The following is a 60,948-nucleotide window of genomic DNA, read 5'->3' on the forward strand; positions in this document are numbered from 1 at the left end:
TAGTTATTTACTTGTGTCAATCAATATAGGCTAATAAGATTTACATTCTAATAACATTTCAATTTTGTGATTCAAACTTGAAGACAGATGTGACACATTGCATTAGCTACCTAACTTGGCTAGCCTTGAAACTGCTTCTATCCCTAAGAAAAAAATATTTGGCTTCTTATATAGTGAGTTATTCCTCTTTGTCCACAAATTATAATTTGACACATGTTTATAAACTTTTATTTTTAGTGTTTTAACGAGTTACCTTGCATACGTGTGCGGTTAAGAAGTAATAACTCATTACAAATAAAGAGCTAAGTAAGATACAACAGAATATACTATAGTTCAATCGTGTGTGACATTCCCACATGCAACTGATGCTAGCATACCCGGTGGTATAACATTTACACTAGTTGTCCACTTGATGTGCTTATAGGGTCGACCATCAGATCTTTTTTTTTTTTTTTTTTTTTATCAGATCGACCATATAGCCGACCCCACTTAGTGGGAAAAGGCTTTGTTGTTGTTGTTGTTGTATCAGATCGACCATCAGATCAAGCAACAACAAAATTAATTTGTTTAGCTTGAAAGTCTACATCTCCATGGCCAGAAGCATAAATCCATCATTCATATAGAACCATGACTCAGACCAAACACATCTGCCAACCGCCCTATCAGGGTCCATTTCTTAATCTGATTTCACTATTCGGACCATACCATACCTAACAGATATGCACCAACATAATCTCATATTATGGGAGATTTTTTAATGCGTTGGAAACATGATCTGGTATATTAAGTGTCTTAATACAAGTGATTGAAAGCTTAGAAACAAAATTTTAACCACTTGCACTATGACACTTGGTATACCAAATCATATTTTTAGCGTACTGAAAAATTTCTCTGCACTATGTTCTCTCTTCAATGCCATGCAATATTTTAATTATTCTTCATTTCACTTTCACTAATACAAGTAAGAGTAATACTAGAGAGACCAAATTTTTAAACTAAATTTTGTAAACCAAATGATGTGGACGTTGATCATTTGATTGTTACTTAAGTGTTGATTAATATGATTATTTCTTATTGATCACACATCATTTGATTTGTAAATTTAGTTAAATTTTGATTTTTCTACCATTATCCTATAAGTAATATGCATTGGTACATGAGTTTACACTTTACATCAACAATAAGAACAGCTTGCATTACATACATAGAAATAATTTACTTTCGGTCTATGATACAATATTTATATAAATAAAAACTTATGTACTTACATGTCATGTAAGTCATTCTGCTTTCGGACACCGCCTCTTCTCTGCCTCTTCGTAAAGAATGAATATTCATATTATATTTCGTGTAGGTCACGAAGTATTATTTTATTGACCCTATTGGGGTTGTCTTGCAATGGGACAACACAACATTCTTCCATAATCTCATATTATGTCGTTTTGGGGTCTCTCACTCCCTTTACATTGGGGATCATATTTCTTTTGCTCAATAGCCCTTGTTTTTTTCTCTATATACTCCCAATCCCCTAGTGTAATCAAAACTTTCATAATATAGCGTACCTTTAATTCCAAAAGAAAATTTATTTATCTAATTAATCTTGTTTTCTAGGTGATTGCAAATTAAAGATGTAATTTCCATTGAACTCATAACTGCTTGGTCTTTTAATTTCTAGTATTAAAGAGGTAATTTTAATTATGTTTATGCTTAAAGTTGGTGAGCACATACCATTTATATGTTAGTGCATCTCAAAAAATAAATAAATTGCCGTCTTAAAATTGTATTTTGCATATTCATGGGTCAATTTAAAGAGAAAAAAAAATTACAATCAAACCAACCCTTCCTATTTGGTTTTTATACAAACAATGGTGGGAAGAGGGAAGCAATAATATAAGGCCATCGGCAAATACTTCTAATCAAATTGAGCTACAAACTTTTTAAATTTGATTAATTTTTTTTTTTCATTATTTGTATCCATACTTCTTTCTCTTCTCTAATTTGAAATTAGTGTTGGGTAACATTAGGTAGACTAAATTTGCAAATTAAATGATGTATTACGAATAAGAAAATAAGCATGTTAATAACAGCAAAGTAATAATTCAATCATCAACTTCCTTGTCTTTCTTTTAATTTGTATTGTTTTTTAGTCGTCAACAAATTTGTCATTTAATAAGAAGCGACTACATTCAAATAAAAAAAATTGCCCAAAACTGATACTAAGGTTGTTCAACACGTGTCAAGTATAAGATAAGCGCTCAACTCAAACACTTTTCTGTTTAGTAGAAGGCTTATTATATTAGCACCCCACAAATTGTTGAATAAACCTCACATACTTAATATACCCCACATTTACTTTTTCAATTAAAAACTATCTTAATACACCCCACTTCCTTCCCCATAATACCCTCACACCCCACATTCTTAATATACACATTATATTTTCTACACACACCCCACATTTCTCAAATCTTATAACACTCATTTTTATTTTGCCAAATGATTTCAAACTATCTGAATGTTAGTTTGCCGAATGATTTCAAAAAATATTTAGGTTCATTTGAACGTTTTTCAATAACAATAATAATGATTTCAAAGCTTTCGAAACACCGATTTCGTGTTCCATTTGTCAAAAATTATTTTTCTCAATCAACATGTATGTAGTTTCATTGCTTAGGGTTTTATTCAACAATGGAGAATGAGAGGGGTTTTGATAGTTGAAACGATAAATAATACGTTAAAATGATTTGTGGTGTATTTAAATTTTATTTTTTATTTTTTAAACCTAATAAGGTCAAAATTGTCATTACATAGTAGAATAAATTAGTCATTAATATTAAATTTTATTGTGGGATGCATTCAACATTTTGTGGGGTGCTAATATAAAAAGCGTTAGTAGAATACTATTAGAGATAGTGTTTGTTCTCTCCAACATAAGTGGAAAAGCACATCGAGAAGTCCATGAATAAATTTCTCGAGAACAATTATAGAAGTCCAAATCAATTGGTATAATTTTTACCCCAATTATAATATATCAATCTATTTATGTAACTTATAGGAATATTTAGAATTCTTCCCCTTCATCTAGGTAATGTTACCAAAACATAAAAGTTTGTGTATGGAATGAATAACAAGAAATGCATAAAGAGAAATGTTAAGGGGCTCTCTGCAAATGTGATTCTCTATGGATTCTCTGGTACCTAACAATTTAACGTCAATTTTTCTACCAACATTATAAACATTGTGTCATAAACATGAAGCGGCAGAGAGTTCATCCCCCTCTTTATAGAATATCCTTACCATTTCTCAATATAAATTTCAAATATTTTTGGTCAAAACTGAAAAAACAAATTACGAAGCCCCCTAAATTGAAAACTTTGGCATCTTAATTGTGCAATAGTGGAGATATCTCAGAAACCAAGGCCTTTATAATAAATTCTGCGCAAAACCCCAAAAAATGTTTTATTAACACCACGACCAACGTCCTCTCTCTCTCTCTCTCTCTCTCTCTCTCTGCGTGTCTGAAAGTTTCTCACTTGGATTTAAGGTTGTGAGCAGAATTCGCTGTCGAAATCTCAACACTTGTCAGTAACCCAGTTCGACACAGCAGCGACTGTTTCGGAACGATGCAAAAAACACATTGAAACCGAAAACCATACAGTGTCAAACAGGAGAGAGAGAGAGAGAGAGAGAGAGAGAGAGAGAGAGAGAGAGAGAGAGAGAGAGAGAATGAGATGAGACTCTGTTCAAACATTTAGCTTCTGGATTCCTTTCTTTATCAATATGGATAGCAACAACCAGATTTTTATAGCTTAAAAGATCAGAGAGATTGGTTTATAAATTTGCAGGGTCTCCTTTGTTGAAGAAAGCAGAGATATTGGTTTATAAATTTGCAGGGCCTCCTTTGTTGAAGAAAGCAGCACTCTCTGTGTATCTGGTGGGAGTGTTGATGGCGAATGGTGAAGTGCAAGGACCTTATTGTTCATGGTATGCCTGCTTTCTCCTTCATGTTCCCTCATTTGGTTTTTTTTTTCCTGTGTTTTTACTTTTATTTATTTCAAAATTATCTTTTTGATGATATTGAGCGGAACTTCTGGGGTTTGTGGATTTTGTATGCCAATGTGAAAAAGTTTGGTTTTTGCTGCATCCGAGATAGAATTTTTATTTTTTTTTAGAATTTTCTTCTGATCTTTTCTATTGATTGTTGTGGTGGGTTTTTTTGGTTTTCAATGTTATACTTGCATAAATGTATATGGCTGTTTTAAATAACGGAAGCCTTGGCGCAAAATCGAGCGGAGCGCGTCCTACGATTCAACCGACTCCACTTAGTGGGATAAGGCTTGATTGTTGTATATATATCTGTGTGTGTATATACGTACTTTTTCTGTGTTTGTTTGAGTTTTTAAGCAAATGGGTTCTATGGACTTTCAATCTCTGTGCAAGCAATGGCAATGAATGGTCTAAAGTTTTTACCTTTTCGGCATTTGAGGAAGTTGGTAAACTTTTATTACCTTAACAAAAAGGTTTATGATATATATGGAAATATAATCTTTGAGGGGATTTCTTAGCCTTTTAAGTCCGTCGTTTATCGTGAATTCAGATTTTTTTGCCAATATTTTTGTTAATTTCTATCCAGGGGAGCTGGAAAGGAAACCGAAAACTTGTCACTGAAGGTCCCAAATGAGATTTCTAAGGTGAAACAGAGAAAACAGAAAGTTCTACTTACTTCTGCTTCTGCCCAAGGTAGACCTTGTAGATTTGAGATGTTTAATTATCTGTTCTCGTGATTTGAGATGTTTAATTATCTGTTTTCGTGTTCTAATTCTTACGTCGTAATGCTCGGTTTCTTGTTTGTAGATTTGAGGTATAACGACATAGAAAAAGAGAAGGAGGATGTCCAAACTCCTAGAGGAGTTTTAGAAGCTTGCGTGAGAGGCTTTGAATCCGAGACTAGTACTTCCGAAAACAGCACGACTGAAAATGGCACGAGTGAGTCATCAGTGCGTTGTTCAAGTTCGAATTCACTTTCTCACTGGCGCAAGTTCTTTAAACAATGGAGTAAAAGATCGCTTAAGCGCTTAGCCTCCTTCCCTCCGCTTGGTGTGCCGAAGATATCATCACGAAGAAGAATCAGGAGTGCAAGAGAGGATCCAGCATTAACTAATATATACAACTTCAAGTCTTCGTTGGTGAACTTTACCAGCTCTGAGCTCCAAAAGGCGACCGATAATTTTAACAGTGGTCAGTAACTACCTCCAGATATTAAGACCTACTATCCAATTCCGATATTTGGACTCATATGTTTACCATTAATCGCAGAATTCGCAAAACTGGGGAAATTTTAATTTCATTTTGATTATGACATTTTTTCCGTGGTTCCTATTTCTTGCAGAAAACCAAATTGGAAAGGGTGGTTATTCAGAAGTTTACAGGGGTTGTTTGAAAAGTGGGCAGCTAATAGCAGTCAAGCGGCTGACGAAAGGAACAGCAGATGAGAAAACAGCAGGCTTTCTATCTGAACTTGGCATTATAGCTCATGTTGATCATCCTAATGCCGCTAAGTTAATTGGATGTTGCGTTGAAGGAGGAATGTACCTCGTTTTTGAATTATCTTCACTTGGGAGTTTAGGATCGCTCCTGCACAGTATGTGCATGATCAGTGGATTCCTGTTCTTAGTTTTAAACTGCTTATCGGTTTATGCGTTTTGTTTTTAAGTCATCTGCATATTCCAGGTCCGAAGGCTAACAAACTTGATTGGAGTAAAAGATACAAAATTGCTTTGGGGACAGCAGATGGTCTGCTATACCTTCATGAGAGTTGCCAAAGGCGAATCATTCATAGAGATATCAAAGCCGATAATATTCTGCTCACAGAGGATTTTGTGCCTCAGGTATTTTCCAAGTTTCACAACTAAAATTACTCAAACATTGAAACCTGAAAAACTTCCGATTTCCAATTTCCCGGTTTATTTTGTAGAGTTTACAATATGCTAACAAGTTTAGCTACATATTATAGTTAGATATGCTTTCAAATGTATAAGCCTAGCCAAGGGTGAACTTTACAGTCATGAGATAAATAAGGTCACAAGATTAAGGATATGCTTTCAAATGTATAATCATAAAGAATTTTAAGGAATCTCGATACTTATTTGCTCTGTTCTAAGCACACAAAAGCACATAATACTTTGTCGAGCTTTCATTAGCTTGCTTACTCAGGCTCTGTCTGGTGTTTCTTATTATGCTAACACAGACTGTGTTTTACATCTTTTCCTCTTGGAGTTCGCTCTGTTTGCCTCTTTCATATTGACAAAGAGAAATTGACACCACTATATATGAATCATATTGGCCTTCTCGTATGCTAATTGCTGACCGCACACGGACCCAAACTAGGTGTCCTTTTCGTTTCTCTATATAATCAACTTACTGATTAGTATAGCCAATTCATGCTAGATATGTGATTTCGGGCTTGCAAAGTGGCTCCCCAAACAATGGACTCATCACAATGTCTCTAAATCTGAAGGCACATTCGGGTATGTGATGTAAACTGTTTCATTTCCTATAAATTACTCTCTTTATATTTCAAATCTTCATTTTGTACCCTTAAATGGCAGGTATTTTGCTCCCGAGTATTTCATGCATGGAATAGTAGATGAAAAAACCGATGTTTATTCTTTTGGAGTCCTACTCTTGGAGCTTATAACCGGGCGTCCAGCTTTGGATGATCTTCAGAACAGCCTTGTTCTTTGGGTAAGTTTGCTTCTGCATAATTAGAAAAATAACATCTATTGTTGTCGATATATACAAGCACTTAGCTGGATGTAATTTTTTACTCCGTTGTAGGCAAAGCCTTTGCTTGATAACAATGAGATCAAGGAGCTTGTTGATCCTAATATTGGCGACAACTATGACCAGAAAGAGATGGATCACATGATTTTGACAGCGGCTTTATGCATCGAGCAGTCTTCTATTCTACGTCCTCGCATGAGTCAGGCACGTAAAAATTTCAGACTGATATCCCATTATTTTTCTGAGTTACCTTGTTTCATGAAGTTCAGCCTCCTAGTATCGCTACAATGTTTGAGATGCATGGATAGCGGGATGATGACGTGTTTTGGTTTGGTGCAGGTTGTGGTGCTGCTGAGAGGCGATGAATACGTATCCAAATGTGCAAAAGAGTCGAAAAGGAGGTCCATACAAAGAACATACTCGGAAGAACTACTGGATGCACAAGAGTACAATTCAACAAAGTATCTGGGCGATCTCAACCGACACAAGCAGGTCGCTTTTGGTTCTTGAGATAGGCGGATAGAACATTTAAACAATGTTAATTCTAGCTGCTCTCATAGACTTATCAGTTTCCGGGGTGCTTGCAATCCCCATGGAAATCGAGAAAGTGATTGAGAACAGTGCTGCTAGCCATTTATGTCGAAAAACAGCATCACCGGCATGTTTCTGATGGCCCCGAAAATGATCAAGTATGCACAACTGCATTGCAAGTTCAAGTCGGATGCGCGAAATATGAAAACCCCAGGATGTACTTGTTTAAACTGCACGTATAAAGAATTTCCTGTTATATGTCTGCTTGAGAATTACTTTTGTTTGGACTTTTGGAAGAAAAATTTCAACTTCATGGGTTCTTCAACTCTCCTGAATGAGGTCAACATTGAACTACTCTGATTTACGTGAATGCAGTTTGGAATAGAGGCGAGTATATTGTCCTAATCAACTGGCCAAACCCGCAAACTATAATGGACTTTTGATAAAAAACATTTTCACTTTTGTTTGTGGGTCGTTAAACATGCACCATATCTAAAATATAATGGAGGAGGATTCTTTACCCTTCTATTCTCATCTCATTCCATCTCCTCTTCTCACACGTTATTTTTTGTCTTATTATCTCTATAAAAAAATTAATAAAAAATGTTAATATGACTTAACCGTGACCGTTCAAATAGGAGGGCATGAAAGGGTAGAGAGATTAGGAGGATAGAGAATCCTCCTCCAAATATAATTGGGTTACCATAAACGGCCTGACCCAATACAATCTAGACACAATTTCTTATCTAGATGTATTTTCGCATTTTTTTAAATTTTCAACTAATTTTTATGTATTCAATTACTACTACGGTCTAATAGTATTCTTTTTTACTGGTAAGAGATGTTTTACGTTTGATTCCCGTCAAAGTTAAATTTGAACTACATTATTACTAAGCTTCCGATACATAAAAAATCACGTCTCGATTTCATAGAAGTCCGCATCCGAGACTCATTTTGTTCAAAAATAAAGAAAAATAGAAAAATAGAAAAACAAACGTGTAAAGTGTAATGGTTCGGCGTCTCGGCTTAAGATATTCTCGTTCCTTGTCGTAAAGTAACCAATGTCCCCCTATTTTTCAAATTATTTTATCCCTCACGTTAAGCCTACAATTCAGAGGGCCCCACCCCACCCCCCAAAAAAAAAATTAATGCTTCAAATAGGATGCAAAAAGACTATTTTGACCACCATAATGTGCAGGCTACCCACTCCAGATCCAACCATATGATAAGTTGACAAGTAAATTTACTCAAATTTTATGTTCAAGAATAAAAGTAATAAAAGTAATATGCATACTCTATTTAATCCACCAATCAAAGTAATATTCGAATTTAGGTTGGCTAAGTCGAGTCTCTGTTCAAGATAGAGAATCATTTGTATAGAACAGAATCAGGCTAGTTTTCTTTTGTTCTTTTGTTTTGGGCTGTTTAGCCTCGTTGTTTAACCAAAAAAAGTAATATTTGTATTTTTATGTTATTACGAGCAAATAAATAAAAAATATCGGAAAAAAATATATATAAACGTGTAAGAGATAATGTACCAAATCAAACAAGATCTTTTTTCAGGGAATCATAGGGATCCCATGATCGTTCATTGTACATTATGCGGTCTGAGATCATTTCAAAATTTAAAATTTAAAACTAAATATAAATAGTACCTAATGAAAACTGACCGTACGATGTATGATGAACGGTCCCGATCACCATCACGAGATCCCTAAGATCCCTAGGAAAAGGATCCGACGAGGAACATCTTCCAAAATTAAGGGATACTCATAATTCAGACTTGTTTGGGAGTGCTTTTTAAAAGACAGAAAAACGTTTTTGGTGAAATTGATCTTGGGTTCCAAAAATATTTTAAGTTCTTTTTATTAATAATTGATTTCAATTATTTTAAAAACACTTACAAACAAATCCTCGTATTTATTCGTATATATAATCTTATCACAAGTCGATGACGTAATAAATCTTAAATAATTATAACAACACGTGACATTGTAACTTGTTCTAAAAACACGTGACACCGTAACAATAATGGTACGATACTCGAGAATCTCTTCATTTATACCTTATCATCTCCTTTTGCGTTTTGGGTAAGAAAGCGCGTGAGGGCAAAATCGTAAAGTCAGGTAAATAATTTTCATTTCGCATTAAATTTGCAGGGGTGCCGGCGAAATTATCCAAATCCCAGCGGGACAAATTGACATTTCCCGAGTTAGCATACTGTGCAATTAACACCAAGCAACACACACAAGACGGACTCCAAAAGCAAATTAAAAAATTTAAAAAAATTAAAAAGCCAGAGAGGGGGACAGAAAATCAAAGCGAACGAAACGAACCGTCTCCGTTTCCAGGTCAAAATCCAACCACCGCGGGCACCGCCACCGGAACCACCATAAACGAAGTCGTTCCCCGCCCCTGCTGCTGCACCGGACTATCTTTTATGCTATTGGTGATCGCAGTAAGTCGGCGACTTCCCTCGGCGGTGGGGACCTCTCCTTCAGGTGAATCTCCGGTGGCCGGTTGCATTCTCCCGGGACTTGTTGCTTGACTATGAAGAAGAACCGAAACGGCGGCACCAAGGTTGTTCAGAGTAATCATCATCAACACGCCAATAACAATGGCTTCCTTCCGAATTCTCTCAAATTCATTTCTTCTTGCATTAAAACTGCATCTTCCGGCGTAAGGTCGGGCGCCGCCTCCGTCGCAGCCTCCATCTCCGTCGATTCTCACGATTGCCGAGACCAGGTTTAATTTTATTTTTTTTAATTTAGAATTTCATTTATTTTCGTATGTTTCTTGATTATGATGCTTTTGGAATACGATTATAGGATTAGCGATTGCTTTGTGTGGAATTTTGGTTGATTTTTGTTTGGTTGCACGGAAAATTGGAGAGTGGGATTGAAAGTGAAACTTACTAAATTTGGGGGAGAAAACATAGAAATTTGAAAGTTTACGGAGTTTTGAATTTTTGTTTTGTTTTGGTTGTGAACTTGTGAGTTAATGTGGGTGAAATTTTAGTCCGTTCTGGTTAGTGAGGAAAACGAGTGACAGAGAGTGAAATGAAGAGTTCGGGCTTTGTGCTTGGCGGCTGAGAAAAGTTCAGGACAAAGATGTGAAATGTGAGGGGAAGTTTGAATTTTTCGACCGGTCTGGATTTTTGGCTCTAAAAATTTGAATTTTCTGAAGTTTGTACATGCTTTGTTGAGCAGGGTTGTTTTTGTAAGAAGTAATGTTTTCAACTAGTTTAGTAGTCTGAGGAGGGGTGGAATTAATGAAGTCCTGGTTAATTAATTAATGTAGAAGTTGAAATATGACCAATTTTATGATGCGTATTAATATGAAATTTAAGAATGTGGACTGATGATATCAACTTTGGAAGATTGCAATCATCATAACTTACTGAAGTGATCAAATTGATAATCGTATAATTAGTGAAGTATATGGTGTAACATAATTAAGTACACTGTCTTGAGGTTTTGATGTTCTTCAAAGAAGAATCCAATTAATGTCCATTGGATCATTACCATTTCAGAAGTAGCATATACGCGTAAGAAATCGGAGGGGTATTTTATGCCCAAATTCAGCAATCAACTGAGAATTTAATTGTATGTGTTTCGTGCTCTGAGATGGTTGAATAGATTTGAGCTGTGAGTGGTTGAAAAATTGTGAGTCACAGAATTATTTTGAAGATGCTTTAGCATCTCGTTGCTTAAAAGTAATTATTTTTTTTAAGGGGCATTATGTACACATTCAACATTTTCTACAGCCAAATCCTTTGTTTTCCTTTTGATTGTGAAGTGCAATTGATTTAACGGGTTCCATTAACTTCTTTACACTGTTATTACATGTATCAGTGTGATTCTTTTTTTTTTTTTTTTTTTTTGTTGAGAAAGATGTATCAGTGTGATTTAACTTATTGTGGCAAACAGGTGTTGTGGGCTTGCTTCGACAAAGTAGAGCTTGGTCCATCTTCCTTCAAACATGTTCTGCTACTTGGTTATTCCAATGGATTTCAAGTCCTTGATGTTGAAGATGCCTCTAATTTCAGTGAACTTGTCTCAAGGCATGATGATCCAGTTACATTTTTACAGATGCAGCCCCTGCCTGCAAAGTGTGAGGGTCATGAAGGATTCAGATCCTCACATCCTATACTCATGGTTGTTGCATGTGATGAAAAGAGCTCAGGTATGATGCAAACAGGGAGAGATGGGTTGGCCAATGGTCATTCTGAGCCCCAAACAGGAAACTCTGCTTTGTCTCCTACAGCTGTTCGGTTTTATTCGCTAAGGTCTTGTAGTTATGTTCATGTTCTAAGATTCCGTTCAACTGTGTATATGGTTAGATGCAGTCCTCAAGTAGTAGCTGTGGGTCTTGCATCACAAGTAAGCATTGCGTATCCCATGTTTTCACTGTTTTTATACGCATTTAGGAATGAATTGTTTTTCCAGCAAACTGTAAGAGGCTGAATAACTTAGATGTTTTCTGGGTGTGTGCGTGTTTGTGGAAGTCACCATGTTCCTGTGTAACAAATCAGAAGAATTAGACTGGATGGTTGCAGGCTACTGGTTTCACTCATTCACTGGGGAAGCTACATCATTTAAATATGAATGTTATATAATTATTATTACTAAATAGGTAATGAAGTATTCAAACATGTCTTTAAGTCCCTTATGTTTTCTAATTTTTCTGGCAGATATACTGCTTCGATGCTGTCACCCTTGAGAACAAATTCAGTGTCCTTACTTATCCTGTCCCCCAGTTGGGAGTTCAAGGACTGGTTGGGGTCAATATCGGGTATGGTCCCATGGCTGTTGGTCCCAGGTGGTTGGCTTATGCTTCCAACAACCCTCTGATGTCAAACACAGGCCGCCTCAGTCCTCAAAGTCTTACTCCACCTGGTGTAAGTCCATCAACTTCGCCAAGTAGTGGAAGTCTGATGGCTCGATATGCAATGGAATCTAGTAAACAGTTAGCTTCCGGGTTACTTAATCTTGGAGACATGGGTTACAAAACTTTGTCCAAGTACTATCAAGATCTAACACCAGATGGTTCTAGCTCTCCTGTGTCATCAAATTCTAGCTGGAAAGTTGGGAGGGTTGTATCACATTCAACCGAGACAGATATTGCTGGAATTGTAATTATTCTTTTTAGCTGAAAGTTATATTTTAATCTCACTCTGGAATCATCATTGTTTCAGTATACTTACAAGAAGAGAAAAGATTTTGGTTATGTTTCATTTTCTTGAGACAATCTGTTTGAGTGATCGCATGAGAATAAGGATCTTCTGACGTGGTCAATGTTTTCAGCAGTTTAGAAAAATACTAAATAGCATAGGGGTTGTGGTTTATTTTTATTACCTTGAGCAATTTTGCTTGAACCATATTTACTTAGTGAAATGGCCTTTGCAGGTTGTTATAAAAGACTTTGTTTCCAGAGCTGTTGTGTCACAATTCAGGGCACATACCAGTCCCATTTCTGCCCTGTGTTTTGACCCAAGTGGGACTCTTCTAGTTACTGCCTCAATACATGGAAACAATATAAACATTTTTCGAATAATGCCATCCTGCTCGCGTAATGGATCATGCACTCAGGGCTTTGACTGGACTTCTTCGCATGTGCACCTTTACAAACTACATCGTGGCATAACCTCTGCTGTAAGTTTTGGTCGTTTGTTGTTTCATCTTAGGCTATTACCATTATGTTCCTTATGTTAATGTGGCTTCTTTTTCCCTGTGCTTATTATACAGGTGATCCAAGACATTTGTTTTAGTCCATACAGTCAATGGATTACAATTGTTACATCCAGGGGAACTAGCCATATTTTTGCTTTATCTCCCTTCGGTGGTGACACTGTTTTGCAAATACAAAATTCCCATGTTGACAGACCTACTCTTTCAACGGTTCCATCTGCACCATGGTGGTTTACTCCATATTTCACAAGAAGTCAGCAAACCTTTTCTCCACCTCCGGCAGCTACCCTTTCTGTGGTTAGCAGAATAAAAAATAACTCCGGGTGGCTCAACACTGTTAGTAATGCAGCATCTTCTGCAGCAGGAAAAGGTTCCTTTCGATCTGGGGCTGTTGCCGCTGTATTCCATAGTTCTGTACCTGATGGTCTGCAATCTTTCCATGCAAAGGTCACTGCATTGGAGCACTTATTGGCTTATACTGCTTCTGGTCATGTAATTCAGTATAAACTACTGCCTTCATTGGGAGGAGAGGCAGGCGATTCTGTTTCAGGAGCAGGGCCAGGTTCTTCAGTTCAGATACAGGATGAAGATTTGCGAGTGAAAGTTGAATCTCTTCATTTCTTGGATGTTTGCCGAAGAAATGATTGGCCTGAAAGAGAGGAAGGCATTTCTGGGATTATACTTGAGAAACAAGACGATATTGACAGAATTGATAGTTCTGACTGTGATGACAATGATGTTGAGGATAAGGAGTTGGCAAAACCCCTTGAACGATCTCACATGTACCTCTCTAATGCTGAGGTTCAGATCAATTCTGGAAGGATTCCAATCTGGCAAAAGTCTAAGGTACCTTTTAAATTTTGACAGTGAGATCTCTTAGCTTATCACCATTGTCAAACATGTTTGTGATCCTTTCATTTATGTCTTAGATATATTTCTATACAATGAGTCCGTCTGCTGCTGGTGAGCTAAATTTTGGTAAAGATCTTACCGGCGGAGAGATGGAAATAGAGAAGGTTCCTGTTCACGAGGTTGAAATGAGGCGGAAATATTTGCTACCTGTTGTTCATCCTTTTCATAGGTTTCAGTCTGACTGGAATGGCAGGTAATATTGCTGCTGTGTTAATGTTAAAATGAACATGAATTTGCACCTTGTAGCATTTTGTACGAATCCATCTTGCATCTTTTTTCTTGCTCCTGGAGGTTGTTGAGCTTCCTTGAAAATTTGCATCTTTGCATGTCATATGTGATTTGTGTTTGTGGTTCTATATGGTTTGATGACCTTTTCTGAGAGGCCAGAGGTTTCTTGGACATGTTTTTTTTAAATAACAATTAAAAAGTATCGGAAATAGTACTTTTGAATGTTTTAATTTTTAAACATTGATTGAATTTATTGGGGTAGGTCTCGGGTTCGAGACTTGGGAGCAGCCTCTCCATAAATGGGGGTAAGGCTAGCCGACATTCACCTCTCCCAGACCCTGCGTAAAGCGGGAGCCTTGTGCACTGGGTACGACCTATTGAATTTATTGGGGGCTTTATGCAGGCATCTAATTGGAGGAGGATGCTCGAGTTCATCTTCTGATTCTCACAAAGATAAAGAAAAGTTTCAGGAAAATTCTGGTAGTTCTGGTGAGAATTTGACACCTATAGGCTCAGCTGAAAACCCAAATGCTGGTAAGAATTCTGGTATTTCTGATGTAATATTATTATTGTTTTATGAGTACAAGAGGATTTTCTAATGCAACCTTTTTTCTTTAACGAATGGTTAGGTGATTATCCATTTATTCTCCAACCTGGAAATGGTCAGAATGGCGAAAAAAGAGGGAGATCATTTTCGGTATCACCTCACATGAACTATATCTCCACAAAGAAAAATATTACCTCAGTATCCCTGAAACAACCTACCTCAGGTGTTTCTCTTGGTGACGATAGTAATTTTTCAAATAGTCTATCCACTTTAACAAGCAGCTCCCTTTCAGCTGATAGAACTATTGCAACAAAGGTTCAGTCGGTGAATAGTGGTGGGGCCAGTGAAGGTTCCAATGTAGGTTCTAACCGTTCTGATCTGAGTATGAACATGCTCGATGAGGGACCAGTACACAAATCACCGGATTTTGAGCCATTTTTCCAAGAGGGGTATTGCAAAGCATCACCTCTGAGCAACTTTCGTGAGTCGACTGAAGTTGTAACTGATGTTGACAGCCCCTGTGATAGGGAGAAAAGCGAGGAAGATGATGACAATGACGACATGCTTGGTGGTGTATTTGCCTTCTCCGAGGAAGGTGAGATTACGACACATTTATCACTTGATCACTTCTTTTAATTAGAAGTTGTCTCATTTATGGAATGTTTACAACTGAAGATGGATGCTTCTGAGTACTGACCGTTGATTTGAACTTGTTATATTGTGTTTACTATGGAGCAATCACGTTTTCTACTGAATTTCACTAATACTTCGTTGACTTCTCATTCATGTTCTAACACCTTATGCACTTCTTGATTTCCCTCTCTTGTGGGATGTTAGGTACACTATGTTTGGGTATAGTACATTTTAGACCGTACGGTTTCTTAGACTAAATAAGTTATCCTTGTCAGACTGGGCGGGAATGTTGTATAGATGTTGAGCAGTCACGTAGTATTACATAACTACTCTAATGGGATCATATATCGGTCAAGTAAAGTTCTCCAAACATGTTGCGTTGAGATATTTGTAATGACAGTTGTGTATATTAACATTAGATTAAGGATTTATCGCCTTTCATGTTCATGTGTTATATATCTTTATATGTTATTTTATTGTGAGTAGCTTTACAATCAACGGAACCTGATGGAACAGGCATGTAGCTTTCCCCTGTTGGGAAATTGGATCTGTAAGCCATTGACGCTTCCATGCTTTCCGTTTCAGGATGATGTACCTTCCGGTTCTCAAATTGCACTGCAGTAATCGGACTCCTTTCGTTATTATCCACGAGTATTGTAAAAAGGTTTGCTCAAAGCTCGGCCAGATGCCCGTATTGAAATTTAATTGATGAAGTTTCAGGTTGTTTCTTTTCGACACCGGAAACGCTACTGACTAATTGATACAAGTGATATAATCTTTGGCTCGTCGCCGTTGTAGTGCCGCCGGGGCAAATGCCTGGTACTTCCCTTCTAATTCTCATTGTACATGTAAATTGAGATTCATAAGTAGAAATGATTTGTGTGGACAGGTTCTTTTATGTGTTGTATAATTTACATTGTTTATTCTTCAATGAAAAGAAAAAAAAAAGAATAAAGGAAAATTTAAAGAGAACATATAATATACAGATTGCATTAATTTTATGATTAGTTTCTGTACAAATTGCATGGAAAGGTTGCTCTATTTGACTGAAAAAGTCGTAGGTTCGAGTCGTGAAAACAGTCTCTTTGCAAAGCAAGGGCAAGACTGCGTACGATAGACGTTCTTCTTTTCTTCTAACCCTTGCAAAGTGGAAAGTTTTGTTGGCTTAGGGTAGTCATTTTTTTCCGCACAAATGGCATTTTCTTTGGTCCGGAAGAAGTTGAAAGTTTAGTTATTTGGATGGTAATCGTAAAAATCCATTGGACTAAATAAAAGGACCTAATTTTTTTTCGAAAAATAAAAGTACCTAATTAGCAATGGCCTTTTTGCAGTCTTGTGGGCCTATAATTTTGTCAGGAGATAAACTTACCGACACGGAGAAGAATGCCATTGTGGCTGTTTTTCAACCCGGTTAGATATTGTAATGTGTTTTAGCTTTTAATCATAACTTTGCATAATATACCATCACACTGGTATCCCGTTGTAAAGAAGTTACTAGAGTTTAGAGGTTAAGAGCTCGTTCAGCGCCTATGGTTGTATTGGATGTCATTCATAAAATTTAAGGTATATAGAAGGTGGAGGTGAATGATTTTTCATTTTGAGAGAATTAGGAGATTAGACACGGATGAAATTTATTCCTTCTAATCCTGTCATTTTGGGGGGAATTCAAAGAGATAACGAGTAATCTATCTCTTACTTTCAATTTTGACACAATTCTTTTTAGTTCTTCCCTCAACATATTCTAAAACCAATGAGTGACCTAACCGGATTCAGTCCAGCACACCAAACGAGCCAAAAAGTAAATAAATTATTGATCGAGAAAAAGTTCCAACTCGAAATAGATAAGGATGGAAACATAGGCACAAGATCGCTCCTGTAGAGCTGTAGTATGGGTTTGTGTGTTTATGGTGTGCATATGCTTTTGTTTCGAGGAGGACAAACAAAAGAAAAATATTGTTGAAAGACTTGTGGCCATTTTTCAAGCTTTCCCAATCAGTGAGATGCACCACCATAATTTCAATCAAATCTTCTGTTGATGTACAATTCTTTGGTATTATTTAAAATTTTGTCTTTTATGACCTTAATATCAAGGAAAAAAATTTCAATGTGCCAGACCATGTTTTCAGTGTCCGGAAATCTCTCCATATAAAGAGGAAGTTTTTTTTTTGGGGGGGGAGAGAATGGAGAATGGGGTGGTCCCTCATTTTATACTTACAAATCTCCCTACCAAATATTGTGATCCAAATTTAATTGGGGGATTTACCATTACTGTAATATTTCAGTCTAATCATGTAAATTAGTTTACATATTTATGTTTAGACTGGTTGAACGCTACATGATTGAATTGAATAGTGTGATTGTATAAAGAAGCCATAAGGGGAGTTAGGGTTTGGGGCCCTGTGACATTGGAACCCCATGACATGCTCGGTCGGGTTGAAAACGGTCTAGGGTTTTGTCCTTTGAGGTATTAAAAGGGGTGAAAGTACTTCACTTGCCACGAGAGGAGTATGAACCCGTGACATGGAAGTCTCTTCTAATGGGTGCAAAAAGCAATATCGTCGGTAGGACAGGGGCTAAGGCTAATAATCGTGACAATGAAATTTCTCTCAATTATTCTAGGAAATTTGGCCGTTATATATGACAATTACAAATCTATTTTGCTTGGAACAGAAAAGTCAACACAACTGATATAATCAAAACGGAGCGTAACAAGTAAAATCTTTAACGGATAACTTTCAGTTACATATTATCACATCAATCGTATTGCTTCACATGATATATATATATATATTACACAAACATTTTAGACATTTCAAGTGTTCTCTGTTTTTGTCCTATTAGGGCTCGTTTGGATGTGCTTTTAAAATGACTAAAAGCGCTTTTAGAGAAAATATTTTTAGTTTTTTTTTTTCAGGATTTACTAATATTTTTACTAATGATTGTTTCTAAAAATATTTTCACCAGAAGCGCTTTAAGTCATTTTAAAAGCACATCCAAACGAGGTTTTAGTCGTGTTGGTTTTCCAATCTCATCAAGAGGGATTTGTAATTGTCGGACAATTACCCATATTCTAAGTATGTGGCTAGTTTTGAGTTCGCTACTTACCATTTAAAGCAAACCTAATCCTAACAATGTTGTATGCTTTAAGGGGAAGCTTTTGGATCACCAATTCATTGAAGCTTTTAGGTATGGGAATTGGATAACTTACCATTGCCATGGCCAATGGCCAACTCACTAAAGAACTTTCATGAACAACAATGGTTGTACAAAGTGCTTTTTTCTTTCTTTCTTTGGGAAATAAGGTTGTAGAAAGTGTTTGTTGGTAAGCAACAGTTGAACGAAATTGGGTCAAGGCAAAAGACTTTATAATTCACGCGAGGCCCCACGGTAATTCTCCATTCAATCCATTTGGGAATTGTATATGTGAAAAGATGTCACAGAGTCGCCAGTGGATTTGAACTTTGATTGAATTTGAAGGGTATAGAATATTGAAGATTGAATGAAAAATTCTCAAAGAAAGAATTAGATCAGATCGAAGCTTATCCAGATTCCAAAGTCATAGGTTTCCAACCAAGTTGATCATCACCAAAGGGATTTGTACACATTGACGTTAATCCTAATGGAAAGAGTTCAACTTCGGATTTCATTGTTCGAAACTTAAGGATTTGGCAATTTGGATCACTCAAATTGAATATGACGGTCCCCATTAATTGATTTCGTTGACCCACCTCACATAAACCAAGAGCTCCGATTTCTCTTTCACACAAATCAATGACTCCAATCAATTTCTTAGTCCTTAGGATCCGGACACTAAAATTCGGAGAAAAATTCAATCCTAATTGAGCCACAAAAGATAGACATCATTCTTGAACTATGGAATGGTATATGTTTCAAACTTGTTGATATGATTATAAGGAAAATTGTTGGATTATTCACTTTGACATACTCATTCTTATTTAGTAATAATAGTTCGATACGCGTGTATAAATTATTTTTTTTGTCAGTATTTTTTGTAAATTTTGTCTACTTATAGTATCAAACTATGATTGCACTAAATGATACTTCTTCTAGAAAACGAGTCAAGCGATATTCATGTTGTGAATCTTATCATGAAAGCATTCTCATTTTTCACAAAACCCTAATAAAAAATAATTTCCCATTTGAATGAAATCATGCTAACGCAGCCATTGCAAGAGAGAGAAAAAAAGGACTCAATGGATGACAAACTTGCAAACCTATATCCTTCGTAGCCACATGACTTAATTTTCTTACATAACATAATATGCCGATTTAAAGTACAGTCGCATTAGCGTCCCGGTTAATATAAGTCCTCACTTGCAACATGCTACATGTAGATGACAAAATTCACCTTCAACCCAATGAACTATGCCTCAAAATTTGTGACACTTGTGCAAACAAAACAAATGCAGCCAAAATCCCATCTATACATTGTCTACCCCTACACAATGCCTTGAGCTACCGACACGTGTCCTATGCGAGCAAAGATTATCCTCCCCTAATCACCCCTCTTAATCTTAATCCTAGATAAATGGCAGAGAAATGACGTTTAAAATTGAAAGATCAACTGAAACCACATGGTTTGTGGAAGGAGCAGGACTAAAACAATCAATATATAATATGCAATTGGCAGAGAGAGGCCTTTGTGCTGAATGAATTGTCCCTAGTTATCTCATACTACCCAATGATCGATACGAACGGCAGCTGCCAATCAAACTGCAACAACACAAACAACCAACAAAGACATGACCAACATCGATTTAATTATAAAGAATCTTAAAAAAAATTGAGAGATCAATGTTAAATATTGATGCAAGTGCAAACGAAAGGTGGAGTGGTTAACATAAAGTATGCTTTTTATTTGAGAATCCAGACAACAAAAGTCCATTACTTTATTAGAATCCAAAATTTCGTCTTCTCACTTGAAGATTAACGATACATATATAAAGAGTAGATATCAAAATGCTAAATATATTCATTTGTTATTCCTTTTTTTATATCAAATTGAAAATTAGTTATCATATAATTTTTTATCACTGAATGACCAATAAAACATTTCAGTAACTTTGTTATACCAAGTTTAATACTTTATTATACTAACTTCTATAAATTAAAATCTTGGTGCTTAGAAATGTTAAAATTTCGCTTTTATTGTTAATGTGATGAGTAATAACTTATTATTATTTTTATTTTACGAAAAGACAAAATCTATCCAAAATCCTAGTTAAAATCCAGAAGATATGGATGCAACAATATTGTCTGAGGTCACTTTCCCATCATGTCACTTGAATTTGACTCAAATGTGGGTAAGCTTTCTCTTCAGTTAAAACAGTGAGTGTATTTTTGTGACTTGTGAGCACTAAAATCTCTCTTTATCTCTTCATATAATCTCAAATATGTTTGCTTAAAAGCAAAAGAGAAAACTCGATTCATGAAATAAAATGTGAGTGAGAGAGGAGAAAAATTTGTGTAGGATACCCAGACTACGTCATTTGCAATCGTGGGTATGCTCTCCTAAAAATTTAACTTCCTATATTTTGGTTTTATTCAACACCCATCCATACCGGTTCTATTCAATGTGATAGATGACCTAATGTGACAGTCCTACTAAAATTTTTTACGGGAGAGAGATAAATAATTACTTAAAGAAAAATAAGGGGAAGGTGAATGGTACATGGCATGAGGTTTTGGATCTTGTGGTGCTTTTAAAAGGAAAAAAATGGAAAGAGAAAACGAAAATAGGCTAGCTGGTAGTCAAGTAAGGAATACTAGAAAAGGTGAGTCCATGTACTATATACATCATGTATAGCCCACAAAGGTAGGAATCTTACCTTAGAGCTTCCCTCCTCACTCTCCAAAATAAAAATTTGAGCAACCCCTCCATTGGGTTCTCTTCTATTTAAAGGGGAAGAAAGGGTGCAATGGATTCATAAGATCCTCCAAAAATTCAAATTAAAAAAAAAAATGGATGTTGAAAAGCTTGAGAGTGATGCAATGGATGGTGTTTCTCAGTTGCAGAAGCAGCTGGTTGACTACTCAGCTTCACTCTTTGAGGAGGTCAGTATATATACGTATGTATAGGATGATATATATTTATTTACAGGTGGACTTGTGTGCTTGTTTTTGCAGATTTTTGGGTTGGATTTTCTATTATTTTTGGGTGATAAGTTTGTTTTTTCTTTTGTGTGAAGGCATTTCTGGATGAACAGTTCAACCAACTTCAGCAGCTGCAAGATGAGAATAACCCAGACTTTGTAGTTGAAGTGGTGTCTCTTTTCTTTCAAGATGCTGAGAGGCTTGTTAATGAACTCGCAAAAGCTCTGTAAGAATTCATAGAACTCTCCCATCATTAATATTCAAGTTTTTAATCTTTTTTAAAGTAGTTTTCTTTCCTTGGTAGGGTTTTCTACAGTCAGGATCTCTTCATTCTTTTTTCTTTTATTTTTTAAATTTTTGGGTGCAGAGATCAGCAGTGTGTTAACTATAAATTTGTGGATAAAAGTGTTCACCAATTGAAGGGTAGCAGCTCCAGGTATATATAATATATATGTTGTTTCAATTGAAAAAAAATATATATGAAGTAATTTCCATTAGTTTTATTAGTTTTGATGAAATGAAGATTTAAGTATGACTTAAAAGCTCCATTAATTTGGATGATTTGTTTTTTTAATTTGGAAGGTTTGTCAATTATCATCAAGCAGATATGCCATATATCAGAAAGTATAGTCCAAGTTTTTAAGTTATTTATTTCTTGGAAAATTGGAAGATGGTCATTCTTTCCTACTTTGTTCAACGTGAAGAAATGTACATTGAAAATATAACATTTCCAAAGTATTTCAGTTGTATACGTTTCTTCTTCTGTTGGTGTTTGAGGAAGAAAACTGTTCCTTGAAATAACAGCATTGGTGCTCAGAGAGTTCAGAGGGCATGCATTGCATTCCGGAACTTCTCCGAGGAGCAGAACGTCGAAGGGTAAATAAAATTTAATCTTTCTCTACCATGATTGTAAAAATATTCAGATTTTGAACCCTACTTTAGTAACATTATGAAGATTTGCGTATCTATCTGAAATTTTGAATCATAAATTTAATATTGGTGTAGGTGCGTAAAATGTCTGCAGCAAGTGAAGCATGAGTATTTACTTGTGAAAAATAAACTGGAAAATCTTTTCGAGGTAAGTAGTAGAAATATTTGTTTCATATTATATCAAACCTTTTCCCTAGGTCTCAGTCTCAAAGCCTTGATGTTCTATTTTTGTTCACATGTAGCTGCAGAGACAGGTTGTGGCGGCCGGCAGTTCGCTTCCAAGGTAATGCAAAATGGTGAGATCCAGTGAAGAGGGGAACTTTATGATTAACAGCAGATTAAATAACTGAGGGAAGCGCATTGTGGGGCTGTTGCTAGATATTCAGAAAAGCTATGCTGTTTTTACTTTCTTCTTTTTATTTATCTGATCTCCTATGTGGTTGAGCATCCAAATTACTTGGGGCTCAAAAGGAGTTGAGCTGAGCTGAGCTGAGATCTTATGGCAAATAATGTGAATTAATGAATCTTTCCACCTCTAAATTTGTGGTAGAAGTTTCCTATGCAAATAATACGTTTGTTGTTCGCATAAAAAAAACCAAATGATAATAAGTCACCATCTGCACTTTTTCTCTGATATGGGAGCTAGAGTGGTAAACTTTGAGTACAATCAATAGTAAAAACCAATTTCTCAAATCTAATAACTAATACACTGAAAGTTACTTTTTCATATTTCAAGTAGGATCACCCAAGGGAAAGCCAACATAATAATTCATTTTTTATAGGGAGCTTTAATGAAAAAAGCTTTTTCAAACTTTTTATTAACCAAAAACCATTTACTAACTTTATTTAATAAAAATGACTTAAACTTTAATGAAAAAGGACAAAAACTAGAAAGAATAACCAAAACAAGGAAGCCTCACGTGCAAAATAAGAAATTCATTTTCCATCCATGCCCTTGCCTTCCGTTAGCCCACTTTTGTTATAATTAAACTTTCATTTATTTACAAATATGTCATTGCCTCATTTATTTACAAATATGCCATTTTCTAGAGGATTCGTCCAAAAAAAAAAATCTTTTGCTAGTCGATACCAATTAACCCCGAACATAATTAATTAACTCCAATTCCTCGCCTTGCCTCCCATCAAATAAATTTAAAAAAAAATTAAATTCCACAAATCACTACAAAATAATGAACTTTAGATTCGAAAATGGCATAATTTCACCGAGTGTATCACATTGCACATTCACTTGTATAATCCAAACTTCTACACAAATCACTACAAAATAATGAAGGTTAAGGGAAGATTGGATCAGTGAAACTTAAAGTGCGAGACTGACATCAATGTTTATGATTATGTTATTTTTTTTAAACTAGTTTATGATTATGTTTGGAAGTCTCGTGCAATTGCATTCGATCTATCTCATTATAAAATTGAACTCATGTGTGTGTGTGTGTAGTGTTCCGTTTGAGAAATAGTTAGTGTTTAGTTTACGAAACAGTGATAGTACTAGTATTCGTTTGATAAATAGTCAGTGTTTAGTTTTCGAAATAGTGAGTACTTGTGTTCAGTTTAAGAAATAGTGATAGTACTAATGTTCGGTTTAAGATATAATCAGTGTTTAATTTAAGAAATAATGTTCATTTTAAGAAGTAGTCAATGTTCAGTTAAGAAATAGTGATAATACTAGTGTTCCGTTTGAGAAATAATCAGTGTTTAGTTTACGAAATAGTGACAGTACTAGTGTTCCGTTTAATAAATAATTAGTGTTTAGTTTATGAAACAATGATAGTACTAGTGTTCGTTTGATAAATAATCAATATTTAGTTTACGAAATAGTGATAGTACTATTGTTCCGTTTAAGAAATAGTCAGTGTTTAGTTTATGAAAAAGTGATAGTACTAGTGTTCCGTTTAAGAAATAGTCAGTGTTTAGTTTACGAAGCAATGATAGTACAACATTGATAATACTAGTGTTCCGTTTAAGAAATAATCAGTGTTTAGTTTACGAAATAGTGATAGTTCTAGTGTTTCGTTTAATAAATAGTCAGTGTTTGGTTTACGAAACATTGATAGTACTATTGTTCGTTTGATAAATAGTCAATATTTAGTTTACGAAAAAGCGATAGTACTAGTGTTCCGTTTAAGAAATAGTCAGTGTTTAGTTTACGAAAAAGTGATAGTGCTAGTGTTCCGTTTAAGAAATAATAAGTGTTTAGTTTACGAAATAGTGATAGTACTAATGTTCGTTTGATAAATAGTCAGTGTTTAGTTTACGAAACAGTGATAGTACTTGTGTTCGTTTGATAAATAGTCAATGTTTAGTTTACGAAACAGTGATAGTACTAGTGTTCCATTTAAGAAATAGTCATTGTTTAGTTTACAAAATAGTCATAGTACTAGTGTTCGTTTGATAAATAGTCAGTGTTCGTTTAAGAAAATAATAGAATAATAATAATAATTAAGCATCTTGATCTTAATCAACAAGCATATGATAATAATTGATCATATTGTAAGTAGGGTCAACATAATCAAGAAATGACTTTATAGGGACCCTCGTTCCATTCAGCTTTACCTTCACTGCCTTTCCAAGGCATTGTTTCGCACCGAGCTAATTTCAATCCGACTGAAAGTGCTCCAGATGCTGCTGGATTCGCAACTGCATCATAGTGGGTTGTATCACCTCTAATCTACTGACACATTTGCACTCTTTTCTTTTGTTTTTTAATATCTCTCTATAGATATAATACTAATATTATGTGTGCAACTACTCCAACATATGCCTGCATTGTGACTGACGGGTAGGAAGAGAGATGAAAATTTCAGAAGTGGTGATCGCTATTTATAGATGTGGAGGTCGGCTACAAACCTACTAAGGCTTAGTAGTCAAGTACTTAGCAGCCAAGTAAATATGTCGATAAATGTAGGGTAAATGATTAGGCTTGTGAAGGTATTTGTGTTAACAATATGCCAGCATAATCATCTAAGGAAATTGACACATGCATGAAAACGTGTCAATTAACTAGCAACAGCATTGAACAAATGTTGGCACGTTTTGTGTAGGTCTCGCCTCCAAGCTTGCTAGACTTATCCATCCTGCGAATTTACATTAAGCACTTAAGCCACCTAGCTTGTTAGCAGTGCAGGTTTCAAACTGAAATAGGGGAGATTACCTATTACCTGATCCCAATGGATCGCTACTCTACACATACACATGCATACCTCCATACGTATACAAAATATAGACACGTAACAAACATAAAACAAAAGATATTTAATACGTTATGTATTTTTTGAAAACGGAAAACGAAAACTGGCGGGGAAAGAAGAGCCACAACAAAGTCCGATAAAAACCAGCAAAGAGAATCAAACTCAGTTGAAGTCGAAATTAGAGGCACCATCGGCAATGCTATTATATTCAACCCCAGATTCAAATCCATGGCCGCGGTGGCCGATTGGGACGTAGAGAGCCTTCTAATTGCAAGCCGGGTGGTCGACGATACAGCGGAGAGAGATTTTAAACACAGGAGACGCTCTGTCTTGGACTCCAAGACCCCACCCACCAATTCATCAAGAAGCTATCAAATAATATGGATTATTCAATCTTTCTTGAAAATTATCTTATTCATCCCGTTTGGATTGAACGATTTGGATTTGAATTTTGAATCTTTTGCTTTTTCTGGTTCAGAGTTGGAATTGGAATTGCCAAGATTGAAGGAGATTTGAGGTTATGGATGGTAAACGAACATTAAATTGCAGTCAGGGGCAAAATAGAAAATTCATTGCTTAGGTCATTTTAATTGGGCTAGTTTAGTATTGGGCTTTGTCCTAACCATTAAATAAAGTTAGTACATGGTTTTTGGTTAATATTCAAAGTTTTCAAGCCCTTATCATTAGTTTTCCTTTTTTTATAAGATATAATCTAAACTAATTTAGTTTACAAAAAGGAAAAGGTAAGGTGGGGAACTCAAACTTTTTTTTAACAAACAATATTATTTATACTAAGGGGTACGAGAGTGGGTTAATCCTCACAATAGGCTAGTAATGTGGTTCAAATTCATTTTTGACGAAAATCGAATCTAAGATCTCTCATTTACCAGTAAAGAGAAACATCACTAAGTGGCACATGAAGAATTCAAACTTAAATGTATAGAGACAGACACATTACCTCAATCGATCTATTGAATTACCCTAAATCTTAAGAAAAAAAAAACACAATGATTTGTGGTTGTGGAAATTTATGAGGAAGTTTTCATCATTATGAAAGAGGGTATTGTGCCACATTATCATAAGTTTGATAAAGACGTTTCTTTTTCTTTTCAATGTTTCCATCAAAAAGAGGAAATTGGTGGCTTCTCTGCCAAAAACTATTGGAGCACTCCTCTCATATATTTACCCAAACAAATTAGAAGAGAAAAACTTAAGATTATTCTATAATTTAAGAAAAACTTAATAACCTCGGTTCTATAATATTTTTGGCAGGTCCTAACTCGTGGATAATTTGTTAAACTAATAATTTACTAAATTTATAAAATAAACATTATCAAAAAATATATATATATATATTTAAATAGATCCCACGTACTATACAACTTAATAATTTCCAGATACATAATGTTTATGCTTTGTCTATGAGACTTTCTTAAAATATGACTCAGTCATTATTTGTTTCTTCTTGGAAATTGATGTCACCTTGGATCTCAAAAGTTGGAATAATATAGTACATTGAACAATGTACAATCTATTTTTTAAAAGAAAAAAAGTAAATTTATGAATTTTACTTGATTAAACAAATATATAGAATTGTTAGTTTGTAAAATGAAAAACTAAATACAATGTATAATATTTAAATATAAATAAAACTATCTTGAATTGATAAATCAATAAGTTATTAGTCAATCTATAAATTAAATTATTAATTTGTCGGTTATTTAATATTCCACTAAATTAATAGATTTCTTGACCCCAAGGCTAGTAATTTATAAAAGTTGATCTGTATAAGGTCAAGTTACACTCAAATATTTTAATGAGGCGTGGGATAATCTCAGGACACTCTGGATGGAGAGCAGTGTGGAAACAAATGCCATTAATTATATATTACATATACATGCATGCTGTAGTGCCAAAGTATCTTCTATATATGATTTTGTGCTCCTTGGTCCAACTGTATCTAATATTTTTGTATTTTTATTTTTCCATGTTCCAAAGATGAACCACTTTTTTCTTCCTTCTTATTTATATTTTAAATAAAATGAGGTACGGATAGCCACCTCTAAACGTTGACAACTATGCACCTACATTTGAAGGGCAAGTAGTAGGCATATATTATGAACTCAACATATCCATATAATTCCATGATTCCAATCCTTATTCATGATTTGGTCGAGTAGGATGATAGAGATATCTTCCAACTATTGAACCTGGCTTTAACCAAGTGAACTAAAACGATGTGCTATCTTCTCTACACATAACATCAAATTTCTCTTCTTGTAGTTTAAATTAGATTATTAAATATCATCTTAATCAAATAAGGGAAAACGAAGGGGGCGTGAATGAAAAATGAGAGTTACAAAGGAGGGTAATTATTATAGGTGCAGGCTTAGAGAAAGAACTCTTGTCGAAAATGACTCACATAAAACGGTAAAGTCAAGATTGAGAAAATGGAGAAAGAGCATTCTCAAGCTTATAACTTTCCTTTTAGTTTTTCTTCACTGTCAAACAAAAATGGCTGAGAAAGGTCAACAATGTAACAAAACAAGTTTCAATTATCAAGGTAAAACATCATCAGTTGGGCAGATGATTAATTTATCATTACAATTTGGTTGGGGACCCAATAATCTTTTTTTCCACAACAAAGCTTGCTACGAAGCAGACTGCTTTTGTTCACCTAATATGTTAGCAAATTCTTCATGATATGCCTTTGGATTTACACTGCTCAGTATCTTCACCATCTTTGATTGATGTTCATCGACCAGTAGCTGCCCGATTACCGATACATCTCCCACGGCCACCACCTTGAGGGGCATAAATTTAAAGGTTGGGTTTAGTTGAGGATGACTGTTACCCAAGATTACGGCACCAATGATTTCCCCTAGAAATGTATCCTGTGAAAGTAGTGACAGAACTGAAACAATGTAAGTTCATCGACAAAGTGTCATGCATTGAAGATAATACTCCCATTCCGGAACTATAGAAACTTGAATTGAATCAGATGGAATAATTAACAGAACAGGATTAAAAAGAATTTTCTTTAGATACATAGCTGTGTTTGTGGAAATTTACCATGTGACGGTATCTGTCATGCTTCTGCTTCAGTTTCCATAACCTTGAAAGTAGATCCCGGGCAAATACAGCTTCAGGAGTCGTATCTGTTAGATTTAATTTATCAAGAATATTCTGGAAGGAACTGACTTGCTTCTGTATCCCCAATGAAATCAATGTTATGTTCAGTTTCGAATCTAAAACTGCTTTTGCTGCCAATGGGTCAAGAAACATGTTGAATTCCGCATATTTGTTTGAAGGAACAGTGAACAGATTCCCTTGCTCGTTACCATGGCGAATGTGTCCCCCAACAATATATACATCCTGCAGGGAAATTATAACAATGAAAATGTCAATCAAATATAAAAGCAAGACATACAAATTCAGGCTTAATCTTCCAAAGCAACGACATTTGCCTGGACCATTGAGTCTGCGTTCTCAGAAAGAAGGATTTCGGCTAAATTTGTCAAAGGTCCATTGGTCAACAAAGTAATCTTGGATCCTGGATCGAGTGATTTTACAATGGACTTCCAAACATCTATTGCAGTTGGCTGTCCAAGTCCGGGGAATTCCTTGGTTGCTAGTCTGTATCTGAAATGGACACAAAGAAGCCATATATTAAATATGCCTATCATGCACCTAAATTCTTAAACAACATCATAACTAGATGTCTGCTAAGTTAAATAGACAGTACTACCTCCTAGGACTACGAGGTAAGGCACGAGCAAATCCATAGAGTGTGTCAGAGTCCAAGGAGCCACCACTACCCTGAGGAATAGAACTGATGTACGTGCAGTCTCCGAGAGAAGAGAAAGATGAATAAGATTGACCAACTGCAAATACATTTCCAAGACCAACAGGAATATCATCACGGCCCATCATATGCAGTATGTCATAAACAACATCTATGGTTGCAGCGGTTGCCCACCCATTAGCGTTAACTAGTATTCCCTGGAAACATCATTTTGTATTAGTAAGAGCTATATCTTCAAAGGCATGTATGTCGAAGCCGGAAGCTAATAGCAAAGTCACAACATATAGATACTATTGATTGTATTCAAAGTGTGTAATTGCTAGCATGCCATCCTACAAAACTACTCAGTTAGGCTATTCATTTGTATTAGTGCATGTGTAGCACCAAACCTGGCAAAGCTTACAAAGGCAGTATCGTACCTTGAGGTTAATCCGTTCCACAGGTAATTTTAGGAGATATAGAAGAGCTAGGAAATCCCCGGCACTCATATCCATATCGAAGACTAGGTTTTTTCCCATCAATTTCTTTCCAAAATCTGGTTTTCGAAGTGCACTCTCGTGGAGTGGAAGCTGCGTTCTAATGTTCGGCCGTCCAGTTTTCTTAGGTCGATTTATAACCTGCATTTGACACAATTATGGAAGATCTTATGCTGAATCAAATACGAAGGTAAAAAGGTTCTCTAACAAAATTTTGTATGTCATAACTGAAAGGACCTAAAATTGATAGATTTTAATCATAAACTTACATCCAAGAAATTGTCGTTGAAATCTTTGACACGAGTACTGTTACTGTCATGATCTCGCTTAGCTTCTGTTGCAACAAGTACGGTAACTGCTTCCGCACCAGCAGTCTCCTTTGTGTAACCATCCTATTAGCATTGTCTAAACTCCAGTTAGTTGTTACAACTTAAAAGCCAGAGTTATCAAGAAATAAATAAACGTATAACAAAGAAACTGGTGCATTAACTAGAAAGCATACCTGACATTTTCCCTTCCCCTCTTTGACAAGGCAAAACGGATCTTCCATTCCCATCTGAACATGACCACTATGCACCCCTTTCTTCTGTACACCGAACTTTGGGATCAAACGTCCATCAATGAGAGGGTTTGAGCCGTCTGATATTCCATAAGGTATATTCGAAGTAATCACTGTGAGGTTCATGTACTCCAATTTGGCAAATTCATTTTCTTTGTCATCTCTCTCTGAACTACGCATTTGAGATAACGCTACACCAACCATAAAAGAATCCCACATGCAAAATTGCTGCGAAATTGTCAATAACTCATGAATATATATCAGAGGTAGACATTCAACTTAATATTAAGAAGCAGTGAATAATTACAGAATTTTAGCTCATGCATAGAAGAACAAGATATCATAGGAAACTACCTTATAAAATTCATCATTTGGCCATGTATCACGAACCATTTTCAAGGACTGGAAGCTATATTGTGCCTCATATGTATCCTGTTTCTGCTCAAATGCTTTGAAAAATGGCTCATCTAGAGGAATCGTTCTTGTTGCATCCAGAGGAACAAGCGTGACTGGAATGCCAGAATGCAATACCTGATATGTAAATTACATTACCAATATTGTATTTTAACTAGGCATAGAATGGCCATCAAACAACTATATACCGTGTACGCAGCAAAAGGATCTCCAAATATATTGAACTCAGCGTATGGATTGATGTCTTGTCGAAACAGATTACCAATGTCACCACACAGCACTGAAGTTGCATTTTCGGAGCAGTTTGATCTGACAGCACCTCCCATGGCATATATATGCTCAATATTTTTCTTCAGACTAGGATTCGTCATAAGAAAAACGGCTAAATTTGAGTGGGTTCCCATAATAAGCACAGTGATAGGACCTGCAGATATTGCATCTTTCATCACTTGTTGAGCTGTAGGTTGTTGAAGTGGTACATATTTCTTGTCACCCTGGGGAAGTAAAGCCCTGCGTACGCCGTAGTTTGTATTTATATCTAGGTGACCATGTTGGCCTGGCGGTACTGCCTGCTTGTATCTGCAACCGCCGGCTGTGGAGTCGCCCTGTAATCAAGTGCAACCATTGTATGAATGTTATATCAAATGTTGGCGCTTGAGGGTTTCTCTGAAGCGCGATATGCAGAAGAAATTTTGGCTAACGAAAATTCATCACAAGCTTTGTTAGTTCAGGAAAAATTTTGGGCTACAAAAGGTAAGATAAAATGGGCTACAAAGAAGAGATTTTTCAGTGTGACCAGAACACGGGGTGTTACACCACGTGAATTTATATAAGTGGTGGGATATGTGCGTTAAAACATTAATAATTTAAAAAATATAATTTCTCACCACTTATATAGACACACGTGGTGTACCACCCATGTTCTAGTAACAAGAAAAAATTCTCCCTACACAAGGAGACCGGAACACCAATTATTTTCATACACTTGTTCTCATATATCTTCTCTTCGTATCGATAATGATCTACTTGATGATCCCAATATCTTGCGTAGTAACATAATTGGTCACTTTACTATGGCATTGACGGATGATGGTGTTATGTGTGATACGGGTCTTGTTGAAAGATTAATTCGTTCACTAGCGTCAAAATTAGAAAATTCTTCTTTGCTTGCTATCTCGTCTTGGATCTATTTTGCCAAAAAAGAAAGAATTTGATGGAGACCTCAATCATAGAATACAAGTTGGATGGATGAAGGGGAAGAGTACATTAGGTGTGTTGTGCGACCGTTGTATGCCATTAAAGCTCAAAGGAAAATTTTACAGGACAGTAATAAGGCCAGCAATGCTTTATGACACGGAATGTTGGCGGTGAAGCATTAACACATACACAAAATGAGTGTAGTGGAGATGAGAATGCTTCGTTGGATGTGTGGGCACAAGAGAAATGATAAGATTAGGAACGAAGATATCCAAGGTAAATTAGGAGTAGCTTGAAGATAAGATGAGAGAAAATCGGTTAAGGTGGTCTGGACACATGAAACGAAGACTTGCAGAGATGCTCTAGTTAAAAGATGTGATTACGAGACAAAGGTTCAGGGCCAAAGAAGTAGAAGAATACTTAGGAAAACTTGGAAACAGACTCTAAAAAAAGACTTGGACTACTTGGACCTAACCAAAAACTTGACACAAAACCAAGTGTAGTGACGTTCTAGAATTCATATAGCCAACCATACTTAGTGAGATAAGACTTTGTTGTTGTTGTTGCTGCTTGCTATTTCGTCTTCTCAAACCATCAAAGACGTACTTTCTATGAAAGCAGATAGTGCTCCAAGCCCTGATGGTTACACTAGTCAATTTTTTCAAGCTTGTTGGGATTTTGTTGGCATAGAGGTTCTTGTATCTTTATTTTGTCTTCTTCAATACAACACAGTAATATCTTTTTCTATGATAGTAACGCTGGAGTGGAAGTGACATTATTGTTTTAATTAAATATATATATATATATATATATATATACAACACGGTAATATCTTTTTCTATGATAGTAACGCTGGAGTGGAAGTGACATTATTGTTTTAATTAAAAAATAATATATATATGTAGCTAGGTATATATCTCAAATGTTGATCACTTCTTAACTAAACACACACAAACCTGGTCAATAAGAGGAAGATATCCCCCAACATTTGGAAGGATGGTTCCATTAGGCAAAATGCCACCTTCACCTCCAACACCAACAGGAATGTCGTTGCGATCCATCATAGCAAGAATGTCGTATAAATAATTTACAGCGTGCCCAGCGTCACTCCATCCATTTACATTTACACTAATAGCCTGCAGCAAAAATTAAGTTATGCTCTAGTTAGACAATAGCTTAGCCAACAAGGTACAAATGTTACTCAGAGGAAATTAAAAAGAACACCGTCAAGTCGAATTCTGTCTTGCTTTGCTTCAAGAGATATAAGAGAGCAAGAACATCATCTGTATCCACGTCTGTATCGACAAGAATCCGGCGAGGTTGTGCTTCGACGGGATTTAGCAGAACTCGGAAACATCCGATTACAGTAAGCATCCAAAGCACTCTTCCGAACATCATTGTCATAGTATTGTCAACACACTATGAACAGAACAGAGAAAAGAGAAGGTGCAGTTTTATAGATTTCAAATAACTGAATACTATTGAATCATTTGAAATTCATGTGTCTATTTCTGCACAGATATTAATTTAATTCATTTCTAACACATATTCACGCATTTTGGCAATAAGTAGCAACAAAAATGCCTAAATAGGAATCGAATCCAACATAAAAAGGGCAATATTTTTGTCTATAAAATGGAGAGAATTATCACTAGACTAGTTATGCCAATGAATTAGTGCAGCCCATCTATTCATGCGGACAAAGTAGCATTTACCGACATGAATTACTGCGATTAAATTCATGCACGAGGAAGTTCATGCATTGTATTAGAGAGTAATTTTGGCTTTAATAATATTCCATGTACGTACTAGGAATATATACGAGTCTTCATAAGGATATGGTATTAGGCTCGTTCTGTTGGGATTAGTTGGGTTCTTGCATCACATTAATTTGTGTGATGAGTTCAATGCATGGAAAGGGAGATCAAACATATAAATACTTGTAGAGAATCACAAAACCAGGCAAAAACAAGATAAAACGCTCAAACATCTGCAAATTTTAAAAGTAAACGGATCTTGGTGGTATGTGGTTCTCTTCGAATTTTCAGTCTTGTTCAATTTATGTTGCATCATCTATTAGGTTTTTTCTACGTCTCATGAGTTCTCGCTCGACACAAAATAAGAAAACTAAGATTCTATGGAACGCAATTTTTTTTTATAGCAGAAAATTTTGAAAATCAGAGTTGTGTTCTTCCGATAAATTATTGTGATATGCATAAAATCACACCCAAAAATGGAAGAGAAAATGATTAACAATGTAACTAGACACATGATAATTGTCAAGCAAAAACATCACCAGCTGGGCAGATTTATCATTACTATTTCGTTGGGCACCCGATAATTTTTTTTTCCTCAACAAAGCTTGCTACAACAGCAAACTTCTTTTGTTCACCTAATTTGTTAGCAAATTCTTCATGATATGCCTCTGGATTTACACTGCTCAGTATCTTCACCATCTTTGATTGATGTTCATCAACAAGTAGCTGCCCGATCACCGATACATCTCCCTCAGCCACCACCTTGAGGGGCATAAACTTAAAGGTTGGGTTTAGTTGAGGATGACTGCTACCCAAGATTACGGCACCAAGGATTTCCCCTAGATATGTATCCTGTGAAAGTGTGAAGTGACAGAGTGGAAACAATGTAAGTTCATCGACAAAGTGTCATGCATTGAATGAAGAACCCTAGCACTTTGTGCATTTCAAGTCTATCAAAATAATTATCATCCATCTTAAACTGTCATTTAACTTTAGTTTACCGTAATTGTAATCTATCCTACAGTAATTGTCTGCCAGCTCCAAGGATTTGTGTTGAAACCGCAAGTTTTAATATTTCATATATTTTGCATTCTTGAATAAGAAAATTAACCATCAAGTATTTGAAGATAATACTCCCAATCCAGGACTATAGAAACTTGAATTCAATCAGATGGAAAAATTAACAGAACAGGATAAAAAGAATTTTCTTTGCATACGTAGCTGAGTGTGGAAGTTTACCATGTGAAGGTATCTATGATGCTTCTGTTTCAGTTTCCATAGCCTTGAAAGCAGATGCTGGGCAAATACAGCTTCAGGAGTCGAATCTGTTAGCTTTAATTTATCAAGAATATTCTGAAAGGAACTGACTTGCTTCTGTATCCCCAATGGAATCAATGTTATGTTCAGTTTCGAATCAAAAACTGCTTTTGCAGCCAAAGGGTCAAGAAACATGTTGAATTCTGCATATTTGTTTGAAGGAACAGTAAACAGATTTCCTTGCTCGTTATCATGGCGAATGTGTCCCCCAACAATATATACATCCTGCAGGGAAATCATAACAACGAAAATGTCAATCCAATATAATGGCATGACATACAAATTGACGCTTAATTTTCCAAAGCGACGACATTTACCTGGACCACTGAGTCTGTGTTCTCAGAAAGAATGATTTCGGCTAAATTTGTCAAAGGCCCATTGGTCAACAAAGTAATCTTGGATCCTGGATCGAGTGATTTTACAATGGACCTCCAAACATCTAGTGCAGTTGGCTGTCCAAGTCCGGGGAATTCCTTGGTTGCTAGTCCGTATCTGAAATAGTCATAAAGAAGTGATATCATAAAGGGATCCTATAATAAATCTGCCTATCAGGCACATAGATTAGTATACAACATCATAGCAACGAGATGTCTGCTAGTTTAAATAGACAGTGCTACCTCCTAGGACTACTAGGTAAGGCACGAGCAAATCCATAGAGTGTGTCAGAGTCCAAGGAGCCACCACTACCCTGAGGAATGGAACTGATGTACGTGCAGTCTCCAAGAGAAGTGAAAGATAAATAAGATTGCCCAACTGCAAATACATTTCCTAGACCAACTGGAATATCATCACGGCCCATCATATGCAGTATGTCGTAAACAACGTCTATGGTTGCAGCGGTTGCCCACCCATTAGCACTAACAAGTATTCCCTGGAAACATCATTTTGTATTAGTAAGAGCTTTATCTTCATTCTTCAAAGGCATGTATGTCGAACCCGGAAGCTAGTAGCAAAGTCACAACATATAGTTGTATTCAAATTGTGTAATTTCTAGCATGCTGCCCTACAATGCTACTCAGTTAGGCTATTCATTTGAATTAGTGCATGTGTAGCACTAAACCTCACAAAGCTTACGGTATCGTACCTTGAGGTTGATCCTTTCCACAGGTAATTTTAGGAGATATAGAAGAACTACAAAGTCCCCAGCACTCATATCCATATCAAATACTAGAGCTTTACCCATCAATTTCTTTCCGAAATCTGGTTTGTGAAGTACACTCTCGTGGAGTGGAAGCTGTGTTCTAATATTCGGCCGTTCAGTTTTCTTAGGTCGATTTATAACCTGCATTTGACACAATTATGGAGGTTATCATTCTGAATCAAGTACAAAGGGGAAAAATTTCTCCAACAAACTTTTGTATGTCATAACTGAAAGGACCTAAAATTGATAATTTTAATCATATACTTACATCCAAGAAACTGTCGTAGAAATATTTGGCACGAGTACTGTTACTGTCATGATCTCGCTTAGCTCCTGTTGCAACAAGTACGCTAACTGCTTCCGCACCAGTTGTCTCCTTTGTGTAACCATCCTATTAGCTTTGTCTAAACTTCAGTTAGTTGTTACAACTTAAAAAGGCATAGAGTTATCAAGAAATCAATAAACGTATAACAAAGAAACTGGTGTAGTAACTGAAAGCATACCTGACATTTTCCTTTCCCCTCTTTGACGAGGCAAAACGGGTCTTCCATTCCCATCTGAACATGACCACTATGCACCCCATTCTTCTGTACGCCAAACTTTGGGATCAAACGCCCATCGATGAGAGGGTTTGAGCCGTCAGATATTCCATAAGGTCTGTTTGAAGTAATCACTGTGAGGTTCATGTACACAAATTTAGCAAATTCATTTTCTCTGTGATCTCTCTCTAAACTACGCATTTGAGATAACGCTGCACCAACCATAAAAGCATCCCAGATGCAAAATTCCTGCGAAATAGTCAATAACTCATGAATAGACATCAGAGGTAGACATTCATCTTAATATTAAGAATCATTGCATAATTGCAGATTTTTAGCTCATACATAGAAGAAGATATCATAGGAAACTACCTTATAAAATTCATCGTTCGACCATGTATCACGAACCATTTTCAAGGACTGGAAGCAATATTGTGCCTCAAACGTATCCTGTTTCTGCTCAAATGCTTTGAAAAAGGGCTCATCTAGAGGAATCGTTCTTGTTGCATCCAGAGGAACGAGCGTAACTGGAATACCAGAATGCAATACCTGATATGCCCATAATCAATACCAATATTGTACTTTAACTGAGCACAGAATGACCATCAAACAACTATATACCGTGTATGCAGCAAAAGGATCTCCAAAGATATTGTACTCTCCATACGGGTCGCTGTCTTGTCGAAACAGATTACCAATGTCACCGCACAGCACTGAAGAGGCATTTCCGGAGCAAGTTGATCTGACAGCACCTCCCATGGCATATATATGCTTAACATTTTTCTTTAATTGAGGATTCGTCATAAGAAAAATGGCAAAATTCGTCTGAATACCCATAAGAAACACAGTGATGGGACCTGCAGATATCGCGTCTTTCATCACTTGCTGAGCTGTAGGTTGCTGAAGCGGTACATATTTTCTGTTACCCTGTTCATGTAATCACAGAAATAAATACATATATATATAGATATATATTGCTAGATATAACATGACGTTACCTGAGTTTATATAATGATTGCCTAGTTCAACAAACTCTAAACTGTAAAACTAAATCAGGAAAGCAAAATTGGGCTACGATTTGGCACCTTAGGAAGTAAAGCCTTGCGTAAGCCATAGTTTGTATTTACATCTAGACGACCACTTTGGCCCGGTGGTATTGATTGCCTGTATCTACAGCCACCTGCAGTGGACGGTCCCTTTAAACAAAACCCAAAGTTTGGCATGACTGTGACATTCAAACTTATAACAAGCCGTTAAAGTAAATAATCGGTAAACTAGTTTGCTTGAAGTTGAACAATTTTCGGCTATACACACACCTGGTCAATAATAGGAAGATAACCTCCAACATTAGGCTGGATTGTATCATTTGGCAAAATACCACCTTCACCTCCAACACCAACCGGAATGTCATCACGATCCATCACAGAAAGAATGTCATATATATAATTAACAGCGTGCCCTGCATCGTTCCATCCATTTGTATTAATAGTAATTGCCTGCACAAACCTCAATTACCTTACAATCCATCACCATTGACATATAGTTTATACAAAATAGCACATCGTGACCTTTCTTTGGCCAGCAACAGTTTTCCAAAGTGAAATCAACTGTTACTGCCGTTAATTATGGGTCCGTTTGGCAGTGTTTCTAGACGGGCTAAAATCACTTTCTGACAACCAAAAACGCTTATGACTGCAATTGGCAGAGCAAAGTTAAAAGTGATATATGAGTCGTATAAGTGTTTCCTGAACAAGCACATGCACTTCCAACTGCTTTTTTCAGAAAGAACTTGGACTAATAACAAAATTTTCAATTTAGAAGCAATACTATCAAAATTCAAAAACGCTTATGGAAAAAGTGCTTCCTACATAACCAGTTCCAAACAAACCCAACAATTATCTTCAACTTAACATGAATTATCAAATTCAGTCTACAGTGAAGTGCACCAATTCTGTGTGAAGCTTAAAGAATCAAAATTTACAACATTTCTAGGACGAAAAATTGATGAAATGCAGGAAAAGGAGAAGAAGATGAAACCTTTAAGTCGAATTCCGTCTTGTTTTGCTTCAAGAGATAAAAGAAAGCAAGAACATCGTCAACGTTCACATCTGTATCTACCAGAATCCGGTGAGGGTGAGCTTCCACTGGGTTTAGCTGCACAACTCCAAGCCATCCAATCAAAGTCAGCATCCAAACAGCTCTTCCCACCATCATCGTCCTCTTCAATGTGATATCCCGGTTCCAATTCCAAGTGGGGAAGATGCAAGTTCAACTTACCAGCTTGACTTTTTAAGTCCAATCAAAAACATTAAAATACTAGTTTTTAGTTTTCCGTAAACAAAATTTTGGACAGGATCTTAACTTTTTATTATTTATTAGAGAATGTTTTTCTCACTATCCTCGATTGATGTGATGTTTATTACATTATTTATTACTGTTAAATAAGTTTAAATTTCAAAATTTGTCTAATGAACAAACAAAAATTTCAAAATTTAAATACATTCTACAAAAAATAACTTAAATGATGAGCATTACCACTCCTTGAAGATAGTGAACTGGTCACCATGCAAATCTCGAGACACGCTGCAACACGACCCGACATCACTTGGCAAACCAGATTAATAGCACTCAACATTATGTGTCAATGGACTCGTTTGGAAGCTATGCAACATCACTCGGCAGCTGACAACATGCCCACTAAGTATTTGACAAAATGCTCCCAAAAAAAATAAAAGAAAAAGAATTTGGCAGGCTTAGGGCACTATTTCCGTCTAACTCTTGATTTTACTTTGAATTGTTCAGTTTAAAATTGTTAAAAAGAAAAATTAAAAGTGAAAGGTAATGTGCAAAAAAATAATTTCCTTAAACTATATCTGAATTTGAAAAAAAAAAATTAAAATGTCCTTAATTAAAAATATGGTAAATAGAACAGCGCTTATTATACACAAAGAATACTGCATGCATGGATCCCGTGATCTTTTGTTTAAGGGTGGATGGCACCACTTTATATATATACAGTGTTTTAAAAAAGGGCTTAGGCGGCGCCTAGGTGCTAGGCGGTGAAGACCCTTCATGATTTAGGGCAAATCGTTTCGAAAAATCGGTCTACAGCTAGGCGGTCCTCGGCGGATTTGGTTTTTTTATTTATGAATTGTTTGCTTTTTTATTTTTTAGTTTCATGGTGGTATACTTATGGAAATGGTGTACCTAATTTGCAAAGTATAGATTGACTACAAGTTCATCCAATTGTGATTTTGAGAACTTTTGGGGGGGATACATACAAAAAAAAAAAAAAAAAAAAAAACTAGATACAACAGCGTTAAATAGTTTAGTCTATGTCCAATCCAATGCAAGGATCATAAACAAAAAGAATTTAGTATATCATCCAAGAATACTCCTCATTATGATTATATGCTTACTATTTTTTAAATATTGAACTTGTTGGATGGATGTACTTTTTGTATTATTATACTTTTATTTTTGCATTTTGTCATTCTTTTATTATTCATACAAGTTTAGTTTTTTAAAAGTGTAAATAGACACTTATTTACAAGATATATGATAAATTTATATAAATCCGTCTAAACCGCCTAGGCCAGGCCCCGTCTAACCGTCTATGCACTAAACTCCTGCCCGCCGCTCAACTAGCGTTTAACATTTTTTTAGAACCTTGTATATAGATATCAACCATGTGCTGCATAAGATGAACAAATAATTGTTTTGCCAATTTTAAATTTATATTTCAGAATTCCCAAATGCTATGGGGTGTTCAACGATGGGGATATTGTAGGGGTTGCCAAACTTTATAATGAACAAAATTCATGCACAAGGAAGTCTGTGCATTGTATTAGAAAGTAATTTTGGATTTTAATAATGTTTCACGTACGTACTAGGAATTTCGAAGAGTCATCATAAGTATTGGTATTAGGTTCATTGTGTTGGGACAAATTGAGTTCATGCATCACGTTAATTTGTGTGGTGAGTACCTTTTGCGGATTTTAAAGGTAAACGGAGCTTGGTAGTATGTGGTTCTCTTCATTTTTTCAGTCTTGTTCAATTTACGTTGCATCGTCTATCTTGACACAATAAAAAATTCAAAAATAAAATAAAATTAAAAAAACGAAGATTCTATGGAACGCAAATTTTTATTCGATAGTTGAAAATTACAGAGTTGTGTTTCTTCCAAGAATTGATTGTGATGAGCATAAAATTACAGCCAAAAATGGAAGAAGAGCACATGATTAACAATGCAACTAAATACATGATAATTGTCAACCAAAAGCATCATCTGCTGGGCAGAAGAATAAATTATCATTACTATGAATCAACGGCCGCGATGATGTGAATCCGGATCCACGATTTGGTCCTGGGCACCCGATAACCATATTTTCCTCAACAAAGCTTGCTACGACAGCAGACTGCTTTTGTTCACCTAATATGTTAGCAAATTCTTCATGATATGCCTCTGGATTTACACTGCTCAGTATCTTCACCATCTTTGATCGATGTTCATCAACGAGTAGCTGCCCGATTACTGAAACGTCTCCCTCGGCCACCACCTTGAGAGGCGTAAACTTAAAGGTTGGGTTTAGTTGAGGATGACTGCTTCCCAAGATTACGGCACCAAGGATTTCCCCTAGAAATGTATCCTGTGAAAGTGGGAAGTTAACACAATGGAAACCATGTAAGTTCATCGACAAAGTGTCATGCATTAGATATACAGCTGAGTGTGTGGAAGTTTACCATGTGACGGTATCTATGATGCTTCTGTTTCAGTTTCCATAGCCTCGAAAGCAGATGCCGGGCAAATACAGCTTCAGGAGTCGAATCTGTTAGCTTTAATTTATCAAGAATATTCTGGAAGGAACTGACTTGCTTCTGTATCCCCAATGGAATCAATGTTATGTTCAGTTTCGAATCAAAAACTGCTTTTGCAGCCAAAGGGTCAAGAAACATGTTGTATTCCGCATATTTGTTTGAAGGAATAGTGAACAGATTTCCTTGCTCGTTATCATGGTGAATGTGTCCCCCAACAATATATACATCCTGCAGGGAAATCATAACAATGAAAATGTCAATCCAATAGAAAGGCATGACATACAAATTCAGGCTTAATTTTCCAAAGCGATGACATTTACCTCGACCACTGAGTCTGAGTTCTCAAAAGGAATGATTTCGGCTAAATTTGTCAAAGGTCCATTGGTCAACAAAGTAATCTTGGATCCTGGATCGAGTGATTTTACAATGGACTTCCAAACATCTAGTGCAGTTGGCTGTCCGAGTCCGGGGAATTCCTTGGTTGTGAATCCGTATCTGAGATAGACATAAAGAAGCCATGTAATAAATCTGCCTATCATGCGCATAGATTCATACACAACATCATTGCAACTAGATGTCTACTAGTTTAAATAGATAGCGCTACCTCCTAGGACTACGAGGTAAGGCATGAGCAAATCCATAGAGTGTGTCAGAGTCCAAGGAACCACCACTACCCTGAGGAATGGAACTGATATATGTGCAGTCTCCGAGAGAAGAGAAAGATGAATAAGATTGACCAACTGCAAATACATTTCCAAGACCAACAGAAATATCATCACGGCCCATCATATGCAGTATGTCATAAACAACATCTATGGTTGCAGCGGTTGCCCACCCATTAGCACTAACTAGTATTCCCTGGAAACATCATTTTGTATTAGTAAGAGCTATATCTTCAAAGGCTTGTATGTCGAATCCGGAAGCTAGTAGCAAAGTCACAACATATACTATTCAAAATGTGTAATTGCTAGCATGCCACCCTACAAAGGTACTCAGTTAGGCTATTCATTTGTATTAGTGCATCTGCAGCACCAAACCTCACAAAGCTTACAAAGGCAGTATCGTACCTTCAGGTTGACCCGTTCCACAGGTAATTTTAGGAGATATAGAAGAACTAGGAAGTCCCCAGCGCTCATATCCATATCAAAAATGAGGGCCTTACCCATCAATTTCTTACCAAAATCTGGTTTTTGAAGTACACTCTCATGGAGTGGAAACTGTGTTCTAATATTCGGCCGTCCAGTTTTCTTAGGTCGATTTATAACCTGCATTTGACACAATTATGAAGTTATCATTCTGAATCAAGTACGAAGGGAAAAAAGTTCTCCAACAAACTTTTGTATGTCGTACCGGAGAGGACCCAAAATTGATAGATTTTGATCATAAACTTACATCCAAGAAACTGCCATAGAAATCTTTGGCACGAATGCTGTTGCAATCACGATCTCGCTTAGCTCCAGTTGCAACAAGTACGGTAACTGCTTCCGCACCAGTTGTCTCCTTTGTATAACCATCCTATTAGCATTGTCCAAACTTCAGTTAGTTGTTACAATTAAAAGGCGTAGGGTTATTAAGAAATCAATAAACGTATTATAGAGAAACTGGTGTAGTAACTGAAAGCATACCTGACATTTTCCCTTCCCCTCTTTGATGAGGCAAAACGGGTCTTCCATTCCCGTCTGAACATGACCACTATGCACCCCATTCTTCTGTACACCGAACTTTGGGATCAAATGCCCATCAATGAGAGGGTTTGAGCCGTCTGATATTCCATAAGGTCTGTTTGAAGTAACCACTGTGAGGTTCATGTACTCCAATTTAGCAAATTCATTTTCTCTGTGACCTCTCTCTAAACTATGCATTTGAGATAATGCTACACCAACCATAAAAGGATCCCACAAGCAAAATTCCTGCGAAATAGTCAATAACTTATGAAATATATCATAGGAAACTACCTCTCTCTAAACTATGCATTTGACATTCATCTTAATATTAAGATTCAAGAATCAGTGTATAATTGCAGAATTTTAGCTCATACATAGAAGAATAAGATATCATAGGAAACTACCTTATAAAATTCATCATTCGACCATGTATCACGAACCATTTTCAAGGACTGGAAGCAATATTGTGCCTCATATGTATCCTGTTTCTTCTCAAATGCTTTGAAAAAAGGCTCATCTAGAGGAATCGTTCTTGTTGCATCCAGAGGAACGAGCGTGACTGGAATGCCAGAATGCAATACCTGATATGTCTATAATCTTTACCAATTTTGTACTTTAACTTAGCATAGAATGTCCATCAAACAACAATTTACCGTGTACGCAGCAAAAGGATCTCCAAAGATGTTGTACTCTCCATGCGGATTGCTATCTGGGCGAAATAGATTACCAATGTCACCACACAGCACTGAAGTGGGATTTCCAGAGCAGGTTGATCTCACAGCACCTCCCATGGCATATATATGCTTAATATTTTTCTTCAAATGAGGATTCGTCATAAGAAAAATGGCAAAATTCGTCTGAATACCCATAAGAAACACAGTGATGGGACCTGCAGATATCGCGTCTTTCATCACTTGTTGAGCCGTAGGTTGCTGAAGCGGTACATATTTTCTGTTACTCTGTTCATTGTAAACACAGGAATATATAGTTGCCAGATATAACATGACGGTACCTGAGTTTATATAATGATTGCCTAGCTCAACAAACTTTAAATTGGAAAACTAAATCAGGAAAACAAAATGAGGGTACAATTTGGTACCTTAGGAAGTAAACCCTTGCGCATACCATAGTTTGTATTTACATCTAGACGACCACTTTGACCCGGTGGTATTGATTGTCTGTATCTACAGCCACCTGCAGTGGATGGTCCCTGTAAACAAAATCCAAAGTTTGGTATGACCGTGACATTCAAACCTATAACAAGCTGTTAACGTAAATAATTGGCAAACTAGTTTGGTTGAAGTTGAACACTTTTCGGTTATACACACACCTGGTCAATAATAGGAAGATAACCTCCAACATTAGGCTGGATGGTGTCATTTGGAAAAATACCACCTTCACCTCCAACACCAACCGGAATGTCATCACGATCCATCACAGAAAGAATGTCATATACATAATGAACAGCGTGCCCGGCATCACTCCATCCATTTGTATTAACAGTAATTGCCTGCACAAACCTCCATTACCTTACAATCTATCACCATTGACATATAGTTCATACAAAATGGCACATCATGATCTTTCTTTGGCCAGCAACAGTTTTTCCAAAGTGAAATCAACTATTACTGCTGTTAATTATGGATCCTTTTAGCGGTGTTTCTAGGGCTAAAATCACTTTCTGACAACCAAAACGCTTTTGACTTCACTTGGCATAAAAAAGTTAAAAGTGCTTTATGGGTCATATAAGTGCTTCCTGAATACGCACAGGCACTTCCAACTGCTTTTTTCAGAAATAACTTGGACTTGTAATAAAATTTTCAATTTAGAAACAATTCCATCAAAATTCAAAAACGCTTATAGCAAAAGTGCTTCCTACATAACCAGTTCCAAACAAACCCAATAATTATCTTCAACTTAACATGAATTATCAAATTCAGTTTACAGTGAAGTGCCCCGATTTTGTCTGAAGCTTAAAGAATCATATTTACAACATTTCTAGGACGAAAAATTGATGAAATGCAGGAAAAAAAATAAAAAAAAAGAGGAGAAAAAGATGAAACCTTTAAGTCGAATTCCATCTTGTTTTGCTTCAAGAGATAAAATAAAGCAAGAACATCGTCAACGTTCACATCTGTATCGACAAGAATCCGGTGAGGGTGAGCTTCCACTGGGTTTAGCTGCACACCTCCAAGCCATCCAATCACAGTCAGCATCCAAACAGCTCTTCCCACCATCATCGTCCTCTTCAATGCGATATCTGGGTTCCAATTCCAAGTGGGGAAGATGCGAGTTCAACTTACCAGGTGTTGGATGAACTGATCACTTGGCAAATCTCTGCACGCGCTGCAGCATGAGCCGATATCACTCGGGAACACAGGTTAACGGCACTCAACATTACGCGTTGATATACTTGCTTGGAAGCCGCAGATGAGTGCATGGCCGCCAAGTGTTTGACGAACGCCATTTTATTCTGACATTAACAAATAAATCCTCACTTACTTAGATTCTTAAATATAAAATTGAAGTTTTCTACCGTCAATTATTTTGACAATTTTATAAAATTTTCGTTAAGTAAGAAAAATATGGCAAAAGTACTTTTAATTTTTGTCAATTTATTTGGGTTCATTTTTATTAAATTGAACATATTTTTGTCGTTTTGACACTTCTTTAACATAAATTTTTCACGAAGTGGTCCAAATGATTGAAGGTAGACCAACTCCGGGACCACTTCTATTAATTTTAAATCTTATAAACCAAAATGAGGATTTATGCTATTCTACGAACCATTTTGACTAAAATGCCTTGACGAAATGTTTCACTTAAAAAAACTAAAAGGATCGTCCTATTTCCGTCTAAAAGAAGCTTAGATCTTTTAACAAGGACCCTCCAAAATTAAAATTCAAAATCCACCACCGCATCATAACAATTCATCACTTGCAATATTAACTTATCTATATAAATTATGGGAATGGTTTATGTACTTTTTTTCTCATTTTGGTAGGTTATAGTCTAATAAATATTGAGTCGCCCCAATCAACCCAACTAGAACATTTGTTAATTGATTTGCTGAAATTCCGTGGAATATGAAAATTATGGGGAGGCAGATCCTCTACAGACATACAGAGCATACTGATCAAATAATCCTCGCCTTTCAAATTGATCCTACGATCAAAAGCTATAATAATTTTTAACCGTTGGATCAAATTTTTAAAGGTCCGGATCACTTGATCCTTGGGCTTTTGAGGGAGAAATCCGGAGAGGATCTATTTTCGTTATCACCACACAGACGGAGTACAAGTGCATTCTGGATTCTTGCTGCCATTGAAAAGGCAGAGAAGACTTTTGAAAGCTACAATAACTTTTGGCCACAAGATAAATTTCAAATGCTAAGATTATTTGATTCCTAAGCTCCGGAGGTATAGATCTAGAGAGAATTTGCTTCCTATTTAGAGGACTTTAATGATGTATACATAGAAAAAAAAATATTTTGCACGCATTTTGTTTCTCTTTGGATACACCCATACAAAGGAAGGGGAAACAAAACCTTTGAATTACCTATTCTCCTATAGAAGTAAGACAACATTAATTTTTTTTTTAAGGAAATGGTTTGAAAACTTTGAGTTAGATAAAGAGTAAAGTGAATAGTATTATAATTGACTTTTTAGTATAAACATATGATTTTTCGTTAAAATAAATAGTACCGAGTATTTTATTAAAATTATTATTTTTTTTATTCGAATGACTATACAAAAGCATCCAGTCATTTAGACTTCTACAAAACCATCCAGTCGTTTAGACTTCTGGGCAATAATTTCTCGATACGTGAGGAGCATTCACTACTCATCAGTCATCACCCAACAGTCAGCCCCATGTCCCCAAAGGGACATCCAATAAAATTGAAACAGCCAGCCCCATATATTTTTAGTTAACCAACTTTCCCAATTTCCAATTTTCTAAATTTTAGGGCTTATCAAAATATGAAAAGTACAATAAATCGCATATAGTGGCCAAAGAAGTTGAAATGCTTCTAAGAGTCTTTTAGGTTTCTAAAATGGTGGATTGTCATGACGAAACTACCAACTAGTCTTCTTTTTGAAAAAAGAAAAAAGTCTGAAAAGTACTCGTTGGATGGAGAAATTTTTCAATATAACAGGAATACAACGTTATACACATGTCAATATACAATTGAAAAAAAATCTTTTGTTTCAAACGTCCCTCCAATCATATAGTAACATACAGCGTACCGTGCCGTGTTCCGAGCACATCAAAAACTTTTTCCAGTCTCTGGATCAGAAGAGCCAAATGGGCCCCAAATTTTGAATCCCAACCATCCCCCCAAATTCAAAACAAATGACCATCTCTCTCTCTCTCTCTCCTCTCACAAATCATTGTCCTTTATAAATATTCCTACCAACCCCACATCTCAGCCATTGAAAGTTTAGAACCCTAGAAAAAACCCTAATCCTCTAAAATCCCCAATCTCACAATTCCTACCACCAACATCAACCACAAAAAATGGCCAAAAAGAAAGTGACCCTCCAACCCAATGACACCAAAGAAGAAACCCATCACTCCAAAACCCACCACATTACCCACAAAGCCGCCGCCGCCGCCATGGACGAGCCGTCCGAGAAGCTCGAGAACCTCAAGTCGCTGAACTCTCTGCTGCTCAAGGAGACCAAGGACCGCCGGCAGCAGGTGGAGTCGCTGGTGCAGGCCAAGGCGGGTTTGGAGTCCGAGCTTAGTCGGTTCCGAGTGGAGAGTGAGTCGCTTGTGAGCGAGTTGAGTGAGAAGAGCGAGGAAAATGTTGGGTTGGAGTTGGAGAAGAGTGTTTATGGTGTTTTTGTTCTGGCCCAGATGGGGCAAATGATGAGAGAGAGAGTTGAGATTGAGAGGGCGATGAGTGAGAGAGATGGTGAGATTGTGGAGTTGAAGAGGGAAGTGGAGGAGCTTGCGGGTGGACTCGAAATCGAGAAGGGGAAGCTGAGCAGAGTGTGCTGGGAGAGGGATTGTGTGAAGAGGGATTTCGGTGGCCTCTCGGAGGAGGCGAATGGGTTGAAGTTGAAAGTGGTGGAAATGGAAAAGAAGGAGAGGGTTTTCGGGGAGGAATTCGAGAAGCTGCAAGTGCATTGCAATGGGTTGGTACAGGACAAGGCTGGGAAGGAGAGGGAGGTTGAGATTGCAATGAGAGAGAAGGAGTTGGCTGAGATGAAGCGCGATGAGTCGGAGAGAGTGATCGATGATTTGAAGAGGGAGATTAAAAGGGTTGTGATGGAAAAGAATGAGATTGAGAAGGAAAAGAGCGGGCATGAAGCGAGGATTTTTCAATTGGAGAATGAAGCGGGGCAGTTGAGTAAGATCGAATTGGGTTTGAGGAAGGAGAATGCAGTGTTGCATGTGAAGGTTTTGGAGTTGGAGAAGATTGTTGAGGAGGCTATGGGGAAGGGAGAGGTGTTGGAGAGGGAGATTAAGGTTTTGGGGGAAGAGAAGAGGGAGAAAGAGCAGAGTTTCGAGAAGTTGACTGAGGAAGTGAAATCACAGAAGGAACTTTTGGATATGGTTACTGAGGAACTGAAGAAAAAGGAGGAAAGAATCAAGGAAATCGAGCTAAAGAAGAATGAGATCAAGGAGGCAAAAGTGAAGCAAGAGAAGGAAATTGCTGAGTTGACAAGTCAAGTGAAAGAAGAAAGGGATTTTGTTTCTACATTGCGAAATTCATGCAACGAGCAGAAGGAGAAGAATGCGCAGTTGGTTTCTGAAGTTAGTCGATATAAAGATGCTCTTGATCGTGTTACGGAGGAGAAGGCAGAGGCTCTGAAGAATTTGGATGGGGAGAAGAAGAAAGTGGAAGACTTAATGCTGACCATTTCGGGGAGGGAGAAGACAATCAAAGAAATCGAGAAAGAGTTGGAGAAACTGAGGAGTGTGCAAGAGAACGTTGCTGAGAAAAATAAGGCCATGGAGAGCCGATTGGAAACATTGGTGAAGGAAAAAGATGTGCTGCAGAAGAACCTTGTTGAGGCTCAGAGGAAAATTCGTGATTGGGAGGCTAAATTTGAGTCAGAAGGAACCAAAATGGAGCTTGCTTTGACTCTGCTGAAGAACACTGCAGCACGTGTATCCTTGAAGTCCGAAGGCAAGGAAGAAGTGGCTACCAATGATCTCAAGGTTGGCGAAGAAATTAAGCCATATGCTGCGGAGTTGGATGCCATACAGACTGCTTTCAGAAACAAGGAGAAGATGGTTGGAGACTTGCAGAAACAACTCGAGTCTATGCAGAAGTCATCCGAGGCACAGAAGAAGAAGAGTTTCTGGACCTTGATCTCATCAGCGACAACCCTTATTGCTGCAGCATCTTTTGCATATGTTTCCAAAGCGCGCTGAGTGGCTCGGTTTGCTAGTCAGTTTTGTTCTTGGATCAACCTGTCAAGGGCTACTTGACGGCACGACCCCTTTCAACTTCTAATCTAGATAATAATGTTTTTGGTGCAGAAATAGGTCTCGATGGGATACTTTGATATGCTGTGCTCTTTTTCTACATGAAGGAATATGAATATCTAATCTTGTTCTTCATGTCCGTTTATGTGCAATTTCGTTATAACGGTAGCTTCCTTCCTATTGCTGTTCATATGATCTGTGTCATTCCACATGGAACTAGGAAACATTTGCTTGTTAGATCAGTCGCTTCCATTCGGATGCTCCTACACAAGTTTTTCTCGTACTACAAAATCATTGTTGTATGAAAAGAAACCATCTTTCTTAACCTGCAATCAATGGGATTCTCTGTCCTTTTGACACGGTAAATATTCAACTGATTCACCATCCAAAGACCAGAGTCTGCCAAATCCTAGTACTGCTGGTTGGTAAATCATTCACCTTGTATTTGGTGGCAGAAACAATAATTGTTAAGTTTTTTTATGGTATATGTGTAATGAGGGATAGACCTGGCATTTTGGACCCGATCCGTTAGCTCACCCCAACCAGTTAATATTAGTATTTGGGTGGATGCTTAACGGGTCGGGTCACTAACAAGTGAACCCATTAACAACCGTTAAATAACGGATCACTTTGGGTCAACCCGTTAGACCCATTAGCACCCGTTACTTGATGATATTTTAGTAATTTCAATAAAGTCTTAACAACAAAATATAAACTCTATGCAAAAAAGAATAATACTAATAATTGTTAACGGGTTAAACGGATGACCCGTTAGCTTAATGGATTGGGTTCGGATGATCCGTTAACTTAACGGGTCGGGTTCAACCTGACCCCAACCCAATAAACTCAATCCGTTTACAGTCTAATGAGGGGTATTCTTGGTACCAAAAATTCTTGTGTGGTCTGAAGTATCTGGTATTTCAGATGTTTTAACTGTTAGATCTTAATATTTTTATTTTTATTTTGGACAAGTGATGAGTAGATTTTATATTATATATTTTACCATAATCTTAGTATATTTTGGTTAATATATTAGAAGAATTTTGATACTTTGAATTGTATTTTCAATATAGGACTTTCGACTTCCTCTGGAGCAAAACAGGATCAAATGGACGAATTTTGGAGTAATTCTAGTTGGAGGACGTTCGTGAGTCACTTAGCTTGATCGTATCAAAAATTGGGATTTTTCCACCACGCGGTTATTTTCTGACGATGAAATAAAGAAGTAGTGTGCAGTGCTGGAAAATGACGTTTTTGGGCTTAAATTGAGTTTTTGGAGCCCAAGATGACCTCGGATGGGTTCATGGCCTTCTGGAAAAGTGTTCAGAATATCCCAAACATTAAATCCAGCTATATTGGGGCAGTTTTGGAGCAGCTTATGGGCCAAAACGTGGCTGTTCAGATTTTAGACGAATTTTATCATTTAATTTAGGGTTATGTTTCCTAAGTTTGAGGAGGATTATTAATTTTAGTTTGCTAGGGTTTGCGAGGGAGGCTTGGCAGATATATTGCTTGGCCGTCTACAGTTTTTCGGGACGCTTTCTTTTATGCAATTTTGGAGACAAAGAGAATTGTTAGGGTTTTGAAGACTTTTTACTTGAAGGTGCTTTCAATCCTTTTCTTGAATATATTTTTTATGATTTCAATTATGAATATGCGGAACTAATTTATTTTGCTAGGGCGAAGCCTTGAGCCTTAGCATGAATATGTGATTTTTATTTAATTACTTATGATTGATTGCATGCGTACTTTGAATTGTTAATCACCGGGATAAAAACTATCTAATTGTTTTAATGCCTGATCACCATTAGGATTTTTAGAAAAGTAATTTGATGCAATTTTGGTCGGAAGGTTCCCTGAAATTGACGCTGGCTTCTTGTGATTAATAATTGTAATTTCTCTTAGGATGAATATCACGTTTTAAGAATTGCATGGTTTTTCAAAGGATTTTCATAAAGCATAATGAGTCTTTCATGTTTATATTTGATCCGAACGTCCGGACGGGTTGCATGTGAGATATACGTTCTATGTTGGAGGTTCTAAGTAAAATATGAATTAGGAAAATCTAACCTTCAAAGTGGCATGTGTAGATTATAAGTAATTGGTAAAAATTCATAGGATTGCTAGGTGATGGTGGAACCCTAGTGCTTTCTTAATTTTATTCTCCCACAAACTGTTTTCTTTCTCTAGCTCTAATATTGCAGATTGTTTATTTTTATTCATTAATTTCGTTTTTATTTTAATTAGATTATAAAATCAATCACTTCAATTTCTACTTTACAATAATTAAATGGAATCTGATTAGTTCGAATTATTTAATAATCCCTATGAAGACGACCTTGCGAAATCCGTTTATACTACAATAACCTTGTGATTCTTGCAAGTAAAATAGGAGATTTAAGCTCGTTCACATGAGTAGTAAAAATCCTATCAACAAGGTATAACGGTTAAAATGCCCGGAATACTGGATACTCCGAAGTACCCAAGAAAGTCCTATCTTAATACAGTTGTGGTATATGCCCATGTTATTGTCTATATCATCACATGACACACGTTACATGATGAAAGATATACTAATTGGAGGATTTGTTAGTTTGACGTGCGATGAGATTAGAGCGATAATGCAAGTGTAAGACATAATGTAAAATCAATGGTCATGATTAATAAAAGGTGTGCACAAAATAAATAAATAAAAGGTGTGTTGAAGCCACTATTTATACCAGAACTGTGCTATATGTGCCAAGGCCCAATATTATGGAATGGAGAAGTATGTATTGGTTCCTAAACCTTTTCTTTTTGTGAACTGGCTTCCTAAGTCTTTTCCACTTAAAATTTCAAATGTGTCTGCAGACACAGACAAGTTAGTTAAAGCAGCATGTCCCTCGTTCACTATTCAACTTCGAATTGTAATCTTTGTTGCTTAAATTAGATTAGGATATTTCAGAGTCTTTAGAGCTTGAAAATTTAGAAACCGTTTAATTTCATTATCGGCTTTTAGACTCACTTGAAAACCGAAAAATATTTTTTTGATATCGACCTTTTAGTGTGTTTCAAGGAGAATTTTCCAAAAATAGTTGTAAATTCGCACAAATGCGTAGGATCATCATAATGTCACACAATATTATTATTTCACCTAGTATAGGTTCATAAATTGAGAGCAACAGTGTATAATTCAATAGCTTAATATTAAGTATATTGACGACAATGTATAATTAGTGTTGCGGCCATACCAAAAAAATCTGTTTTAAAAACAGTTTCATCTTCATCTATCAACTTTTATCATTCAACAACTTAATAAATGAGTATAACGACACAATGTATTATCGTGTATGTGGCACTCACTCTCAACTTATTTACAAATAACCAACTTCAGAACAAAAAACCCACTTGTGTTTCTCTCGTGTTAATTAACTATTAGCATGCCTCGTGATTACTTTAAAGTAAAACATAATTAATTAATTTAATTAAGTAAAATTAAAACAAGGGTCCATCATGTCAGTTCCAGAAGCTTAGCTGTTTCTAACAGTTCTGTATTTTTTTTCATTGGAGAAAGCGACTCCCACGGATGCCAACCACCACTAAATTTTGGACTTTTGTTTTCCTTTAGAAACAAGTCGGGTTTTAAATTGTGCTATCTACACATCTCGTTTCACTTTTTATACATTTTTTGTTAATTTTTGTTATTTGATCTTCTTCAATTTATTTGATCCGACGGTCGAAAATTAAAAAGAATGTGAAAAGTAAAAAATGATGTGTGAATAGCACAACCCTCAATTTTTTTGTATTTTCCCCCATAAGCTTTTGAGTTAACTAGTTAGCTAATGACGTCTGATCATGTCATCCGTACGACGTCTCTTATAAAAGTTTAAAACTCCAAATCTATAAGTTTTATTTATGTGCTTATCTCACATGATATGATAGTTTATTAACTAGCTGAATAGTTGACGTAGGTACTACTTCTATTACACAGGGTCCTAGTTTTCCACCCTTTGTGAATTGTGAGAGTTGTCTGATCTTCCATACTCAAGTTTTTTTCGTATGCAGCCCTAACGAAGTCGTTCTTACAAAGTTTGTTTCCATGTATAAATGAGAGGCCTTCAATTCATGAAATGACAAGCATGACCGAATATCAGTCTCTATCACTCCCAAACATGAACTATTTTTCAATCATTTAGCAACCTATAGAGAATTATAAACAAAGATTTTCAGTTTTCCTTAAGAAAATCTTGGGTCAAATCTTTTTAACATTATAAGGATAATACTAGGAAAATCAAATATTTTAATTAAGTGTCAATTAACGTATTTGTTTCTTATTGGTGACACATAATTTAGTTTAAAAAATTTTAATCTCCCTAACATTATCTATATTATAATTAGGGTCACATTGTCTGTCGTATGAAACATTGGCTCAAAGCCTCAACTATTTTTAAGGACACATGTGAATTGACATCCTCTATGGATCTCACACTTTGGAATTTGTGGACCAAGCAATTTTGACTGTTCAATTTAAATCTTGTGATCCCCATTTGCCCATTATACAGGTCCATTCACTACAAGAAAAATGGGCTTTGTGTACAAAACTAAGGGCACAATTGAGAATTTTGCCCATTATCCGGAGAGGATCTCTTCTCGGTCTTAAGATAGACAAATGACACAATTTAAAAATAAATGCCCATTGAATATTAATAATTATAAATTTCCTTTTTATGACACAAATTTTAAAAATTGTGTCCAGTAAATATTAATAAATAATAAATCATTACACTTCCTCATACAACAAAAGAATATGTTGGCACAAGTATGGATTTGTGCCTTTATTCTAGTATGAAACGTAAGCCTTTACTAATTTTTCTATGGAAAATTTCAAACAAGGTTGCTTCATACACTTGTGCTTTGCAATATACTTATTTAAAACGTAAGCACTCTCCTTTACTAATTTTTCTATGGAAAATTTCCAGAGGTTAGCTTCGAAAACACCTTAAATGGTTTCCAATCGTGGTTTCCAGTGTGTGTCCTCCAGCTGGGTCTGAGGTAAACCTAAAAGCCTTCCAACAACATATTATGAATGATTCTAATTTGATAACACAATTGAATGGCTTGCATGTTTCCCAATTTATCCTTGTTGTGTTTCAGCTGTGTGAAGCCCAAAGTTGTTCTGATAGAGAAAGTTGGAATTTTAGGATTATAAAATTTCCATGATTTCCACATTCATATGAAATATTAGGATCTGGGCAATTGAAAATAGTTTATTATCATGATTTTTGCTGTATGGGACTGGAAATTTGATATTCTGGTAAATTATATATGCAGCATTTCCACTATTAGTAATTTGATAAGCTTCTGGTTTTTTTAGTTAAAACTTCCCTAAATTATGTTGCATGTCTTTGGTTTCCTCAATCATTGTGTATCTGAACCGTTGGCTCAATTTCTTGTTCGAAATGTTTTTGGAGTTGAAAAGAAACAGCTATAAGTTGAATGAAATCTTAGTTTTTAAATTTTGTATTGCTATTCTGAGGTTATAAACTGTTTGTTGTAGAGTCTTTCACCTCTCTTCCAACTTATAAACTAATAAATGATAACTTACGATGATCTTGTATGTTATATTGTTGAATGTTGTGTAGTCCCCCTACCAAGTAGAAGCATGAAAGACAGCACTAAAGCTAGAACCTACTTGATTATAAGCAATGTTGGATTTCAATATACTTACAGGGTTTTTAGCAGATGCCATCTTTCTTATAAATTAATGTTTTGTACATCTTGTTTGCTAGTGATGATAGTTTAGATGCTCATTTTAGTTTGCATATTTTGTCTGCTGTAATTTGGTATAACAAAGTAGCAATCAAGGTATTAAATATCGGTAATATCGGAAATATCGGAAATATCGGTAGTCCGAAAACACGGAAATATCGATGGAAATATCGGGATAATATCGATATCGATAAAAATTACATGGAAACCATGGAAATTGTAAGAAAAACTTGGAAATTTTTATTGAAACTTTGCAGGATGTTTATTTAGTCAATTATCTATTAGTTTATCACAAAAAATTGGGAGGAAATGCATTGCATGATGGATTTAACATTATCAAGTTGATTATATAGCGAGCTGACAAACATTGTGAGTGTAGAAAATATGTAGTAATTAATGAAAGAAGTCTAAACACACCATAATCATTTATATATAATGAATTAGTACAATATTTTACACTTTATACATTGCATGATAAGATACATGAGTGACTTAGTACCACATAGAGTTCCTATGAGGTTCAAAATTTTCACTATCTTCATCATCTCTATGTGTAGAGTGAGTATATTGTGAAGAGTAGTTATCAAATGATAAATCCCCAAAACAGTTTTGCATGTAATTGTTAACATGCCACCCATATGGATCCGAGATTGGTTGACGTTGTCCATAAGCAAAATCATTTGAAGATTGAGTCTCGGATTGTTTCCATGAGTCACTCGATTCCATCCCAACAGGAATGGGATATGAAGGGTAGGGAAATGGTTGGTTATGAGTATTACCATAGTTACTACTTCCCACTCCAACAGAGTCCGAAGTTCTAGATAACGAGTCATTTTCTTAACTTGACAAAATCCCCTTGCCTCTTTCTCTACGAGTATAGTCCTTCCCTATGGCACCAATTCCTGGTCCTGCCCGCCTACTGCCATGGTCATCATCCTGTGTTGCATGTGTGAAGTTTGCCTCACCAGTGAAAGGGCTCACCAATCCGGGAGGTGATCCAACATAGTTTCCATATCCACCACCACTACCTCCAGCTCCACTATATCCTTCATCATTCCCACCTCCGGTGGTAGGTGAGTCTCATTTTCTTGTACTAGAGCTATCATTAGTATCCGTACAATGTTGTGGTTGTGTAGGATTGGAAGAATGTGGAATTCCAGTGTTTCTTGGTCTTGGGCGCAAAAGTTCTTCCAAAGAGTCAGCGATGCTAGATCCCACCTCCTCCTCTAATACTCTTTCTACATTTATCCCTTAATTACGTGCTTCTTCAGCAACTCTGGGAGCTGGGTTACCTTCATCATCATCTAAATGAAGAGATCTAATCCATTGATAAAGTTGGTTACCCTCTGTATCATCATCTTCACCAACAATATCAAACACATCTAGTGGGTCACCACGGTCGACATGATCTATTTCTGCTTCCTTATCTCGAATTTGAAGCTTCATGTTGTAGTAGCAATAAACTAATTTTTCCAAGCTACTATGAGCCAACTTATTTCTTTGCTTTGTGTGTATGAGTGCAAATGTGCTCCAATTTCTTTCACAAGCAGATGAGGAAGCTGTTTGTGATAATACTTTGATTACTAACTTTCTCACAGTTGGTGCATCGGTCTCATACATGATCCACCATTCAGCTACAATGAAAAACAATGTTGATAAGCCTAATAACTCCAACAAATTCTATTATAAACTTATAGTGAAATATGTTTATACTTACTAGGAGACATATTTGTTCGAGTAGCAACTGATGTTGGTTCTCCAAAAGTTCTTCTTGCATCTTTAAACCATGTTAGCTGAATTCAATAAATCGTGTTAGTTTAATCCAACAAAGTAATTATTATAATTTAAGTAATTGTGTACCTCATTTCCAAATTGGCCAACTGCTGGTGATGCAGGGTCTAATTTAGAGTATACATTATGTACAGCACGTATAAGGGTACCATCATCTCCAACACTGGGTCTGTATTGGTATCGGGGATTCAAATAATATGTTGTTCAAAGAAACACATACTCTAATAAGAGAAATAATACTTATGCAACTAAAGAAATGAATTGCAAATTATGACATAATTTATACCTGCTGCATGCAAATCGTGGTATAATGTTTTATACCATCGGTCTTCAATTATCTTTATGACCCACCTTGCACCATGTTTTCTTTCCAATTCATCCTTCACTACACGCATCAACTCATATATTGCCCCCATAGTAGGATACACTTCTGTGTCAATGATCCGTAAAACTTTGTAAAGACGTTCAAACACTTGGCACACATGTTCTGATTGAGTCCAAAAAGCATGATCAAACATTATACTTTCCACCATACGACCTACATTTGAGCGGCTCAAATTGTGGTTGGCCTAATCGTCACTAGTGAATAGTTGCTTCAACCCTGCTTTCTTCTTAAGTATGCTGTCTAATGCAATATAGTTGGTGGCGAATCGAGTGGTAGCTGGACGAATAATTTCTCCTTTGCAAAATTCACGCATCTTTGCCAACAACCAACCATGATTGTAAATATAATTTGTGATCGTTCTAGCTCTTTTGACCACAGTAGCAACATTCTCTCTCTTCCCCATTGCCTTAAACATGAGATCAATACAATGTGCTGCACATGATGTCCAAAACACATTATGATGCTTCATTAACTTTTTTCCAGCTTTGACAAATGTAGAACCGTTGTCGGTCACAACTTGGACAACATTATGCTCTCCCACCTCCATGATTACATCCCTCAATAATTTGTAAATATACTTGTAGTTCTTTATATGGTCTGAAGTATCAACAGACTTCAAAAAAATTGTCTTTCCCTTGGAGTATACCATGAAGTTTATGATAGACAATCTGGTCGGGCCGGTCCATCCGTCACACATGATTGTGCAACCTTTAGTTTCCCACTTTGACCTCAACTTGTTAACATACTCGCCAATGTCTTTATACTCCATATCCAAATATTTGTTTCTTATCTCATATGGAGTGGGAGGTTGTACTCCAACACCGGCCTGTTGACATCCCACTACCATATTTTTGAAATGATGTGATGATGCTTTCTCAGCAGGGACATTTTCATAGATAAAGAACTTGCTAATTAGACGCCACATTCCCTCCTTCACATTACCTCAAGTGAAATAACTCCAAACACTCTTTTGACGTGTTTTGGATGACTTATATAAACTTGGGGCTATTGGTGGTGTTGGTTGTGATTCTCTAAGACTGCCTCCCTGTCTCATTTGTGCACCACCACTTGTCCCGGAACCTTGTGCTCTATTAGGAATTTTATGAAGGTGTTCTCTTTCCCATGCTGACTGTTTGGAGGCACGTAATGCTTGTTTCAAACTGCGTCGTTCTTCAGGTCCAATGTAATCATCACATTCGTCCTCATCGTCATCATCATCACTGTCAACCGCTTGGCCATAGACTTCTCCCTGTAGCCTAGCTCGAATATTTTCCATTCCATGTGTTATCTTTTCCTTCTTCTGTTTTTTATTTTTTAATAATGTGCTGATGAATGCCTTCACTTCTGGGGGGACATTATCGCATCGTTGGACATTTTTTGCTGGATCTAATCCACTAAGATGGTACTTAAGTCGTGTCACTCCGCCACTCTTCATTACCCGACCACAATATTTGCAAATTGTGCCATGTTTGTTTTCGTCTATTGGGTCTCCATGTTCCCAAGCTGAATCACGTTTAGTAACTCCATTGGACATCTTAAACGTACCTATATTTATTTTTCATGAAAATTAGACAATTATTTTTTGATAAAATAAGAGAACCTAAATAATAAAGTTATTCTACAGAAGAATTAAATACGAAGTAAAGAAAATGATTGTAAAAATTTAAGTAATTATACAAATAATATGGAATAATAAAACCTAATATTAATGAATAATAATCCAATTTGATAAAAAAATAATCCTAATATAAAACATGGTGATGAATAATAATCCAATTTGATAATAATCCAATTTAATGAATAATCCAATTTGATAATAATCCAATTTAATGAATAATAATCCAATTTGATAAAAAAACCTAATATTAATGAATAATAATCCAATTTGATAATAAAACCTAATATTAATAAAATAATAAATAACATTAAACATATTAAAATTATCCTAGGGAATAATTATACAACATTACTTAATTACTTAAAAAAATTAACATGTAATTGTTAACATTACTTAATTACTTACAAAAATTAACATGCAAGTATTAATTACTTAAAAAAATTAACATACGAGTCCACACAAATTTATTTGTTGTTGTATAAATTACAATAATATAAATATAAATTTGTAAACTTACCTTAAATATGGAACCCTTTGTGTTCAAGCTTTGGAATGGATCTGGAATGGCTTTGAAAATGGTAAGGGAAGAAGAAGAAACGAAAATGCTCTGAATGCCTCTAATACTCCACCTCTGATAAGGTGAAAGAATATAACAGACAATGGCACATTGTTTTGCATATGAAAGAATATCACAGACTCACAGTGGTACACGGTTTCATTATGAAAGCACTATTATTTGTTGTCCATGGTCTGAAATTGCAAAAAGTTATTTGGATCATTGGATCAGAGAGCTAGAGACAGGTTTTGAATTATTTGGATCATTGGATGCTTTTTTTTCTCACACGCCACCACACACGCACACAGAGATCGAGATTCGAGACCCCCCACACCACACACGTACACAGAGACTGAGCTCAGTCTCTCGATCCTTCCTTCTCTCTTCTGAGTTATGAATCTTCTCTCTTCCTTCTCTCTTCTGAGTCTTCGCCCTTCCCTTCTCCCTTATCCAGTTATCCCACACACACACACAGACATCATCTCTCGATCCTTCTTGTCTGCGTCTTCCGCCTCGTTGGCGTCGTCTCCATCTCCCGTGCCGTGACCTCTACCTCAAATCGGTCATCCTCATCGGCGCCCTCTACTTCCTTTCCCTCTGCTCCTCCCTCGCCTTCCTCCTCGTCGAGCTAGGCCGTCACCATGTCCCGCGACCTCTACCTCTCCTCCGTCGTCCCCATCGGCGCTCTCTACTCCCTCTCCCTCTGGCTCTCCAACTCCGCCTACATCTTCCTCTCCGTCTCCTTCATCCAGATGCTCAAGGCCCTCATGCCGTCGCCATCTACTCCATCGGCGTCACCTTCAAGCAATGTCGCGATAATATCGCTAATATCGCGATATTATCGCTAATATCGCGATATTATCAATATTATCGATATTATCTCGATATTTGGACGAAAACCTATTGGATATGTGTAGAAATATCAGACTCCCAAAAAAACGATAATATCGCTGATATTATCGATTTTTTATACCTTGGTAGCAATGCATCATCACTGCTTTTACTGCTCGATATATTTCTTACTCATGTTTATTTTCAAAGGCTAGATCAGGGGCTGAAGGTTGTTTGCGGTGGTTAAGGGTTGTTTGGCTTGCGAGGAACTCAAAGAGTAATGGTATTTGTTACATTGTTAGATTCTTAGGTTT

At 36.3% G+C, this 60,948-nt stretch overlaps 7 protein-coding genes across 15 annotated transcripts; 4 read left to right on the forward strand and 3 right to left on the reverse strand.

Annotated features, from left to right (window-relative positions):
• The first annotated feature begins 3,735 nt into the window (after nt 1-3,735).
• LOC103450974 (receptor-like cytosolic serine/threonine-protein kinase RBK2) lies at nt 3,736-7,639 on the forward strand. Its single transcript, XM_008390385.4, has 9 exons — nt 3,736-3,984; nt 4,634-4,740; nt 4,855-5,238; nt 5,390-5,641; nt 5,731-5,888; nt 6,448-6,527; nt 6,609-6,744; nt 6,838-6,987; nt 7,123-7,639. Exons 1-9 carry the CDS (start codon nt 3,947-3,949, stop codon nt 7,291-7,293), a joined length of 1,476 nt encoding a protein of 491 aa, XP_008388607.2. The 5' UTR covers nt 3,736-3,946; the 3' UTR covers nt 7,294-7,639.
• Nucleotides 7,640-9,493: 1,854 nt separating this feature from the next.
• On the forward strand, nt 9,494-16,303 carry LOC103450976 (autophagy-related protein 18h-like). Its single transcript, XM_008390387.4, has 9 exons — nt 9,494-10,059; nt 11,244-11,696; nt 12,008-12,448; nt 12,723-12,968; nt 13,062-13,850; nt 13,934-14,109; nt 14,548-14,678; nt 14,774-15,286; nt 15,910-16,303. The coding sequence occupies exons 1-9, from the start codon at nt 9,865-9,867 to the stop codon at nt 15,912-15,914; spliced, it is 2,949 nt and encodes a 982-aa protein (XP_008388609.2). The 5' UTR covers nt 9,494-9,864; the 3' UTR covers nt 15,915-16,303.
• A 4,773-nt stretch (nt 16,304-21,076) lies between these two features.
• LOC103450975 (histidine-containing phosphotransfer protein 1) lies at nt 21,077-22,908 on the forward strand. Its single transcript, XM_008390386.4, has 6 exons — nt 21,077-21,399; nt 21,534-21,664; nt 21,806-21,874; nt 22,243-22,314; nt 22,444-22,516; nt 22,611-22,908. Exons 1-6 carry the CDS (start codon nt 21,307-21,309, stop codon nt 22,653-22,655), a joined length of 483 nt encoding a protein of 160 aa, XP_008388608.1. The 5' UTR covers nt 21,077-21,306; the 3' UTR covers nt 22,656-22,908.
• A 5,204-nt stretch (nt 22,909-28,112) lies between these two features.
• Nucleotides 28,113-33,674, reverse strand: LOC103451348 (nucleoside hydrolase 3-like). The gene is made up of 11 exons (XM_029090073.2): nt 33,253-33,674; nt 32,985-33,164; nt 31,020-31,436; nt 30,772-30,948; nt 30,361-30,645; nt 30,128-30,250; nt 29,802-29,999; nt 29,326-29,579; nt 29,045-29,219; nt 28,650-28,952; nt 28,113-28,471 (listed from the first exon to the last, which is right to left on the reverse strand). Exons 1-11 carry the CDS (start codon nt 33,430-33,432, stop codon nt 28,229-28,231), a joined length of 2,535 nt encoding a protein of 844 aa, XP_028945906.1. The 5' UTR covers nt 33,433-33,674; the 3' UTR covers nt 28,113-28,228.
• Nucleotides 33,675-34,196: 522 nt separating this feature from the next.
• Nucleotides 34,197-39,452, reverse strand: LOC103430488 (nucleoside hydrolase 3-like). 6 transcript variants are annotated; one of them, XM_070809378.1, is made up of 13 exons: nt 39,318-39,452; nt 38,820-39,067; nt 38,099-38,278; nt 37,868-37,978; nt 37,404-37,709; nt 37,155-37,331; nt 36,747-37,031; nt 36,512-36,634; nt 36,187-36,384; nt 35,720-35,973; nt 35,420-35,594; nt 35,025-35,327; nt 34,197-34,637 (listed from the first exon to the last, which is right to left on the reverse strand). In XM_070809378.1, the coding sequence occupies exons 2-13, from the start codon at nt 38,994-38,996 to the stop codon at nt 34,347-34,349; spliced, it is 2,580 nt and encodes an 859-aa protein (XP_070665479.1). In that variant the 5' UTR covers nt 38,997-39,067; nt 39,318-39,452; the 3' UTR covers nt 34,197-34,346. The 6 variants fall into 6 exon arrangements, 1 of the variants encoding a protein (XP_070665479.1); XR_011573840.1 differs by lacking the exon at nt 39,318-39,452 and having other exon boundaries at nt 37,155-37,309; nt 38,820-39,111; XR_011573839.1 differs by lacking the exon at nt 39,318-39,452 and having other exon boundaries at nt 36,512-36,647; nt 37,155-37,309; nt 38,820-39,111.
• Nucleotides 39,453-40,908: 1,456 nt separating this feature from the next.
• LOC139187727 (nucleoside hydrolase 3-like) lies at nt 40,909-45,751 on the reverse strand. Of its 4 annotated transcripts, XM_070809377.1 has the most exons (13): nt 45,568-45,751; nt 45,328-45,444; nt 44,595-44,774; nt 44,364-44,474; nt 43,918-44,223; nt 43,669-43,845; nt 43,226-43,510; nt 42,993-43,115; nt 42,668-42,865; nt 42,205-42,458; nt 41,921-42,095; nt 41,526-41,828; nt 40,909-41,431 (listed from the first exon to the last, which is right to left on the reverse strand). In XM_070809377.1, exons 2-13 carry the CDS (start codon nt 45,343-45,345, stop codon nt 41,054-41,056), a joined length of 2,508 nt encoding a protein of 835 aa, XP_070665478.1. In that variant the 5' UTR covers nt 45,346-45,444; nt 45,568-45,751; the 3' UTR covers nt 40,909-41,053. The 4 variants fall into 4 exon arrangements, 2 of the variants coding, with proteins under 2 accessions (XP_070665478.1, XP_070665477.1); XR_011573835.1 differs by having other exon boundaries at nt 43,669-43,823; nt 45,328-45,748; XR_011573834.1 differs by having other exon boundaries at nt 42,205-42,340; nt 45,328-45,748.
• A 1,896-nt stretch (nt 45,752-47,647) lies between these two features.
• LOC103430490 (uncharacterized) lies at nt 47,648-49,841 on the forward strand. The gene has a single exon (XM_008368634.4). It carries the CDS (start codon nt 47,783-47,785, stop codon nt 49,649-49,651), a length of 1,869 nt encoding a protein of 622 aa, XP_008366856.2. The 5' UTR covers nt 47,648-47,782; the 3' UTR covers nt 49,652-49,841.
• Nucleotides 49,842-60,948: the final 11,107 nt, after the last annotated feature.

This window comes from Malus domestica, chromosome 12 (assembly GCF_042453785.1).
Source record: "Malus domestica chromosome 12, GDT2T_hap1".
In the NCBI taxonomy this organism is placed as follows: domain Eukaryota; kingdom Viridiplantae; phylum Streptophyta; class Magnoliopsida; order Rosales; family Rosaceae; genus Malus; species Malus domestica.

Bases quoted from the DNA above. Each gene is read 5' to 3' on its own strand.
- LOC103450976 (XM_008390387.4), top strand. From the start codon at position 9,865: ATGAAGAAGAACCGAAACGGCGGCACCAAGGTTGTTCAGAGTAATCAT. The intron at 12,449-12,722 runs GTAATTATTCTT...TGGCCTTTGCAG, and splicing joins AGACAGATATTGCTGGAATT to GTTGTTATAAAAGACTTTGT. The intron at 12,969-13,061 runs GTAAGTTTTGGT...CTTATTATACAG, and splicing joins ATCGTGGCATAACCTCTGCT to GTGATCCAAGACATTTGTTT.
- LOC139187727 (XM_070809376.1), bottom strand. From the start codon at position 45,504: ATGATGGTGGGAAGAGCTGTTTGGATGCTGACTGTGATTGGATGGCTT. The intron at 43,846-43,917 runs GTAAATTGTTGT...TAGACATATCAG, and splicing joins ATCCTTTTGCTGCGTACACG to GTATTGCATTCTGGCATTCC. The intron at 42,096-42,204 runs GTAGCGCTATCT...TGTCTATCTCAG, and splicing joins TTACCTCGTAGTCCTAGGAG to ATACGGATTCACAACCAAGG.
- LOC103430490 (XM_008368634.4), top strand. From the start codon at position 47,783: ATGGCCAAAAAGAAAGTGACCCTCCAACCCAATGACACCAAAGAAGAA.
- LOC103450975 (XM_008390386.4), top strand. From the start codon at position 21,307: ATGGATGTTGAAAAGCTTGAGAGTGATGCAATGGATGGTGTTTCTCAG. The intron at 21,665-21,805 runs GTAAGAATTCAT...TTTTGGGTGCAG, and splicing joins AATGAACTCGCAAAAGCTCT to AGATCAGCAGTGTGTTAACT. The intron at 21,875-22,242 runs GTATATATAATA...TTGAAATAACAG, and splicing joins TTGAAGGGTAGCAGCTCCAG to CATTGGTGCTCAGAGAGTTC.
- LOC103451348 (XM_029090073.2), bottom strand. From the start codon at position 33,432: ATGACAATGATGTTCGGAAGAGTGCTTTGGATGCTTACTGTAATCGGA. The intron at 30,646-30,771 runs GTAGTTTCCTAT...ACAATTTCGCAG, and splicing joins CAAATGATGAATTTTATAAG to CAATTTTGCATGTGGGATTC. The intron at 28,953-29,044 runs GCAAATGTCGTT...ATTTCCCTGCAG, and splicing joins ACGCAGACTCAATGGTCCAG to GATGTATATATTGTTGGGGG.
- LOC103450974 (XM_008390385.4), top strand. From the start codon at position 3,947: ATGGCGAATGGTGAAGTGCAAGGACCTTATTGTTCATG. The intron at 3,985-4,633 runs GTATGCCTGCTT...ATTTCTATCCAG, and splicing joins CAAGGACCTTATTGTTCATG to GGGAGCTGGAAAGGAAACCG. The intron at 6,528-6,608 runs GTATGTGATGTA...CTTAAATGGCAG, and splicing joins AAATCTGAAGGCACATTCGG to GTATTTTGCTCCCGAGTATT.
- LOC103430488 (XM_070809378.1), bottom strand. From the start codon at position 38,996: ATGATGGTGGGAAGAGCTGTTTGGATGCTGACTTTGATTGGATGGCTT. The intron at 35,974-36,186 runs GTACGATACCGT...TGATGTTTCCAG, and splicing joins TGGAAAGGATCAACCTCAAG to GGAATACTTGTTAGTGCTAA. The intron at 35,328-35,419 runs GTAAATGTCGTC...ATTTCCCTGCAG, and splicing joins ACACAGACTCAGTGGTCCAG to GATGTATATATTGTTGGGGG.